Below are 72089 nucleotides of genomic sequence, written 5' to 3' on the forward strand. Positions count from 1 at the left end.
ATAACTGAAAAATATGGTTTGCTACGGACTTAATTGAAATCCGGCTAATATGGATTTTGGTTGAATTGCATGAATTTGTGATTTTTTGAAATAAGGACTAAATTGTAAAAATATTAAAATGTTAAGGGCAAAAGTGTAAATTTGTAAAACTGTAAATTCGTCTTAATGTGTATTTTGGAATAAAAATAAACAACTTTATGCTAAATTTAGCAAATGTGAGTTTTGGCTCCGAGAATTTGGTTTTCTGGGACATAAGTATCGGTTGATGGCATCAGAATTGATCCGAGTAAAATTTCAACAGTTGTTGACTGGAAACCACAGAGAAACGTATTTAAATTTAGAAGTTTTCTAATATTAGCTTGTTATTAAAGAAGATTCGTAAAAGGGTTTTCAATAATAGCTACACTGATGATGCGACTTTTACAAAAAGATGTAAAGTTTGAATGGTCTGAGAAATGTCAAAAAAGTTTTGATCAATTGAAAGCACTGTTGACCGAGGCACTAGTTTTGGTTTAGCCTGAATTGGGAAAAGAATTTGTGAATTTCAGCAATGAATCTTTGAATGGTTTAGGTTATGTTTTGATGCAAGAAGGCAAAGTGATAACTTATGTGTTTGCGTAGAAAATTTGGCGACATCATTTGTTCAGCGAAAAATGTCATATATTTACCAATCACAAGAGTTTGAAGTATTTAGTATCGCAGAAAGATTTGAATTTGAGACAGCGTAGATGGCTCAAGCTACTAAAATATTATAAGTTGATCATTGATTATCATCCGGGAAAAGCAAACGTAGTTATTGATGCTTTTAGTAGAAAGTCCTTGTTTGCTCTACAAGTGATGGATACGTGACTGACATTATTTGACGGTGGCTCGATCTTTGCTGAGTTGAAAGCTAGACTGATGTTTTTACAGCAAACCTGCGAAGCTTAAAAGTGTGATGACAAGTTGCTAGCAAAATGAGCACAGAATGAATCGACTTCTGATTTAGAATTTCAGATAGGACCCGATGATTGTTTATTATTCAAAGGTAGAATTTGTGTACCGAAGAAGCTAGAGCTCATTCAGGGAATCTTACATGAAGCTCATAATGGTAGCTTGTCTATTCATCTGAGAAGTAATAAGATGTACAGTGATTTGAAATAGATATACTGGTGGCGGGGAATGAACTGCGAGATTTCAGATTTTGTTTCGATATTTTAGTATGTCAACTAGTTAAAGCCGAACAATCAGGTACCTTCTGGATTATTGTAGGCAGTTGTGATACCATAATGGAAATGTGATCGAGTTACAATGGACTTTGTATCGAGTTTACCCTTATCTCTGAGGAAGAAAGATGCAATTTGGGTTGTTGTTGATCGCCTGATGAAGCTTGCACATTTTATTTCGATACGTACATATTACTCCTTTAAGAGATTAGCTGAATTATACATTTCTGAGATTGTCAGATTACACGAGGTACCAGTTTCTATCATTCCAGATAGAGATCCGTGGTTTACATCACAGTTTTGGAGAAAGTTACAGGAAGCTCTAGGTACGCGATTACATTTTAGCATTGCATTTCATCCTTAGACAGATGGTTAATCTGAGCGAGTAATTCAGATACTCGAAGATATGCTTCACTGTTGCGTATTCAAATTCGAAGGTAACTAGGACAAATATTTACAGTAAGTTAAGTTCTTGTATAATAACAGTCATCAATCAAATATAAAAATGGCACCATATGAAGCATTTTATGGTCATAAATGCCAAACTCCTTTTGTATTGGACCGAGCTTAGTGAGAAAAAGATACAAGGGGTCGATTTGATTCGAGAGACTGAAGCAAAAGTAAAAGTAATCCATGACAGTTTAAAAGTAGCTTTAGATTGAAAGAGGTCGTATATAGATTCGAAACGTAAAGATATTGAATTTCAAATCAGTGACAAAGTATTCCTAAAAGTGTTGCCTTGGAAGAGAGTTCTTCATTTCGGTTGAAAAGGGAAGCTTAGTCCACGATTTATAGGGTCCTATGAGACTATCAAAAGAATAAGGCCAGTGGCATATCGGCTAGCTTTACTGTCAGAGTTAGAAAAGATTCATAATGTGTTTCATGTATCCATGTTACGACAGTACCGTTCAGACCCTTCGTATATAATTTCCTCGACAGATGTTGAGATTCAGCCCGACATGTCGTATAACGAAAAACCGATCAAAATTTTGGCACAAGAGATTAAAGAGTTAAGAAACAAAAGCATAGCTTTAGTAAAGGTTCTTTGGCAACGTCACGGGATAGAGGAGGCCACCTAGGAACCTAAAGAAGCTATGATAAAATAATATCCGAATCTATTCTCTGGTAAGATTTTTAAGGACGAAAATTTCATAGAGGGGGAGAGTTGTAACAGCCCGTTATCATTGAAATCAGAATTGTGGTTTCGAGACTACAAATATGATGTCAAAAAATTTATTTTATCATTATTTTAAGTTCTGCAGCATGGTAGTAGCATCTATAAAAATTTCGATAAGAAATTTTACCGTTTGCATGCTTCATTTGATAAAAAGGACTAAATTGTAATAAGTGCAAAACTTGATTTCTATAAGTTAAAGGGATTTAATAGCTATGAAATTTAACGATTGGAGGGTTTATGTTGTAATTAAACCATTTCCATGTTGAGTGGACAAATATGGACATTTATTAGGTAATTTTAAAGGTTATATATCAAGGTTAATTAAGTAAATTAGTAAATAAATAATTAAAATAAGATAAAGAAAAGAAAGATATCATCTTTCTTCCATCTTCACCACTGAAAATCAAAGAAGAAAAACACCATAGAAGCATGCTAGGTTCGGCCATAGCATTCTAGCTTGTATGTAAGTCTTTTTTGTCCTTTTTTAATAATTTTTATGTTTTTGGAGTCGTATCTTCATCTAGCTAGCCCACGGACTAATTTGCAAAACTGTTGAATGTCTAGGGTTTTACCATGAACGCATTTTAGTGGTTTGTGATGTTTAATGGAAGAAAATGAATCCTTGATGTTAGATAGACAACTTTTCTTAAGTGATTTTTGATGAATTTGTAAATTAGGGATTGACAAATGCGAAATATTCATGGTGTATTTGTGAAATAATGAAATGTGTGGGCTGCTATAAACTTGTATGATATTTTCATCCACACGGATAGAGACACGGGCATGAGACTTAGCCGTGTGTGACACACGGCCGTGTGTCCCCCGAAGCTTTCAAAAAGTTGCAAGTCAGGCTATTACACGGCCTAGCACACGGGAGTATGGCTTGACTATGTGACCCAAGCCAATGAGTTACACGGGCTGGGACAAGGCCGTGTGTCCCTACTTTGAATGCCCACACGGCCTGAGACATAGGTGTGTCTCTTAACTGTGTGAGTCACACATGCCATGTGACCCCTACAGTTTGAAAATTTTTAGCATTTTCCAAAAAATTCTATAAGTTTATGATTTAGTCTGGACATGTTTTTAACATGTATTTAGGGCCTCAAGGGCTCGTTTAAGGGACAATATGTATGTTTTGAATTAGTTTTAATGTATTTATTGATATAATTTGAAAAGTTTGAAGTTTATGTCCGTTTGATTTGAAAACTTTGGTAATGTTTCGTAACCTTGTTTCAGTGACGAATACGGGTTAGGGGTGTTACACACACGGCCAAGCCACACGCCCATCTGCCAAGCCGTGTGCTAGGCCATGTAACTGCATGACTTGGAACCCTTTGAAACCTACAGGGGACACACTGGTGTGTCGTATGGCCATGTATCATACACGGCTGAGACACACACCCGTGTCTTAGGCTGAGTGGACAAGAAATAGACCATTTTCAAGTCATTTCTTTCACCCAAATCAAGCTCACACTTACAAGCCATTTGTACATAAAGTCAAGCTTCAAAATATACCTAAAACATGCATGATAGGACTAATTCAATATGGTATCTATTCATACAACCAATATACCAAAAGACACCTCAATCACAAGTTATCAAATCAACCTATACATAAATATACTTACCCAAGAATCAACCATACATAACTACCTATTTCCATACCAAGTCATACCATAATAACCACAAGCAAAACCACACTCAAAATTACCAAATTGGTCATCCATAATATACTTTCATTTGACCATTTCATCATCAACCATTTAAGCATCAAAATGCCAAAGTTCATCAACCATAATACCACATATATACATGCCAAACATAACAACTAGATCATTAATACAAGTCCACCTATACATGCCATTATAACCATAAACAAAACATCAAAAGCTACCAATATATCCATGGGATAGTGTGATAGGTCTCCGATGAGCTTCCAAATCGAACGAGCTTCCAATTATCTATAAATATGGGAAAGGAGACTATGTAAGCATATAATCCTTAGTAAAATTTAACCTCACCTAGGGTATTCTTGACTTGGAACTTTTATAAATGTTCAATTTTGATGACGTTCGCATGCGAATAAGATGTTGTGTAACATGTGATGTTATGACAGTGGTGTAGAGTCCTGTTACTCAAGCTCAGTGACCAGGTCGAGTATAGGGTATTACAAAACCAAGACCGAAATTCTCTCTTCTTCATGTATGATTATATGTGATAAGATGTGGCATTCTTGTAATTGTATGCATGTTTAAGGAAATGTTTACGAATGAATGTATGATCTTTTTTTATTATGGATGACACATTAATTTTGCGAAAGTTTTTATTCCTAGAAATTTAAATGTAATTTATTATTACCTTGGGCATTTAGATCGTGGACTATTATCTCCACGTAGGGTTTTATTTTTTTATTTAGAATAAAATATGTGAGCCAAAAATGGATAACCTAAAATTTTTCAATGAAACCCAAAAAATCGAGATGCATCCAAACCAATCAAGACGACGCAAACCTAACCTAGCCAAACTAGCAGGTGACTAATGATATTCAGACAACAGGAGGTTGTTAGTGGTCTAATGGTGGTCCAATGGAGTTGGTCAAGTGGTCTGACGGTGACCAACAATGGCAACACGAAAATGGTAGTGGAAAAACAACAATGACAAAAATGTAAACCAGTATTGCAGCAGAAGTCTGTGATTGCAAAATTCAAGACCCAAAGTATGCTTTGGGTGAATTGTGTTATTTTGCAAATTTTATATTTCTAGGTTGGAATCTGATCTGTCGTATTTTAACATTTCAATTTAGGCTCCCCATTACACTGTACGAGCTTATTTCCAAGCAAATTCAAATGTTATTGTCATGTTGTTATTTAGTTTTTTTTACTTTAATAAATGAAATGTTGTTTTTTTACTACTTCTGAGAACTAAAATGGCCAAATGTGCCCTCGAGGACCTAATGGTTGGTTAAGTGTTGTAGGGCGTTAGAGGAGGCCCAAATATGAGACAAAACATAACCAAGAAAAAGGGTATCGCAACATTGAAGCATAGAATTCATGATTATTGGATCACCGATATGCCCCGTAGTGTAGCAGAAAAATTGATCCAGTGATAATCTGTAACAGCCTGTTTCTGGTCAAATCGAAATAGTGGTTTTGAGACCACAAATTTGAAGTCAAATAAATTATTTTATTATTATTTTAATGTATATAGTATGATTAAATGATTGTGTGAAATTTTCATTAAGAAATTTTATCATTTGAGTGTTCAATTTGAAAAAAATGACTAAATCGCGTAAAGTGTAAAATTTGAGTTCTATTAGCTAAAGGTGTCTAATAGCTATGGAATCTTAAATTAGAGGTCCTTATGTGGTAATTAAACCATTGTTAATGTGGGTAGAGATATATGGGCATATATTAAGTGATTTTTAATGTTTAATTAAAGGTTATAATAGTAAATAATTAAATAAAGACTAAATAAATAAAATAAAAACACAATATCATCTTTTTAGTCATCATCTCTAACTGAATATTGAAGAAGAAGAAACCATTTTTGTCTATTTAGGGTTCGGTCATTTTGAAGCTTGATTAGTAAGTTTTTTTATCCCATTTTTAATGATTTATATATTTTTAAGATCGTTGCAGCTTAATCTGGTTTAAGGTTTAAGGACTAATTTGCAAAAATGTTAAAGGTTTAAGGTTGTGTGTTTTGATGTTTAATGGTAGAAAATGCATTCTTATTGTTAAATAAACAACATTAGTTAAGTGATTTCTAGTAAAATGTCCAATTAGGGATTAAATTGTGAAATGAGTAAATTTTGTGGTTAAATTGTGAAATAAATGAAAAATATGGTTTGCTAGGGACTTAATTGAAATCCGACTAATATGGGTTTTGGTTGAATTGCATGAATTTGTGATTTTATGAAATAAGGACTAAATTGTAAAAATATTAAAATGTTAAGGACAAAAGTGTAAATTTGTAAAAGTGTAAATTCGTCTTAATGTGTATTTTGGAACTAAATTGAATAGAGTGATAATTGAATAAGCTAAATTTGATATTATTTAGATCAAGAAAGGTGAAATATGGATTTATATTGGGGAAAGAACAAGGTTTCAGATTAATTGGCTTTTTACGTCGTTTTTACGTTCGAGGTAAGTTTGTATGTAATAAGTTTTGTTATAATTGTATTTTAAATGCTTTGATGTTGCATAAATTGTGAGTACGACTCTACAGACATGTTTGACGATGATTCTGCAAGTGAGAAATCCCAATTGAACCTTAGGAATAGATTAGGATATGAATGACATGTCATTAGGGGTTGTATTATTTGGGTGCTGGTCTGTACGTCCTACCGGCGGCTGAGTTATCCGGCATGTGTTGCGGATACTCGTCAGCTTGTGTGAGCAGCACCGTGTAGCTTTGTTATAACCGTCAGCTTGTGTAAGCAGACCCGTTGATAGCTCTAGTGTCAGCATTACATGTGATACGAGATTGAGATAGCTTCGGCTATATATATGTGGCACCTAGGGTGTGAGATTTTCAGGTATTTGATAGTATTCTGAATGGTTCAATGGGTATATATGTTAGATATGTGATTGAGTATAAGTTTAATACTAGATTGTACAGGCATGTACAGGAATCGTATGAGCTTTGAATCGAAGAAAGCTGTGAATTTTACATCAAATCTTATGTTTGAATATATGAAAGGTTCGTTAACTAATATGAGATATATGTTTATATTCAATTGGTTGAATTGTATATTTGTGGTTAATTGAATTTATTTTTATATGAACTTACTAAGCTTTATAGCTTACTTTGTTTATTTTTTGTGTTTTATAGTGAAATCAAAGCTAGCTCAGATTCGGGAATCATCAGAAACTTTATCACACTATCCAACTATCACCATGTTACTTTTGAACTTAAGAATTTTGGTATATGGCATGTATAGGATTGTGGTCATTTTGTATAGTTTGGTAATGAATTTAGTCATTTTGAAATGGCTTGTAAATGTTAATGTTTTGGTTTTGTATATAGCCATGAGAGTTGGCTTAATTTGATTGATTTGGTTGTGTATTCATATGTGCATATGGCTTTGGTTATGTGTTTATTGATGGATATGTGATGCTTGATGCTAATTGGTAATTAGGAATACTAAATGGTTAAGATATAAAATTTGTTATGTTTGAATTATAGGTAAAATAACGCATGTTTGAAATGTAATCATATTGATGATTTAAGAATCTGATAATTTGGTATAAATTGAATGAAATATTGTGATATTGTGTGCCTTGTATTTTTTGGTATTGAAATGGTATAAATGATGCTTGGTTGAGGTTGATTGAATGCCTATTTATGTCTTGTTTTGGTTCCATTTGGTTTAGTGTAGATGTATACAAATTTGGGTGGCAAAATGGCTTGGTAAATAGCCTATTTTAGTCCACACGGGTAGACACATGGGCGTGTGTCTCAACCGTGTGTGACACACGGTCAAGTTGCACGGTCGTGTGTCCATTAGTGTTGAAATAAAAATCAAGTTAGTATGCCCTACACGGGCGTGTGACTTGGGCGTGTGGCATAAGTCAATATACCCTTTGGCACAAAATAGCACATGGCTTGGCACACGGGTGTGTGTGGCCATTTCTTAGGGCACAGAGGCTAGCCACATGAGTGTGTGTGTTGGCCATGTGACCCAAGTCAGAGAGTTACACGGGGTCAAACACGAGCTGAGACACGACCATGTGATCTCATTTCAAATGTCCACACAGCCTATGACATGGGTGTGTCTTTGGCCGTGTGTGACACACGGCCGGGCCATATGGGCGTGTGTCCCCTGTAGTTTGAAAAATATTTTATGTTTTGTACAAATTTCCTGAGTTTTCAGTTTAGTCTTGAACCTTCTCGAATGCATGTTAGGGCCTTGCAGGCTCGTATTAAGGACAATGTGATCGTTGTTGAATGATGATTATATGAAATTGAAAATTGTATGTGAAATGTAGGTTTAAATGTGTTATAAGTCAAATAATGCTCCTTAACCTTATTCCAGTGTTTAATACAGGTAAAGGGTGTTACATAATCAACCAAGGATCTATGTACGAATTATGAATCGAGTTCAAACAAGATTGGAAATATACCTTTAGGAATCTGATTTCCTTCAGGGTTTCGATTCCAAGCCATAACAAGATCGTCTTGGCCCCTACGTAGTCCACCCAGTCAAGCACGAACAACAAAACTCTTTGAACTTTTTCAGAGAGAATTCAAAAAGGCTGCTAGAGCCTTTTAATTTTTCTTACTACCTCTATGTATCATCAAGGACCTTTTTTCTTTTTATTAATCACCTATAATAAAAATGGAATAATTCTTTTACTTTTAGAGAAAATCATCAAAGGTATTAAAATTTTATATTCTTTCCAAAAAATATTAACTTCCATAAATATTAACTCTAAAAATTAGTTGTGAATCGTATTCGCTAGGCGATACCATCCGTAAGGCAATATTATTCACCAAATGATACTATCTGCCATTCAATACTATCTGCCAGGTGATACAATCTGCCAAAGATGTATGTAGGAAGGTATACGCCCAACGTATTTGCGTAAAGTATGTTTTCTTTAACCATAGGGTATGATCCTATATGTTCTTGTAACGTTAGCAGTAATACTAGAACATTTCTAATGTTACAAGTAATGAGTGACATCTATTAATGCATCATTGCTACCCAAGTTACAAGAACTCGTGATTCGACATAACCTTTCTATGATAAACTTTTCATGTATTATATCCTTTTATCCTTTATATCAAGATTGGATACAAGTTCTGGTATAGTCAAACTTGTATAGTCCAATCCCATATTTCTTGATATTGTGAGTAGACTACAATAAACAAATAAGTGTGATATCTCATATCAACTTATTTGAGCATGGCTATGCATTTCTAGTCTCACTCCATTAAGTGACCCAAGATACTACTCCCGTTATGTAGGGAGATAAATCATATCTTGATCATATCCCATTACAAAGATTGTGGTATATCTAGCATCAGTCTTTATAGTACAATCTGTTATGGTAGATGTTTGACAGTATCAAAATATATGACTCACGATGTTCGAACAATGATGAACTCAAGTCTGAGGACCATATACATAGTTATCAATATGAGTAATGTTTGTGACTATTACATAATAATCCAACAAACATACTCACAGCAGGTCAGTCTAATAAGTTGTTCCCTAACACATACTTATGTATTAATTTTGACATCTCTATGTCAATGACAACATTTTTTCATTAATCAACTACACATTAGTCTCAATACACTATTAATGTCCAAACCCACAATAATACTTAACTAAGTATCTTTTAAGAATAATTATATTATTCTTAGGACTTTATTATTAATCAGTTTATTTATACACACATAAAAAGAAACTGAAATAACAATGGCATTACCTTATATTAACAAAAAAGGTAAAACAAGTATGTAATTACAATCACCTCATGATTAGTTTGGGCAAACTCTAACAGTGATACCCTAGACAGTGTTGAATTGAAGATGATTAAGGTCCTTCATAGTGATATCACGATATCCAACTCCCAAGGGATCCCCCCAAGTCCAGACTGATGAGGATATCATGATACTAGACCATGGATATAGCTATATCCCTGACGAGGCAGACAAAAAATGACTATAGGGGTAGTCTTTGTCCAACATGTCCCCCCAAAAAATTAGACGTCCAGCGGTAATTTGATCTAAAATTTTGGGTTGTAATCAGAAATTAAAAGCCATTTTTGGCTGAGAAGAGAGGGGAGAGCTTTTTAGTTTAGAGTTTCTTTCATCTTTTATTTTAGGTTTAGGGTAGTTTTCTTCTCCACAGATGTAGGATTTAGTTTTTTTTTTCAACTTCCTTATTTTCCTTGTATTTTCTTAGTCAATTAAGTTATTTTTTATTATAGCTTAGGTTTATTTATATGTTCATCACCTTAAAATCTTTTGTAATCACATTTTAGTCCTTGTTTAATATCAGTCAACTTTTCTTTCTTTTCACTTGTTAAAAACCATAGCTTTAGTATTTTTATTCATCCATCTTACTTCCATTGTTGTACTCTCCAAGCTTTTGCAGGAAATCTTGGGGTTTTATTCACTTCTCTTTAAGTTAATGCTTTCATGAGTAGGACTAGCTAAACCTTAGGTGGTTGGTTGATGGAAGTGTCATTTAGTTAGTTTTTGGTACAAGGACTAAATCGTAAAAACTAAAGTAAATTGAATACACTTGAAAACTTAGGATTGATGCCCTTAAGGGAAATTCAAGATAAGTGAGACTGAGAGGAGATCTTATCGAGCACCAATTTGTTAGTTTGGGATTAGTTGGTGAGGTTGAAAGATAAACCGAACTAATTTGTCTAAGTTAGTAAAGTTGAGGCCAATAGGTAAAATGGAACCAATTTAGGAGTTTAAGTAGTTTAGATCCCTAATTCAAAGGTTAACTAACAACATAAAAATCAACCAACCATTGTATGTTATCGTATTTGTTAGTTTTATACTTTGCTTAGTTTAGAATTTAGTCCCTTTCCATTTTTAGGTGGTTAATTAGTGTATTTGACCTTTTGCATGACTTTTTGTAATATAGAAGTTATTGAGTAGCTAGCTAGTGTAATGACCCAAAATTCACGGGCATTGAAAAAGTGCAATATCAGGCCTCCGTCTTAGTAAATTGAGTTCAAAAATAATTATTAAAAATATTTATGAGTCTAGTGATGTGTTTAATTAGATTTAAATTAGGTGAATTTAGCTTAATTTAGAGTAATTAGTGAAAAGGACTAAATTAAATAAGGTGTAAAGTTTAATTATAAAGTAAAAGAAAATAAAAGGGACTAAATAGGTAAATAAGCCAATTGCTTAAGATGACGCGGCAATGCATGGAAAAATCTTAGATTTTTTTTATTTATATTATAAAAATATTATTTAATCAAAACATTATAAATTATATTAATTAAATTTAAGATATTATATTATAGGAAATAAATAAAATAAAGACAATTGTATGATAAATGAATTAAAAATTTGCCAAATGGATGGTGAAGATATTGTACAAATGTACAAAAATATATGTGTACAATTATAGTATTTATACTTGTTATTAAATAGATATTTATTATTATTATTATTATTATTATTAATTTATTAAATTATAATTTATATTAATTATATTATGAGATTTTTATAGGATGATGAAATATTATATGATGAAATAAAATGAAGACAAGTGGATGATGATGATTTATTACAAGTGTATAAATAAAATATATACATTTGTAATATTTATATTTAAATTGAAAAATAGATATTTATTAATTATTACTAAGTTAAAGATATTTATTAATTAAATAATTAAATTATAAGATTTTTGTTTAATAAACAAATTACATAATGACAATTGTAATAAAATTATTAGTACAAATGTAAAATAAATATATAATTACTTATAATTTAAGCTAAAATATATTTGTTATTAAATAATTATTATATATTATGTTATTGTTTCCGTGCACAGGTTAATAGGAGTGTAGTGTCCTGGTCCAGCATCCAAACGATCCTGACTCTAATATCAAGATTTTGGTGATGTTTTCTTCCTTTAAGTGAAAGTGGCATGTACATAGGGATTATAATGGTTATTTTGGTATGTTATATAAAATTTGTTATAAAGAAAGGTATTTGGTGTTTTGATAATTAAATTAGTGAAATGGTAAAAATTGTTTATGGCATTAGTATCGAATTGAAATGGTTTGAATAGTTTTATAAGCTAATTAGAAATGATAATAGGGTTTTTATTAATTAAGTTGTTAAGTCAATATGTCAAGTATGATTTAAGTATATTTGAGTATATAAATGCATTGGTTGAAATACTAGAATTGGTTTGGTTGCAATTTGAAATTTGTAGGGAAGGTTAAATATTTATAAAGGGGTTATGTTGAATTTTTTTTTTAAAAATAGTCAAGTAGAAAAAGTTTTATATGAATTTATGATTGTATTATAATATGTTAGATAATTATTTGAATATTAATCGTAAATTGTCTGATTGTCCAGTAATGCCTCGTAACCTTGTTTCGGTGACAGATTAAGGTTAGAGTGGTGTTACAGTTGTTGGTATCAGAGCTATCAGGTTTAGTTGATTCTCGGGCTAAATCGGGCTCGAAACTGAGTGTAGAAATACATGCCACTGTTGAGTTGAAATTGAGTCGGGATTTTGGATGCTGACCTATTCGTTGTTTCTATTTTATAAATTAAAGATATTAGTTGAAAGAATAAACAATACTGATCAAGAAATGTATATTGGAGACGAAGAGTCGTATGAATTAGATGAAACGGAGTCAGTTACACTTAGCATAAATCCAGTAAGAAATTCACCCCCTAGAGTTAATAGAAGAAATGATAGAGATGTATATGATATATTACAAGTGATTGTTGATGCTTTGCAAAGAGTAGCGAGGACTTCTCCTGCTACGACTTCAACGCAAACTCAGAGATGGGCCCTGATAAAAGAATTGAGAAAATATGGTGCTACTGAATTTATGGGTCTGAAGGGAGTCGACCCATCCGTAACTGAAAATTGGATGGAGTCAACTAAAAGAATTTTACAGCAATTGGACTGTACCCCCCGGGAGTGTTTAATTTGTGTTGTATCGTTGCTACAAGGGGAAGCTTATTTATGGTGGGAATCAGTGGTTCGACATTTATCGGAGAAGAAGATAATATGGGACCTATTTCAGAAAGAATTTCAAAAGAAATATATCGAAGAAATTTATATCAAAGACAAGAAGCAAGAGTTTTTAATGCTGCAACAGGGTGACTTGTCAGTTATAGATTATGAGAGAGTTTTCAAGACTCAGTAGATATGCCTCTAAGTTTATTCCAACCGAAGCATATAGTTGTAAAAGATTTTTATGGGGATTGCATGAGGAGATTAAGGTACAGTTGGTATCTCACCGTATTACTGAGTTTGTAGATTTGATTGAGCGTGCCAAAATGGTAGAGCAAGTGTTGGGCCTCGATAAAAAGACTGAAAGTGTCAGACTAACTGGGAAACATGAGAGAACTACCAGCTTAAATCCGCAGCCAAAAAGATTAAAAGAATCTCAAGGTGGATGGAGATCCAGTTTTAGATTAGACAGAGGTGGTAGAAGCCGGAGAAAACAGACGACGGTATCTACTGGTAGTGTAAGAGGTCCACCCCGAGATGCAGAAATTTCAGAATACGGATATTGTGGGAAGAAACATTTAGGTGAATGTTGGAAAGCGACTAAAGGCTACTTCCATTGTGGGTCGACAAAGCACTTTGTTAAAGATTGTCCAAAGAATAAAAATGTTACTCCTGCCACATCACAAAGATCAGTGTCTACTGCTCGAGGCAGAGGTTTGGGCAGAGGTGGTTTGGTATCTAGAGAGAAGGTGTTCGAAGGAGCAGTGACATTGCTACCTAGCAATCCGAGGCCAAAATACCAACCATAGCCTATGTGGTCAGAACTCGTGAAGAAGGCAATGCCCACGACGTAGTAACAGGAATATTTTTATTGTATTCTGAGCCTGTTTATGCTTTGATTGATCTCGGATCTTCACACTCCTATATAAATTCAAAACTAGTTGAATTGGGGAAATTAAAATATAAGATGTCTAGAGTGTCTATAGAGGTGTTGAGTCTATTGGGGCAAACAATTTTAGTAAATCAAGTATGTTCGAGATGCCCGTTGACTATACAGAATAAAACTTTCCCTGTTGACTTGTTGATTATGCCATTTGGAGATTTTGATATAATACTGGGGATGGATTGGTTATCTAAATATGGAGTAATTTTTTACTATTATAAAAATAAATTCAGTATTCTGACAGAAGGTGGAGATGGAATTGAAGTAAATGGTGTTCATACTAGTGGGCCGGCACATATTATTTCAGTAATAAAGGCTAGTAAATTACTTCAACAGGGTTGTTCAGCATATTTGGCACATGTTATTAATTTAGATTCAGTTGGAAGCCAGTGCAGTAAAAAATTCGGACAGTTTGCAAGTTTCCTAATGTATTTCCCGAAGAACTACTGGCTTACCGCCAGATAGAGAGGTTGAATTTGCAATAAAGGTTTACTCAGGTACAGCTCCAACATCTATACCTCCATATCAATGTCACCTATAGAGTTGAAAGAGCTGAAGATACAGTTGCAAGACTTATTAGATCTTGGTTTTATCCGACCGAGCATATCACTGTGGGGAGCTCCGATATTATTTGTTAAAAAGAAGGATGGCTCGATGTGACTTTGTATTGATTATCGACAGCTGAATAAGGTGACAATTAAAAACAAATATCCACTGCCTCGTATCGATGATTTGTTTGATCAGTTGAGAGGAGCTTCTGTATTCTCGAAGATTGACTTAAGGTCAGGTTACTATCAGTTGAAGGTAAAAGAAAGTGATGTACCGAATACATCTTTCTGTACGAGGTATGGCCACTATGAGTTCTTAGTACTGCCATTCGGGTTGATAAATGCTCTAGCTATTTTTATGGATCTCATGAATCGTATCTTTCAACCGTATTTAGACTAGTTTGTAGTAGTTTTTATTGATGATATACTGGTTTATTCAAAGTTAGAGTTAGAGCATGATCATCATCTCAGGATTGTACTACAGATATTATAAAAGAAGCAGTTGTATGGAAAACTCATCAAATATGAGTTTTGGTTGTCGGAGGTTGTATTTTTGGGACATGTGGTATCAGTAGATGGAATCAGAGTTGATCGAAAAAGATTGAAGCAATTATTCAGTGGAAAGAATCAAAGAATGTATCTGATGTACATAGTTTTCTTGGTTTAGCTAGGTATTACAGAAGATTTGTGAATAGATTTTCGAAGATAGCATTATCGGTGACCAAGCTACTACAAAAGAATGTATCATTTGTGTAGAATGATCAGTGCCAAGAAAGTTTTGAAAAGTTGAAGCAAATGTTAACAGAGGCACCAGTTCTAACATTACTAGAGTTGAGGAAAGATTTTGTAGTGTATAATGATGCTTCTTTGAAAGGTCTGGGTTGTGTACTGATGCAGGACGGAAAGGTAATAGCCTATGCATCTCGTCAATTGAAACCACACGAGAGAAATTATCGGACTTATGATCTTGAGCTAGCAGTTATGATTTTTGCTTTAAAATTTTGGAGACATTATCTTTATGGTAAAAAATGCTACATCTATACTGATCGTAAAAGTTTAAAGTATCTTCTTTCTCAGAAAGAATTAAACTTGAGACAAAGACGGTGGATAGAGCTCTTAAAACATTATGATTGTGTTATATATTATCATCCGGGAAAAGCTAATGTTGTAGTTGATGCACAAGTAGGAAAGCTGCAATTGAATTGAGAGCGATGTTTGCACGACTTAAAATCAGTGATGATGGGAGTCTTTTGGCTGAGTTGAGAGTAAAGCCGATAATGTTTGATCAGATCGGATCAACATAGTTGGAAGACGATAATTTGTTGAAGAAAAGAGAAATGGTATAGAATGGTACAACAGAGAACTTTAGTATCGATGATTGTGGATATATCAAAATCAGATTTGTGTTCCAACTAATTTTGAGTTGAAGAAATTGATTCTTCAAGAACCTCACGACAGTCCATTTGCTTTACACCCCGGAGGCACGAAGATGTGTCGTGATTTACGAGAACTATATTGGTGGTCAGGGATGAAAAGAGATATAGTTGAATTTGTGAGTAAATGTTTAACTTGTCAGCGAGTAAAGGCAAAACATCAAGTTCCTACTGGATTACCTTAGCCTATTAATATTTTCGAATGGAAATGGGATCGCATCACGATAGATTTTGTTACGGGATTTCCACTGTCGGCGAGCAAAAAGAATGTTATTTGGGTGATAGTTGATCGACTTACCAAGTCCGCTCACTTTATAGCAGTCATTGCAGAAGCTCGCAAAAGTGTATATCCAAGAAATTGTTAGATTGCACGGTATTTTGATGTTAATAATTTCGGATCAAAATCCTCGGTTCACATCGAGATTTTGGAGACAGCTACATGAATCATTGGGTACTCGACTTAACTTTAGTACAGCCTTTCATCCACAAATAGATGGACAATCTGAACGGGTAATTCAGATATTAGAAGATATGCTTCGAGCTTGTATCATTGATTTTGAATTAGGTTGGGAATATTATTTGACATTAGCTGAATTTGTCTACAATAATAGTTTTCAATCTAGTATACAAATGGCCCTGTATGAAGCACTATATGGTCGAAGGTGTAGATCACTGGTATGTTGGACAGAATTGAATGAAAGAAAACTGATTGGGCTAGAATTAATTCAAGAAACAGAGGAAACAGTTAAAAAGATCAAAGATAGATTGAAGGCAGCTTTCGACAGACAAAAGTCTTATGCTAATTTAAAATGACGAGACATTGAATATTCAGTTGGAGACAAGGTATTTCTTAAAGTTTCTCCGTGGAAGAAAGTCTTGAGATTTGGTCAGAAAGGTAAATTGAGTCCATGTTTTATTGGGCCGTATGAAATAGTGGAAAGAATTGGACCGATTGCCTACCGATTAGCTTTGCCTTCAGAGTTACAAAAGATTCACGATGTTTTCCATGTTTTTATGCTTCGGAGATATAGGTCGGATCCTTCACATATCATCTCCACTAAAGACATTGAAATTCGACCGGATCTATCTTATAAAGAAGAGCCAGTGCAAATATTAGCTAGAGAAGTAAAGGAGTTGAGAAACAAACGGGTTCCTCTAGTAAAAGTGCTATGGAGAAATCATAAGGTGGAAAAAGCAACTTGGGAACCAGAAGAAACAATGAGAGCTCAATATCTTCATCTCCTCTCAGGTAAATTTCGAGGACGAATTTTATTAAGGGGGGAAGAAATGTAATGGCCTAAAATTTAGGGTATCGAAAAAGTGCAATATCGAGCCTCCGTCTTAATAAATCGAGTTCAAAAATAATTATTAGAAATATTTATGAGTCTAGTGATGTGTTTAATTAGGTTTAAATTAGGTGAATTTAGCTTAATTTAGAGTAATTAGTAAAATGACTAAATTAAATAAGGTGTAAAGTTTAATTATAAAGTAAAAGAAAATAAGAGGGACTAAATAGGTAAATAAGCCAATTGCTTAAGATGAGGCGGCAATGCATGAAAAAATCTTAGATTTTTTTATTTATATTATAAAAATATTATTTAATTAAAACATTATAAATTATATTAATTAAAGTTAACATGTTATATTATAGGAAATAAATAAAATAAAGACAATTGTATGATAAATAAATTAAAAATTTGCCAAATGGATGGTGAAGATATTGTACAAATATACAAAAATATATGCGTACAATTATAGTATTTATACTTGTTATTAAATAGATATTTATTATAGTGTATCATTTTTATTATTAATTAATTATATATAATTTATATAATTATATTATGAGATTTTTATAGGATGATGAAATATTATATGATGAAATAAAATGAAGACAAGTGGATGGAGATGATTTATTACAAGTGTATAAATAAAAAATATACATTTGTAATATTTATATTTAAATTGAAAAATAGATAGTTATTAATTATTATTAGTAAGTTAAAAATATTTATTAATTAAATAATTAAATTATAAGATTTTTGTTTGATAAACAAATTAAATAATGACAATTGTAATAAAATTATTAGTACAAATGTAAAATAAATATATAATTACTTATAATTTAAGCTAAAAGATATTTGTTATTAAATAATTATTATATATTATATTATTATAAGATAAAGTACATAAACCAAAAAAAACAAAGAAAAAACAAACAGAGGCATTAGAAATAGAGCAGGAAAAAGAAAAAAAGAAAAGAAAAAGGAAAAACTAAAGGTTTAAGGTTTAAAGCTTTTATTGGTAAGTCAATTAAGCCCTTTTTTTTATTTAATTTTAATGATTTAGAAGCTTTAAAACAAAGATTTGTTGAAAATAAGTTGAAGTTTTGGAAGTTTATAAGTTTTTAAGCATGGTTCATGTTGGACAAATTGTTGAATTAGAGATTTAATTGAATGAATTTCAAGTTAGATTTGATAAAGGGATTAAATTGTAAATGAAACTATAAGTTTTGTGTTGTGGGACTAAATTGAGAAAAATTTAAAATTAGGGATTTATGCTGAAAATTTAACAGTTAAATTTGAGTTTGGTCAAAATTTGAATAGAAATAAAGTATAAGTTGAGTTCAGAAAGTAAGTGAACTTAGTTAGGATCAAATTGAGAATAAGGAAGAAATTAAATAGAAATTCAATTATTATTGTAAAATTTGTGCTGTAATTAATAGTATAATTACTTAATTTTCGTAGCTAATAAAGAATTCGAGGTATCGGCACAAAAAGGGAAGGACAAGGTCATCGAGGAGTAACTGCAAAATTCGAGTTTGTATTACTAAAATTCAAATTATTTATTTATTCATTAAATGTTAAATTAATTTATGTATATGGTAAGTAAATTATAAGGTAAGTGTTATTGTTGAATTGAATGAGAATTGAGTTGAATGATGAATATGTATTGAAATTGAATTGTATGTGGATTGAAATAAAAAGTATATTGAATTGAGTTATAATTAAATTAAGAATGAAATTGAAATTGAAAAGTAATATGGAATACCCTATTAACTAGTCGGGCTGAGTCGAATATAATTGGCATGCCATAAGATTTGGAAGAGTACGGGATTTATCGGTTTTACTGATCAGGCACTTTATGTGTCGCATTTTAGGCACCTCGTGTTTCATTTCAAGCACTTATGTGTCGTATACTGATCAGGTACTATGTGCCGTTTTGAGGCACAATGTGCTGTACTGGTGTGTTTGGGTTGGAATCTGTCTATCCGTCAAATTCCGGGTTTGTTAATAGGGTGAGCAATTGAAATGAGAAACTTAAAATAACTTGATTGATTATATTATTGAAAATATTGAAAGAAATGAGAAAGTTGAATTATGGATTGAAATTGAGATTGAAAATGAAAGGCATGAACTTAATGTTCATGTAGTGATTGAAATTGTTACATGTGATATGTGATGGAAATTAAAGAATAGCCAAAAATTGTATTGTTATTGTTAATTAAAGAAAATTTAAGAATGAATTGATATTTGAGAAATTGGATAGTTACATTCTTGGTAATTATAATTCTTTATTGCTATTATAATTCGAATTATGGTAATACCACTGAGTAAGGAATGCTCAGCGTACAGTTGTTTTTGTGCGCAAGTTCATAGGAGTCCAGTGTCTCGGTCCAGCATCCAAACGATCCCGACTCCAGCATCAAGATTTTGGTAATGTTTTCTTCCTTTAAGTGAAAGTGGCATGTACATAGGGATTATAATGGTTATTTTGGTATGTTATATAAATTTTTGTTGTAAAGAAAGGTATTTGGTGTTTTGATAATTAAATTAGTGAAATGGTAAAAATTATTTATGCCATTGGTATTGAATTGAAATGGTCTGAATAGTTTTATAAGCTAATTAGAAATGATAATAAGGTTTTCATTAATTAAGTTGTTAAGTCAATATGTCAAGTATGATTTAAGTATATTTGAGTATATAAATGCATTGGTTGAAATACTAGAATTGGTTTGGTTGTAATTTGAAATTTGCAGGAAAGGTTAAATATTTATAAAGGGGTTATATTGAATTTTTTTTAAAAAAAAGAGTCAATTAGAAAAAGTTTTATATGAATTTATGATTGTATTATAATATGTTCAATAATTATTTAAATATTAATCGTTTATTGCCTGATTGTCTGATAATGTCTCGTAACCCTGTTCCGGCGATGATTTAGGGTTAGAGGGGTGTTACAGCTAGACTCCTTTCTTGCATGCTTGTCGAATAGAAATCATTAAATCACTGGCTCTTTTAGGTTCGACCCTTAGAGTACTCCGATATTCCATTGGACACTATAAATATTACAACTAACCTATCACACTTGTAGATACCACGATTAGTATTTGATTGATTATTGTTTTAGTGTTTATTTTTCTCAGTTCCAACGTTTGCGTGTCACGCGTCGAGAGGCAACCGGAATCATGGAAACTTTGGCTGGTCAAAGTCATTTAATTTTATGCTTTTATTTTTATGAGATGAGCATGATGATATTTATATGACTGCAAATGTATGTTCGTGCATATATGAGATAAGAATGTCACATGTACATGTCATGCATATATTGATCATTCATGATTGAAAATGAACATTAAAAACTTGCATGTTTTTTAAAATATTGAGTGAGAGAATGTCCCTAAGCAAGACCTACAGGCTTCATCAATGGTCTCTTGTGATGGCATGACAATTTAACTACCTCACAATAGGATTGTCATGTAGATCTCACTAAAGAGAATTCCTGAAAGTAAGTAGAACTCTCTTCAAATCTTATGATAATTGGATCGGCCTCTGTGGTGGGTATTATCATATGATATAGCAAGAAGTTATGTCTTCAAAGAGGACAACTATTCACAGAATACTACTCGATGAGATTGTCCCATGATGATTCATTTGTGGTGCATGATACGATAGGTGTTAAGTTGATGGTTATACACTCAATATCTTCAATATCTTCTAGTTAAGTAACTCCTTATGGAGCTCTACTTAATTTAGAAAGATGGAAAAGTGTTACATGATTATTTGTACATGTGAATGCCTAAGGAATTAGGTTCATGTGCTAATTGGATGGAAATTCATGTTCTTACTAATTGATCATAATCACCCACGGTGGCTTGATTTAATTGGTGTAGGAATTATTGTTACAATAGCTTACAAATGATTTCAAGGTTTAATTTAAGACACATGTGTCATCTTAATGCATATCGTAATGTTGCAAAAAATTTTCAAACATTTGCTTAATACAGAGATATTAATTTATGAATGTTTTATTTTCAATTCGAAAATGTTATCATCTTTTATTAAACATACTCACTGAAAACAAACTAAACAGATATAACTATAAGGAATGAAAAAGGCACATGATGATTGTCCTCAGCTATGAGAAACTTAAAATTGTTCTTGATAATAAGTGCCCTTCGGACCTGTCATCTAAGGTAGTAGTCAATTTCGGTCAATTCCACACTTAATGATCTTTCTTTCTATGCAATTTAGGACTTAATATTATGTTTTTATTACTTAGGCCTTAGGATTAAATATTAGTAAAATAAGTATTTTTTAACATATTTTATAAGTGTTGCGACCCAATAGGCCAACACAGGCTTAGGTTGTGCTAATATGCTTAATTGAGTGTGTAGGATGAAGATATAAAGGCCCAATTGATGTGGAAGCAAAGTATGAGTGATGCACAAGCTTCCCGAGATGTCAAAGCAAAAAAGAATGACACAGGGTAAATTTTGGGTGTCGTGTCACGCCACAGACATTGTGTGGTGCGACACAGGTCGACGTCCTACCCAAGTAATTCTAGGTTATTTTCGTTCGCGCAATCAACTTTATACGAATACTTAGGACATGCCAAAGACCTAATTTGGGCTGCTAACACTTATATAAATAATACATCAAGAGATTGATGTAACCAAGTCATCCAAGACTCCTTCAAAAGCCATAGTAGTTTAATAGTAGATTTAAATTATTTTTTTCGGCTTTTCATAACTATTTTCTTTTGCCTCTTGAAATCAATTTTGATTCAAAAGTTTATTTATATTATTCAAGTATTTCAGTTGATTTTCCTTTGCATTCGATTTATTTCTGTACTTCAATCAAGTGATTTGCTACTCCATTCCTCATTCGATATTCAATCCACGATTATTCAATTCTTTTCTCTTTCAAGTTGATCGTGTTCTTCAAATAATTTATTCAATTGAGATTGAGATTATGAATAACAAGAGCGACTAAATCCCTTAGTCATATGCAATCCTTGTTTCAAAATTAATAATCTTTTAAATACCATTTTCAAAAATTGATTTAATTTTCTAAAAATCATAGTTGAAAACATTATCAGTAAGATATGTCGCAAAATTCTGAACGCTCTAAGGCTAAAATTACTAAAATACCCTTAAAACTCCTAAGCCCTATTTTGGGTGTTACAATTCTCCTTCTCTAAAAAGATTTTTGTCCTTGAAATTTCTGGCTAACACGTTACTTGCTTAATCACAAAATTTGCTACTTCTACTTCTAAACTGATCATCACACTTTCACTGCGCACTCTGGTTCCTATTCTCCCTATCTTCCAACTACTTTCCTTAATGACTCTATTCAATACCACAAACTATTCGATGGTAATTTTGCTAACAGTTTCCTCTACTGACTATGACACTCTCGTCTAAAGAACTCGTAACCTCTTTTTCCTAATTTACTAGTCCCTATCGAGATTCTCTACTTATTAGCTAAATCACTTAAAATTTATGAAGGTGTAGAACCTAAATCTACCAACGAGAATAAAAGAATTTATCACAAGACAAAATACCCATAATCTTGATATTTAGATCTTGATCATGTAGCTGGCTAATATCATAAACCCAAGCTAGACCCCTAGACTCAACCTGTATAGTAACAGTATGAGCAACAATTCGCAGCCCAACCGATCTCCCATTACCTCTACCACGACCACGGCCTCTAGTAGGCGCAGAGGCTTGTGCAGAACTCTGAGTTTATGAAACCTCTACTCTATTCGAGCAATCCCTCAAAAAATGTTCCTTTGAACCACACTTAAAACAACCTCTTGTCAACTTACACCACTCACCAGAATGCCTACGCTCACAATGTGCACAAAATGGCTATCCAGATCAACCCGACGAACCATCAGTACTAACTACAACACTATCTTGCTGCCCAGATTGACCTGGTCGTAACTCATGTCGTGGACTCCATCAGAACCCTGAATATCATGTCTTTTCTTAAACGATCGTCCAAATGCACCATCAGAAGTCATCTTACCAATTCAGTTACCATAGAACGAGGCGGCTCAACCAAAGTCTCATTAATTGTTTTGGCTTTCTCAACTAACTCATCAAACATCACAACGTTTTAAGCTACCAAGTAAACCTAAATCTCACAATTAAGCCCAAATCAGAACCTCTTACAATGGTCCCTCCCAAAAAGTATCAATCATCCCAAGATCATACTGACTAAGTCACATGAACTCAGCCTCATAATCAGCCACTAACAAATCTCCTTGAACCAAATCTAAAAACTCAAGCTTACGAGCCTCCATATATTGCTCAAGTGCTCAAGTGCATACGACACTGAAAGCAAAGTATGTAGTTCTTGTGTCCAATTATTTCTCTATGTCGTCAAACCGATGTCTCCATGTCACTGATCAAGCCATTTTTTAAACTCATGAGAAGCGTGATTGGGGATAACTCATATGGCCAGTTCCTCGAGTTCCAACGTAAACAAAATCGAGAATAGGAGCAAAGGACAAAGCATAGGAGCGACACCCAGGGGCTGATGAAGATAAAAAGTAAAGCACACAGGTCGAAAAGAAGGGGTTTACAGACATGTTAATATCAAAGTGGTAGACCCGATGGATACAAGACATAAAAAACATTCTGATCTGCATTGCGGAACAAAATGGGTGGCCCATACCAGCACCACTCCTAGATATGTTCGAGAGGTTCTCACCGCCAAGTGAGGAGGGTGTTAATGACGACAAGGATGAGGATAAGGAGGAGGAGGAGGAGGAGGAGACCCCAATCACACTATCCAACTATGAGCAAGTATTTGAACCAGACCACTAATCGATGAAGGGCGTGGTGATCCGTGACCCAAGCCATCACCCCCCGACCCAAACTTCAAGAAGGTGAGCTACAAAAGCGTTAGTGAGGGTAATAGGGGCATGGCCTAGATGATAGAGAAGTTGGAGTCTGAGCCCCACTAAATTTGAACATTTTTATTTTGTACTCTATTTTTATTTTGGATGATTTTTAATTTTTGCTTTGTTTTTAATTAGTTAGGATTTATTATTTTCTATATGTATTTTTTATGTTGTTAATTTTTCTTTTTAGGAATCTCACAATTTTTTACGGAACTACCATTGCAAGTTAAAACCGAAAGGTGGAGTAGTATCACTAATTGAGTTGCACCTACCACGCCAATCGGGTAACCTTTTTCCTTTATATTTTTAGTTACACATTAGGGGCAATGTGCTGGATAAAGTATGGGGGTCACTAAGGAAAATTTCAAATTTTTTCTTTTCTTTACGTTTAGTATTTTTAAATTTTTAATTTCATGTGTGTGCTTAAGCTTATAAAAAAAAACAAGTGATTGATGAGGAGCATGTACTTAGGTTGTTTGTTTAAATTGTAATTTTAACCTGAAATTGAATAATTTAGGTTGTTTATATTTAGACTAATTAGTTTAGTTTATTAGTCTGTAGATAGTAAAAAAAATATACCAAGTGATAAAGGTAGATACAAATAGGTAATTTATTTGTAGAAGTATAGGATGCTCGAATTAAAAAGAAATTACTCGGTAAAATCCATGATTATTGAAATGATATAGTATGACTAGTATAACCCTTATAAAAAGTGTCCGAGTAAAATCTCAGTTGTATTGGCACAATAAAAAAAATCATAAGGGATTATCGGGGAAATATTACTGCATTAGAGTTCAAAGCATGGACAAAAATAAACTAAGTAGGAAAAAAAATTCGAACTGACTATACCCTGAAAAATAAATAGTATATTTGTATATACATTTTGATAGAGCTCTATATTTAATTTTTTTTTACTTGTTTTCTTTGTAATTTATTGAACTAATTTGTTTAGGTGTAAATAACTTTGAATTATTTAAATTTCTAGCTAAAGTTACATATTTAGGCAAATATTTCTAGTGCCGATGCTCCGATCCAATCCTGTATATCAAGCTAGCTCAAATACATTTTATTTTCTTTACATGTTTATTTCTTGTTTTATGTTTTAGTTTATTTTCGGTCTTTATTTTTGTTTTGTTTAGCTTACTTAAGGACAAACAAAGACTTAAGTGTGTGGGTATTTGATTTTTCATCAAATATAGTAGTAAATTTGAGTCAATTCTACATTTAAGGAGTTTGTTTTCTATGCAATTTAGGATTTAATATTATGTTTTCAGTACTTAGGCCTTAGGATTAAATATTAGTAAAATAATTATTTTTTTAACACATTTTATAAGTGTTGTGACCTAATAGGTCAACATGGGCTTTAGGTTGTGCTAATATGCTTAATTGAGTGTGTAGGATGAAGATATAAAGGCCCAATTGACATGGAAGCAAATGATAAGTGATGCATAAGCTTCTCAGGATGTCAAAGCAAAAAATGAATGACACAAGACAGATTGGGTGTCGTGTCGTGCCACAAATATGGTGTGGCACGACACAAGTTAACGTCCTACGTAAGTAATTTGGGGTTATTTTTGTTCGTGTAATCAACTTTATACGAAGACCTAGGACGTGCAAAAGACCTAATTTGGGCCGCTAACATTTATATAAATAAGACATTAGGGGATTGATGTAACCAAGTTGTCCTAAACGCCTTCAAAAACCCTAGTAGTTTAGGAATAGATTTAGATTGTTTTATTTTAGGCTTTTCATAACTATTTTTGTTTTGCCTCTTAAAATCAGTTTTGATTCAAGAGTTTATTTATATTATTCAAGTATTCAGTTTATTTTTCTCATATATTTAGTAGTAGAAATGTGATTTCTCCACCGCTTAACGGCCAAAAGACCCCTCACCGACCACTAGAATGTCGTCGTCACCACAACCGGAACCGTTGTGTTCGGTGATGTCATCATAGGTGCAACACCCTCACGGCACCTCGAGCTAGTTTGGTCTTGCCACCGGTTGGACCGTCGGCTCGGTTTCACATACCAGACCCAATTTGACCAGTTATTAGGTATTAGTCTCAGTTTTGGGTTCTTGGACTCAATTTTTGATCTAAGGTCCAATTTTCAAGTTCAATTATTATATTAATAATTTCCTATATTAGTAAATAAATAATAAAATATGTATGTTTAATAATATTGAACACTATAATATTTTATATTAATATTTTTAAAAATTAATAATAATATAATAATATTAGGCTTGGTTTAAGTTAATTTTTATATAATAATAAAATTCTTCATAAAAGAGCTTTTTTCGGATAATAATTATACTTTTCAAAAGGGTAAGTCAATATACATGAATTTTTTTTACTTGACGAAGTTGTTTTCCATAGAACAAACACAAAAATACGCAAAAAAAAAGAAATCATAAGTAATTTTCTGTGAAACAAATGCACCATAAGTTCTACTATTTCCAAAATCTAATGTAGCAAAAATATTATCATATGTGTAGTGCTATGTTAGCTCATTATTTTCACATATTACTTACTAAAAATCTAAGTAATAGATTAATGACTTTCATTTGCATCAATACGAAAATATAAAAATTTAAAAAGTATAAGGATTTAGAATGATCCAATTAGAGAATATAGACTAAATTTACAATCATGTTTATAACATAGAACTAGTAATTGAATTTAACTAAATGAATTTACTTGCTACCGTTTAGCTGAAAATTAAAATTTCAAAAGCCAAAAAGTAGAGAGATTAAAATGGACCAATTTAAAAAGAACAAGACTAAAGTAATCAATTGAAGTACTAGACTAAATCTATAGCTTTAGCAAAGTACAAGGACTAACAGCAGAATTTAAGGAGTTAGGATTTTTCAATAAAAGATATTCTTTAACCACTCTCATTAGAAAAACAATGTTTATTTTAAGTTGAAATTAACGAAATATTTTTCTCTGAAGATTTTTTTAAATTTTTTCATAATTATGGATTTTTTAAAATTTTAATTAAAAACATAAAATTATTTTGCATTTCTCTTACAAATTTGAAAAAAAAATTGCATTTTTTTAGATTGATATTTTTTATAAATTTTTAATTTTAAAGAGCCTTTTTCATAAATTTTTTAATTAATAATTTTTATTTATGAAATTTTTAACTTTCAATTTTTTAATATTCAATATAATTTTTAAATCATTAGCTAGCTTTACATGTAAGATAAAATAGTGTGTGAGCAATGAAATATTGAAGGTCAATTTGCTTCAAATAAAAGAGTAAGGGCCTAATTGAATAAATGTGTAAAAGTTAAAGAATTAAATTTGTCATTATACCTTATACAGACCTGCAGTCGGAAATAAGCCCACAAAGTGGCTAAGTGGAAGACGGACCCAAGCTCAAATAAACAACCTCCCTCTATAACGCCACCACCACTTTCTACAATTTGCACACAAACTCTCTCTAGAACTACAGAAAAACAAGGGAAAATGACTGAGGCGGTGATAAGGAAGAAGCCAGGAATGGCGAGTGTGAAGGACATGCCACTTCTCCAAGATGGGCCTCCTCCGGGTGGGTTCGCCCCCGTCAGATACGCCCGTCGGATTCCCAACAAGGGCCCAAGTGCTATGGCTATCTTTCTAGCTGCTTTTGGTGCCTTCTCGTATGGGATGTACCAAGTCGGCCAAGGGAACAAGATCCGCAGGTCCTTTCTTTTTATTCTCTCTGGAAAAATGCTTAATTTTCCCTTCTTTTCGTCATATTCTAATCTAGGTTTTCATTTTTTTTCCAGTTTACATTGATAGTATTTTTGTATACTTAATCTGTTCGTTTATTGGGTTGCTTGAAATGATTTCTATGAACTCATTATGATATATGTATATTTGCTCTTACCTCTTTTATTAGATAGAAAGCTTTTGATGGGATTGAAGACTTTTTTATCTTATTATGGATCTTGGAGTTAGATCTTATTCTGTTGTTTAATTTATATGTGGGGTCTTTATCTGTCCTTGTTTATTGGATAGATTTAATTTAATTTAATTTTTTATATCAAATGAGCCTTGGAAATGTGGAGGATTCTGCTGATTCTTGGTATCATATTTCGTTCATATTTTCTGGTTCTTTCAAATGGCTTTTAGTATATATCTTCTGAAGAAGTTTGATGGAAGCGGAAAAGGAAAGATGGCTGAGATACAATGGTTTGCTGACAGTATTATTATTTGGTTCTATCATATTGAAAATGCATGATGAGTTATGAGCCTGCTGCCTGCCTATATCCGAGTTTAGTAATTTCAGGAGTCCACCTATGCACTGATTTTAGTAACTAATTTAGTATTTCACATGGCAAACAACTAGTTCAGGATTCCTGGTTCTTTCAAATGGCTTTGTCTCATGTAACCTATGAAGAAGCTGGTAGAAGGGGAAAAGGAAAGGCAAAGTTCCGATAAATAATTTCCTGACAAAAGTTATTGTTTGTTCCTGACATATTGACTATTCGTGATAATTTCATGAGTCTGCCTATTTACTTATTTTTGTATTTTGTTAGTATTTCACAAGACAAAACAATCGGTTAAGGGTTGTCGGTTCTTTCAAATGGTATTTATTCTGTACCCTATGAAGAAGCTGGTAGGAGAGGGAAAAGGAAAGATATGTTCAGATACAACATTTTGCTGGTGGTGCTATTATTTGGTCATGAAATATGGGAAATGCATGAAAATTTCAAGAGCCTATCTATTTTCTTATTTTAGTAATTTGCTAACATTCATAGTATATCCATACGTTTTGTAGCATTTAAACCAGAAATGTCAACAAGGATTTAGAGATTTGTTGAAACTAGCACGTGCATTTAATAGAGGGGAGATTATATCTGAACATGATACTCTTTTATGCGTTGATGAGGAATTGTTGATCTTCTAATTGTTGGTCTCAGAGTAATAAGTAAGAGTGCTTGAATGGTCATTCAAATTGTTGCTTATTGATTTTAAAGCAGTGTTGTCAATGGCGCTAGGTGTGCTCTAGGCACTAGTATTGATTCTAATGCTTAATTTTGTTGGAAAGGAATCATTGTCAGATTTTACTTCACATTTTATACTGCGTTGAGCATAGGTATTTTGGGGTTATTTCCAGACTGCAGGATTATAGATACTAATGCCAATAATATTGGCTGGTAAATAAACTGCACAATTTGGTTGGCTTTTTGCATTTTCTTGATTTGTGACCATCTCGGACTCTTTGGGAAATGAGGCTTCTAGATTTAAGCATGAATTATCTGAGTTTTCCTTTTCATGTTCAAGGGTTGGAAAAATTAAACTTGATGCAATTAGGTGCAATAGCTTATCCAGAAGGGGCACTTTTAGGCAAGATGGTGTACCTTTTCCATTTAGCTAGCCATTCATGGATAATCTATAACTTAGGCAAGGGTTGGGGAATTTTGAGATTCTATATGCATCAATAGTTGAATTGATCTTTTTGATAAACAGACATAGCTGAAATTGCATGCACTAGATAAATAACATAAAACGAATAAGCTCAAATCTGTTCTGTTTTGGAGATATACTTTAGATTCCCTTATTTTGATTTATTTAAGATCAATAGTGTAACTATCAAAGCATGAGCTAAATTAAGGTATTAATAAAAGTTGATACTTGAGACTGCATGATGCAAGACCTTTACTATTATGTTATTTTATTATTTTATCTTGTTAAGTATCAGACTTATGACAGATGGCTAGGATTGTTAATTTAGGGTTTAAATCAAGGGCTAATAATAAAATTTTATTTGCAAGAAAGCCTTCTATAAATAAATAATAAGCTTTACAGACAATATTGTTTTTTTTTTCTTTGAAATAATATAGAGAAACTAGATGTTTTTTATGACCTAGTCTGACTGATTTCTTACTCGTTTGCTCATCTGTAATTCTATTTATTTACTAATATTTCTCCCTAAACCACTTCAATTTTGGCATTGAAGCCTAATTGGATCCTAATGTTTATATAAGGATTTGCTTTTAAGCTATGGTTGGACGTGCAAGAGATCAAGGATGAGGAAATTAGGGTCATAAAACAAAATTGGCTGCAACTGTGATGTGACGTGCAATTGAAGAATTGTCATGTGTAGTTTATGTTAGGCTGCAACAGGAACAAGTGGAAACCTAGATGGAAATTTTGGAAGGTGCCTATAACCATTTTGACATATCGGTAGATGGTCTCGCTAACAAATCTGATTTTGTGAGGAAGAAAACCTCTTTCATGATGCTGAATCCACAAACCTTGCAATACAAGGTAGGATGATGGACTGGTTGGGCCATGCCCTTGAATTAAACAATGGTGGAGCTAATGTTGAAGTTGCTGATTTTCATGGCATGATGCATGCTTCAGAGCAAGATTATGATATGTTAGAACCCATTGATGATGAATATCTTGAAAAAAGGGAAGAAATTGATTTGAATCCGGTTAAAGGAGAATATTTGGTTGTCTGGATACAGGGGTGACAACCAAATCCTCAGAACAAGGGGAGGATTGGAGGTGGTTCTGAAATATTCTTGATATCGCAAAAGACAAAGGTTGGTTGATGACTCTGGAATGGCATCTAGTAGGGAAGCCATAAAATTATAGCTTGATGTAAAAATAACTGCCTTGGTTTCTATAATTGAAACAGTATCTTCCAAGGGAGAAGCCATTGCTGACCTCAAGAAAAAGCAAGAAAGCTTGGAGGCAAGTAACAGTGTAATGATGTAGTTTGTAGAGAAAAACTGCTTGCATTCGATGTGAAAGCTAAGTTTCTGAAAGCTGTAGTTGAAAACCAGGTTCTAGTGGTTTCAGTAGAAAAGAATTGTGCTAGAATATTCTCAGATAAGGAAGAGAATCTTGTGAAACAATGGATATCAGATTCTCTTAGAGTCAAATTGCTCAACTGTTCACGTATTGGGGTTGGCTTTTCCAATGGTGGAGTTATTTTTGGAGGATGTGTTGCAGAAAACTCGTTATAGTATTAAATCAGTGTTTGACAATTTTAAAGGCAATCCACAAAGAAGGAAGAAACGGATTTGAAGAAAGATGGTTTGACTCCATTTTTTGAGGATATTGGCACTGAACCTGAATGGAAGAAGTGCATTGCATCAACATAATATTTAATTGAAGCATGGTTTGGTTCACAGATTGATTTTTGGTATGGTGGAGGCCTTAATTGAACATATTTACCACTTTGAAGGTATGGAGCTATTATTGTTTTCCTCGTAGGCTGGGATGATACTTTTAGCTCCTTGTCAAGGTAAAAGTGATCAGCTTTCTTGGGAATCTTAACTAGTTTTTTATTTTTGCTCTACATGGTTCTATGCACCATTAACCAACAAAAAATATTTGACCATTCTCTGCCTAACAAGTGAAATTGTTTTGGCAACAAATATTGCATAATTTAGCACCAACATAGATGATGTTGTGTATGTTATCGACTATGGTTGAAGTGGTAGAAGTTTTCTCGCTGGAGTCAAGTTTTCCAAGCTGGGGTGAACAATGCTGGAGCTTTATTTCTATGCTATTTTACTATTTTAGTCTTCTATTAATTATTAGACATATGATAGATGGCTGGGATTAGGGTTCGGAATAAAACTTATTTGCAAGAAAGCTTAGTAAGATAGATGGCTAGGATCAGGGTTTAAATCTAGGGCTAGAAATAAACCTTATTTTCAAGAAATCTGAGTATAGATAAGTTGTGAGCTTTATAGAAAACACTATTATTCTTATTATTTTCTTTGAACTACTAGAGAGAGAAACTAGAGGTTTTTTATAACCTACATTTTCTAGAGTTCTAACTTCTTTATTGGCCATAATTCTATCGGCTACAGTCAATGCTGAGCTGTTGTCAAGGAGGCAAATTCTATTTACTTGGTCCAACTTTTGTCTGATAGAAGGGGGACTTCTCTGATGCTCCACTACAGAAATTGATTGCTTTTCTCTTTATTTGAAGTGATGTTTTCTGAAATGCATGTTGAAATCTAAATTAATAGATTGATCATTGATGACTGGGTTTCTTAATTTTTTATTTTAGATACACTTAATAGATATGCCAAATGCAAATTTATCTTCATTTTAGAAAAAAAGGCCTGAAATATTTACATTTTGCAGGGCACTGAAGGAGGAAAAATTTGCTGCACGTAGAGCAATATTGCCTGTGCTTCAAGCTGAAGAAGATGAAAGGTATTTGATGATCCAGATTACTCCAATTCTCTTGCATAGCTAAAGTGCGTTGAGTATTTCTATGTTTGTTTGCCTGCTTGCATTCTTTAGATTTGTCAAAGAGTGGAAGAAGTATCTTGAGTATGAGGCGGAAGTGATGAAGGATGTCCCTGGTTGGAAAGTAGGCGAAAATGTATACAATTCTGGGAGATGGATGCCCCCTGCAACAGGTGAGCTCCGCCCTGAAGTTTGGTGATACCTTTTTTTATCAACTCTTCGTCCGCAGTTGAGCCGTTTTCAGTTCATCGAAGCTTGGTCTTGTTCACATTAAGCAAAATAAAAGATTTGGAAATTAAGAAACCTATTTCTGTATGGAGAGTATTACCAATACCGGATATGATTCTTTCTTTCTTTCTTTCTTTACGTTCTACATCTTCTGCATGGAAGGCTAACACTCGCCATTGCCATTGCTGGCGAAATATAGCTGGAAAGCATCACACTGTTCGGATGGGGGTAATAAAGTTCTCTTCTTGATGTTTGTAACTACTTTTGGTGGAATTTATTTGAGTTTTTTTTCCTTTGGTGTCTACTTTTGGTGGAATATATTTGAGCTGTTTTTTTTTTCCTTGGTGGTGGAAAATGTTTTGTAAAATTTAATTGATCAAATGATAATTTAATAGTAGAGGTTAAAATTTTAATAGTTTGGCACAAATCCTTACAATTTAATTTATTCGGATATATATAGCATGTTAAACTATTTTTGTAATATAAAGTTCAAATGGTTTGGGCAAAGTGATTCCATATTTTTCGAACGTTCAAATTTGCACTATTGATTTCGGGATAAGTGTCAAAGAATTCTAAATCAAAGTTGTAAGCATAGAATTTTGCACATAACCTTATCAAAGAAAATCAATTCCTTCGGTCATGCATGTTAATTATGGCAACTATAAAGTTAGCAAAACATGTTTAAGCTTGGCTTAATTACACCAATAGTCACTCAATTTTGGGGTAATTAACAAAACAGTCACGTTTCATTTCATTCATTCAATTTTTGAAAAATAATAAAACAGTCACTAACATTGTAAAAAAGTAATAAAACAATAACTGATTAATAGTTTCTATTAGTGTCTTAATGGGACAGCTAATGTGGCTGGTTAACTACTATTGTGGTTAGTTAACTTGTCACGTTGGATGTTCACAGTGGAAACTCACCCAATTTAAGAAGAAATTTGAAAAAAAGAAGAAGATATTGTAAAAAAAAAATGTCTTCTTTGCCTAATTTGGCAGGGTCTGATTCTTTACCATTGAAACACCATTTATTTGCTCTTCTTCTTCTTCTTCTTCTTGGCTTTCTTCCTCTATCCTTTTATTTCTTTTTCTCATCTCATTCACAGTGCTTGATCATTGTTCATCATAAAAAAAAAGGAATTCAATCTATTTGTTATTTCCATAAAATTTTCTGAAAATGAATGTATATAACTAAAAAGAATACACAAAGACACAGACCCATCAAGTATAAAGAATCCAAAATTTCAAATATTGAAGATTTTGTAGCTCAACCTCAATTAAACCCAATTTCATACCTCACATTATTACATAATTTCCGTTTAAATTATTTATGAAAATAAATTATAAATCTATAATGTTAAATAAAAGCAAAACTTAGATCCTAGATAAAAAAAAGTAAGAAAGAAGCAAGGTGGGTGAGTTTAGGGTTTCAATTGGAATAAAAGAAAAACTATTAGAGATATAAAAATAGAAAAAGGGGGAATTTGGAGGAATCACTTGCTAAGATGCAATATGGATTGATTCGAAATCTGGAGGCATCTTCATTTTTTCTCTTATCCTTCTTCTTTTTCTTCTTTTTCTCTTCTTAAACCTTAAATTGGTACTGATAGGGCTGTTAAATTGGTGGTAACTGGCCAGCTGGAGGGTTTTTTTAACACCAAGCACGCCATCATCTGCCACGTCACTTTTCTGTGACGTCTGTGACGGAATACGACAAAAAGAACTATTTTGTCACTTTTTCAAAGTTGAGTGACTGAAATAAAACTAAGGTGGTTGTTTTGTCAGCTACCCCAAATTTGAGTGATTGTTGGTAAATTTACCCAAAAATCAATTCCAAGCGTATTTTTAAGCTTGTAAAATTTAAGTTTAAAAAAAAAATTCAAAAGTGATCTATTTCTAAGTTTGAGATAAATCTAATTTAAAACTCACAGAAACCTCAACCTATAACTGAAAAATTAGAAAAGGCATTAATATATTATATTAATAATTTTATTAGCAATAAATTGGCCTTTGGTCCATTACTTGATGGGGGTGATGGTGTTGCAAGACAAAGTTGGCTAAAATGTTGGGTTGTAAAATTTTTCAAAAGTTAAATACTCAATTTTAGTTATAAAATATGTGATATGTTTGTTAAAATTAAGAGGAAGAATATGATGAGAATTTTTTATAAATATAATTTTTAAAATTTTAAAGGAAAAGTATTTAAACAATAATGTTAAAGGAAATAAAATAAAATAATATGATATATTGATAGTGTACTTTTTTTACTTCACAAATAGTTTTAAAAAATTAGTGTATATATCTTTTAAAAAATATATATATTTAATAATTTACTATACTCATAAAGACACTTGTTAACCCTTTAACCTTGCTTGAGGAGTTTAAAAACTCCACTCGTAATATATTAAATATTTTCAAATAAAAAAATAAAAAAATCCATTCGGTGATAAGTAGCTCATTATCTACTTATCATTTTTTACTCTAAATGAAAATTCTATCATTTTCTTTTTATTATAAACTATCAAACATGTTTAAAAAAATTCACTCAAACTATTAATTTTTATTTGATTTAATTTTTTTAATAAATTATCAAGCAAAATGATATATGATAGGATTAGTTTCTTTGAAAATATTTCATAAAAAATTTTAAGAAAACAATATTTTTAAGATAATAATAATTTTTAAAAGGAAAGGTTTTTTTTTATATCAATAGTTTTTGAATGAAAGAGAATTTTTTTTTAAGAGTGGATGATTTATATAAAAAAATATAATATATAAAATTTTAAATCACATAATTACCTTTTATTGATGGCATTATTTGAGTTATTATTATTTATCATTTAAGAGTTAGACAGATTTTGATAAATCATTGAATTAGTGACACTTAAATTGTGTCAAGATCATTCAAACATTTTAGTATTTCAATTTGGCTGAAAAGATTGATGTAATAAATTTATAAAAAATTTATATGAAAATTAAGTAGACCTTTGGTTGAAATGATAAAATTGAGATATAAATAATTTTGGGTTTAAATTTCATGATTCCTATTCTGTATATTTAATTTTTTTTCTAGATTTATTAAGTATAAAAAATCATAAATATCCTCAAAATATTATTTTTTTATTTATAAATGATAGGGGTTTTTGGTAAATTCCTATTTGAGTTAGGACTCGATTGATGAGTGACACTAACTCAATTACTCATTTAATATATAACTAGATATAGAAGAGAATGCATAACCCTTATTGAGTTGTAGTAATTTTTTTCATCTAAAAACAACTTCCTACATAGAGTAGGAGTGGGGTGGATGTCAAACCCTAGTATTCCTACTAGAGTTGCCGCCCCTTTCATGTTATATGAGCGATTTTGGGCCTCTCTCACATCGGATCAAATTACGACTATTTTCTAGGCATTTTGACCCGGTACTCTGTAATGTGATCCAACCTGATTCGGATTTTCTATTTCCCAAAATAAACTTTAATATTCTATATTAAATAATTTTCTCATACCTATTTTACCCTCAATAAAATTTGACGATTTTACCCATGGTAAAATTTTGACGATTTTACCCCTAATAAAATTTCGAGAAAATATGTTCAATATTTCACAACTCAACATGTTCACTATGGCCAAATGATTTATTTTCATTTTTGTGCTTTAAAACAACTCAAAAACATAAACTCATTCTTTCGATCATTTTTAAGTATTCCAAATAGAAGTGCAAATGAATCATTTCCATTTTTAGAAATCTACATTCATTTCCAAATGATTCCATTTAACCATTTTGGAGAAAAGCATAATTATTCTTGAATGTTTCACATTTCTCTTTTCTTATTCATTTCGTTTATTTTTATTAAAACACACAATTCATTTCTAGTTTCAAAGAGCTAGCGGAGGGACCGATTAAATATATGTAATTAAGGCTAAAATGATTTATAATTAAGTTTCGGCTTTTCTCCTATTCACTATAAACTCATTTAATCATGAAGTCATTCCCCTATAGTATCGTGACCGAGCTCTCCCTAACAACATACCATTACGAAAGTAACAACTCAGTGCTCGTCCAATTACATTGTCATAAGTGTGTTACCCTCATAGGATATCATTGATCTCTTTGGGATAATATCTATTCTTCCAATATGATCCTATTTTATCTCATGGTAACTATTACATCTTTCTTCATGAAAAGTCAATTACTATCGAATAGTAATTAAGTCATTCATAGCAAAGACAAAAGAACCTTGGCCATGTTTACTTTTCATCAACCATGTAATGCTAATGAGATGATATCATTTACCCATGTCTCGGGCTATGAATTCCACTATTGTGAACTCCTACACCCAACACATCAACTTTTGGTTCTTTATCTATTTGAACCCAGGTTTTTACTTACATCAAAGTGTATGAGTCATGCATACATAGTCCGTCATCCACTCAGGATTTAGGTATGTTTCACTATGAACGTTACAAGTGAATAAATCCATAAATAAATTCAGGATCTATTCTTCTTAGGTCTAGTCTAATGTACTGTTAGTCCAGTCAGTCATATTTATGATTCTATTTTCTGGGAGTCATCTACTCCGATTCCCAATACAAAGCATTTCCCTAATTGGACTTGATAGAAAACATATTAGTCTTTCAATTGATTTTCTTATTTCCAACTAGACTAAGGACATGTTTAGGTTGGTATACTAATATAAGGTTTCTTTTTGTATTACAATTCGACCACGTAATACTGCTTAGTATTAGTTAAACATTAGACAACCAATGAACAACATTTCATTCCATTTTGCTTTGCATGCAAAAACCATGTGAGGATAATATACAATGTATTAATTTAATTAATGAATAGTTTTATTAATCAATCTGTTTGAAAAATTACAAGTGTTCTTAGACAAAAATACTACACTTACGGCACCATATCCAACATTTTAGACATGAAAGGGAAGGAAAACCAAATCGTAGATCATCTCTCAGGGCTGGAGATAATAGTAGCAAAATAAATAAACTTGGAAATAAACGAGAAATTCATCGACGAGCAGTTGTTTTGAGTAGAGTCTTGGATTTGGTACCCTAAAGTGTAGTATTTTCGTTTATGTACACTTGTATTTTTTTTGAATAGATTGGTTAATAAAACAAATTCACGGATTACATTAATATACTTTGTATAATTGTCTTCATATGGTTTTTGAGCACAAAGAAAAATAGAAGCAAATGTTGCTCATTGGTTGTCTAATGTTTAACTAATACTAAGAGGTATTACGTCGTCAGATCGTAATACAGAAAGACAACTTATATTAGTAGATGAACCTAAACATGCCCTTAGTCTAATCAGTATTAAGCAAACCTATTAAAAGACAAATATGTTGTTTATCAAGTCCAATTTAGGAGATATTTTGTCTTGGGCATAGGAGCAAATGGCTCACAAAAGATAGAGACATCGATGTAACTAACTGGACAAACAGTACATCAGACTAGACCTAAGGAAAATAGATCTTAAATCCATTTATAGATTTATTCACTTTTGATGTTCATATTGTGGCATACCTAAATCCTTAGTGGATGATGGACTATATATGCGTGTGTAACACCTTATATCTAGTCTGATTGCCTGACCTAAGCTATAAGGTATTACAACTACAAAACTTAACATAGTTTTCAATTAAAACTAAAATAACCAAATAACTTAATAGCAATCATTCCCATGCTATTAAATCAGAACAGGACCTAATTCGAGCTTACAAAACATTTAAAACAAATTGGAACAATTTTGGATTAAAATAAAACTTTTACAAAAATTTGAGTAAAAAGTGAATAGGGGGTCACACGGCCGTGTGACAGAGCTCAACCTGTATGGCTTAGGAACATGGCTATGTTGCCAAACCGTGTAACTCATTGCGCTCGTGTAAGTCAGAGCCACATGATCGTGTCGCTAGGCCATGTAATTCTCTAAGCCGTGTGTACGAGTGTAATAGCCTGTTTTCAGTGAAATTGGAACAGTGGTTTCGGGACCACAAATCCGAGTCCATAAGAAAAATTATTTTAGAATTATATTATGGTCTACTGTATGTTAGGAATATCGTATAAAATAATTTTGTAAGGAAATTTTACTGATTACATGATTAATTGATAAAAGGACCAAATTGCATAAAATGCAAAAGTTGAATTCTAGTAGCTAGAGGGATCAAATAGCTATGAAACTCAAAAATTGAGTCCTTATATGGTAATTATACATTAAATGTAGTTAGTAGATAAGCATGCTTAGCTATCCATGGAAAATTAATTAAAGAAAAAGATGAAATTAGAAAGTTGAAAAATTAAAAGATGATAAGTTAATTAAATAAAAGAAAATATTATTTTATTATCATCTTCCCCAAATTTTCTATGGAAACCCTAGCTAAGAGAAAGAAATTCAAGGAAGCTTAATTGGGTAAGTAATCTTGTCTCATTTTTAATAATTTCTATATTTCTGAGATCGTAATAACCTATCTAGATATTTTGGCGGTTATTGCAAAGTTATCTAAGTATCAAAATTTTTCCATGGATGTGTATGTTGAAATCTTGAAATTTATGGTAGAAAATAAAAGGTTTTTGATAGATAAACAACTTTTCTAAAGGAAATTTTCATGAAATTGTGATTTAGGGACTAAATTGAAAAGATAAAAAATTCAAGAATTTTTTTATTTTTGTGAAATACATGGGCTTTAAATGTTATATGTAAAAATCGGCTAGGCTTGGAGCAAGGATTAAATTGCATGAATTTCATTTTCCGAGCGTAGGGACGAAATCGTCATTAATTAAAAGTTTAGGGGCAAAATGGTAATTTTTCCTAGGATGTGAATTGGATTGAATTTAATATGAATTGTATTAAATTGAGTTAAATTTACTCATATAGATTCGGATAGACCTAGTACGGAGTTGGATCGAGGAAAACAAAAAGTATCGGATTAGTAGATTCTCGTGTACGAACGAGTGTCGAGGTAAGTTCGTGTAACTAAATTGTGTATATTTACATGTTTGATTGAAATTTTGTATATGTGAATGTTGAATTATGAATTTTCTATGTTTACAAAATAAATTCATAAATCCGATAATGCCCAGTAAATATTAAATCCCATTTGAATACATGAAATTCGATTGGATACTGGGCTCCTGTATTGGTTGTGGCCTTGCATATGTTACAGACACACCACAGCTCGAAAGAGCATCCCGTTATTAGCTCTCCTGAGCTTCCCGTATGATGGTTCTTGTGAGCTCCTCATTATAGCTCTTCGGAGCGTCCCAATAGGATGTGATCCTACATGTGTTGTGGACACACCTTAGCTCTTATGAGCTTCTTGATTATGGCTCTTCATTAGCTTCTCGTTAATTGGCTCTTTGTAAGCTTCCCAATATGGCTTGCTTGAACTTCTCGATATATGGCTATTCGGAGCTCCCCGATTAATGGCTCTTCGAAGCTACCCATTATAGGCTCGTACGAGCTTACTGAATATTACTCTTATGAGATTTTTGTTTTAGCCCGGATAAGTTTCCCGTTTATGTGCTTTTATAAGCACTCCTGAATATGAGTTGATGAATTTACCGTATTGTACACTGCGTGTGTATTGCCCATGTATCTATCAATATTTTAAATGATTCAACGAGTAAAGTTCTGATATGAGATGATATGAATTTCAAGATAAATTACTATGAGAAATACTTGAAATATAAAGATATAATAAGTAGATGATTGTTGTATACTTGATATGATAAATACATGTATGTGAAAATTGAATAAGGATGAGCTCATTCTTGTCTCTTGAAACTTATGTGAATTACATAACTAACATGTTTGATGAGGATGTATGTGTATTTAGATATTGATTTAATTGATTTGGATGCACTTGTATGATTATTTTAAAAGCAAATAAATGGTAAGTTTATTTCCCGTTATACGAACTTACTAAGCTTAAAAGCTTACTTTGTTTTATTTCCTCTGTTTTATAGTGCTCAAAAGCTCAGAAAGGTTGGAATCGGTCGAAGCATCATCACACTATCCTTCAGTTCGCTTTGGTATAAATAGCAAACTTATTTTAGTATAATGACATATATAGGTTAAGTTGGCCAATAATGGTATATATATGGTTGGTTGTAACTAGCCATTGGAATGGCTAGTGATGGCTTGCTTGATGTAAATGTATGAGGGTATAATATGATTAATATAAATATGTATTGTAACATCTCAATTTAAGGTTTAGTTGGAATAATGATTTCGAGACCACAAATTTGAAGTAGGAATAATTATTTTATGATTATTTGATGATCCATCATATGAATGCATGTTTGTGTGAAATTTTCATGAAGAAATTTTATGCCTAAAGTGTCTAATTTGAAGTTAGGGACTAAATTGAATAAGGTGCAAAATTTGAGTTCTAGAAGCTTTAAGCATGAAATTGCTTTAAATTATTATTTAGAGGTCCTTAAATAGTAATTTGACCAAGTTCTAAAATTTAGACAAAACTGGGCATGAATAGGAAAAATTTTTAAAAAAAAGTTTTAAGGGCATTTTGGTCATTTGGTTAATAAAAGAATAAAAAGGGAAAAATCAAGCAAAATTTGCTTATCTTCTCCATGCCATAGCCAAAATTTCCATGCACATCATAGCTAGGGTTTCTTTAACTTTCAAGCTCAATAGTAAGTGCATCTTAACCCCGTTTTTAATGTTCTTTACATTTTTGAAGTTGTCATCAACCGATCTAGCTATTTCTACCATTATTTTGAGCTAGGGTTCATGTTCAAAAACTTACTCATGTGTGACATGCATGTATTTTGATGTTTAATGGAGGAATATGAAAGTTTGATGTGCGTTTAACATCTTTTACTAAGTGATTTTTAATGGAAATGCATGAAATGACCTATTTGTAAAAGTGGTAAATTGGGTAGTAAATATGGGAAATAAAAAAAATGTGGGCTGCTAGGAGTAGGAATATGAATCGGTTAAGCTTGGGTAATAAAGAAAATGCATGCATTTCATTTTATGAGCTTAAGGACCAATTTGTAAATAAATGAAAAGTTAAGGGTAAAAAGGTAATTTTACCAAAGCATGTGTTATGGGTCAATTCAAACAATGTGTGTATTAAATAAGTTAAATTTGACATTATAGATCAAGAAAAATGTGATTCGAGTCTTTATCAGGGGAAAAATAAGGTTTATGAAGAATAGGCTCGTTTTCATCATTTTGTACTAAGGTAAGTTCATATACAAATAATGTGATGCTTTGATTGCTCCATGAGTAAGAGATGGGTATTATGAACATTGAGATAGACATTACGAGCAAGCTTGTCAGAGAAGTGATATAAAAAAATCCCGTTTGAACCTTAGGAATAGTTTAGGATACAAGTGACATTCACAAGGAATCATGTAATTTATGCGCTCATGAGATATGTGATATATGTTTATGTGGTTCCGGGTGTTGGTCTTGTACGTCCTACAAGTGGCTGGGTAGTCCGACATGTGTTGCGGATACCTAACAGCTTGTGTGAATAGCCCGTGTAGTTATGTCCTCACTGACAACTTGTGTGAGCAGACCCATGAGTAGCTCAAGAATGAGCTTTTATGTGTTATGTGATATGAGGTAGCTTTAGCTACGTATGTGACACTTATGTGTGAACTTTTCGTGTATCCAATAGTATTTCAAGTGTTCAACGGGTAAATTATTGAGTAAGTTGACAGAAGACCCAAGGGGTAAGTCAGTGAGAAGAATGAGTAAGAGATTATGTTATGAGTTGATACAAGTATGTATAACGAACTTATGAGTAATGCCTTGGTATGTGATGAACTTATGACAAGTTGTTTATGTGATGAGTAAGTTTAAATGATTTGATGAATTATAAATTATGTTCATTATGTTGAATCTATGTTATTTACTTGTTTAGATAGCATGTTATTTGCATATGGACTTACTAAGCTTTAATGCTTACCCCTTCATTTCCATCTTTTATAGTGTTGCCAAGCTAGCTCGGGGATCGAAGGACGTCGGAGACTCTATCATACTATCAATCAGGCATTTGGGTATAGTTAGTCTCAACAATTCTGAGTATCGCATATATAGGGGACTTGGTCATTTTCTTATGTGTCATATTGATTAGCCAAATGAGTTGGCTCATGATGGTATTATGATTCATTTTGTATAAGGCCATGAGATGTGGCTTATATTTGCTTTTCGGGTTGTAACTCTAATTATTTATGCATGCATGCAATGTGTCTATGCTTTATGATGTGGTTGGTGGATTGCTTGCTGGAAATGGATATGATAAATGGTACATATGCTTAATGAATGAATTGGGACTAATAGGTATGACCATGCTCATGGTATAATTGAGTAGGTTGAAGGTAGGTTTATAAGGATGAATAAATATGAAATTGGTGTGGAATGCCATATGAAAGCATGATGGTTTGAGCATGTGATATGTTGACATTACAGAGTCATGGATTAATCGTGATTGTGAGTATTTGAGTGACTAAAGGTGCTATGTTGCATGCCATCAAAAATGTATAAGTGAGTGAGCATTGAAGGGTGGCAAATGGCTGGGAAAATTAGCCTAGGATTTGTCTACATGGGTAGACGCACGGGCATGTGTCTAGACCGTGTGTGACACACGATCTGCCCCATGGGCGTTTGCACCCTAATTAGGCAAAACAGAATGCCGAGTAGGAAACACACGGGCAGAGGCACGGCCATTTGTCTTAGCCGTGTGAAGGACACGGCCTCAGGACATGGGTGTGTGCCCTGGCCGTGTGAAGTCTGCACTTAATTTTTGGAATTTAATTCGCCACACGGCCTAAGCACACGGAGCGTGTGACTTGGCCGTGTTACCCTAATTGTGTTAATGACGTCATAAACAGATAGTTACATGGGCTAAGGACACAGGCGTGTCCCAAGCTACACAGGTGTGTGTGACCACATGGCCTTCCCACACGGGCGTGTGACAATGTTTCATGAAAATTTTCTAAGTTTTTCCAAAGATTTCTAAAGTTCTCGATTTAGTCCAGAATTACTCCCGATGCATGTTTTGGGCCTCGTAGGCCCATATAAGGGACAATTTGCATATGTATGAATGAATTTAATTTGAACGAAATTTTATGGCCCGATTTTGTATGCTTGTGTTTAAGTCCGGTAATGCCTCGTATCCTGTCCCGGCATCGGTCACGGGTAAGGGGTGTTACATATGCTTGGTATGATTAGATTGAATTTTGGTAAATTTATATGTTTATACAAATAGGTAAGTTTGAATACATGAATACATGTGATTGTATATCATGTATAAGATTGGTTGTGACTTGGTTTTAATGTATTGAATTGGTTGGTGAATGTATTTAAGTGTTGTTGTAGGTTGAAGGCAAATTTGGGTTAGAAAAGTGGCCTTGAAAATGGCCTATTTTCGTCCACACAGGCAGAGACACAAGTGTGTGTCTCAGCCGTGTGTCATGTGTATGGGCGTGTGGTTTGGCTGTGTGTCCCTTGCATATTTAAAATTGAGAAATAGAATGCCCAGATATTTTCACACGGGCAAGCCACACCCCCGCACCTAATTAATGTAAAATAAATTATTTACACGGCCTAGCACACGGGTGTGTGGCTTGCCCGTGTGACCCAAGTCAGTAGCTACCCTAATTTGAACACGGGCAGGGACACGGCCGTGTGCCTCACTTCAAATGCCCACACAGTCTTGGACACGAGCGTGTCACTTGGCTGTGTGAGTCATATGGGCGTGTGTCCCCTGCACCTAAGAATTATTTTGAAATTTCACGAAAAATTATTTGAGTTCCCGGTTTAGTGCCGATTTGAACTAAATGCATATTTTGGGCCTCGAGGGCCCATTTAAGAGACAATATGATTGATTTTGGATATGAATAGTAAATGATATGAATTTTTTTGTAATTGATCTGTAACTCCAGTAATGCTCCGTGACCCTGTTCCGACGACGGATAAGGATTAGGGGTGTTACAATAAGTCTGCACGAAAAATCAAAGAGGTCGCATGGCCATGTCATGCAACTGCGTGCTAGACCGTGTATGCCCAAAATACCTTCAAACACAAGCCAATTCACTTACAATTTCTTAGACACCAAGCCATGCATTTACCCTCATGTTAACCTATTAAAAAATGTACTAAAACATACCAAAATATACTAATTCACATTCAACCTATGTGCCTAACAATCATTGACACCACATTTCAAACATAAACCACAACCATTCAAGCCAAAACATTGTTAACTAATTGAACCTATTAAATCATCAACTGATTTCTATATACCATATACCAAGAATTATCTATTCATGCTAAACTATCAAATGCAAACATACTTCATTTAAGTTCATAAATTACCAAAACTAAAAAGACTATTTTAACAACAGTTCACCAAATAAGACATCAATTGACAAGGTACCATTTCTATCATACCAAATGACAAAATCATGTTTACAAGCCAAATAACACAAATCATCATCTTCCAAAATTGAATTAAAATGATGTTCCAAATTAAATTCCTCACATTCATCACAAGTTTACCATGAAATATGAAATTTAACATTATAAACCAACTTTAACTACACTATAAATCCAACTAAGGCTTTAAGTTCATCAACTTCAAAACCCTTATACATGCCACAAAACCAAAGTAAAAAATCAAAAGCTACCAAATAGAAACTTGATAGTGTGAGCCTTGAAATTGATTCATCCAATCAGTTCTACAAAACGTTAGCTACAAAAAACAAAAGCAAACAGAGTAAGCTCAGGTAGTTTAGTAAGTTCATAGCTAATATTCAAATCAACTTAGCTCAACTAAACATTTAAAAACTGAAAACACTTAGATTACTTAAACCTGAGAACCATTTACAACACATAGAATTAGTGCTGAATTAGATCATCTTGTACATCATGCTCTTTAATGAGTTAATCAAAATCATACATATAAATATTTCTACATTCTTGCATGACCATCCTTTAATACAAAACTTATAATAGATAAATATCGGAACTGTCAAATCATTTTAACATTATTCAAAAACTTTTATAGCCCATGAACTATAATAACATGACTCGGATACTCGGGTAACCCAATCACACTAGAGAGCATCGAAATGCTAACAGAGGAACCCAAAGTGCAAACAGAGGCACTGAACTGCAAACCCGTACAAGCGCGCATTCAAACCCTATTAGCATGCCAATCATATCCTTATCGTTTTCTACATTCAAATAGGGATTTGACAGAGTTAATCACATTAAGAAATCAGAGCAACTTTCACATAAGCTATCTGTATACTGTAATAATTCATATTCATTCAAAAATTATATCACTCATATTTCTTAATATTAAACAATTCACAATTTAATTCGAACTCACATTAGCTTTCGTTTATAATAAATTAGTCTCATTGCATAACATTTACAATTTTATAACTTTCAAGATTCTTCTACAAGTAATAGACACAAATACATATAAATACACTCCGAACTTACCTAATATTTTTATGGCTATTGGTTGACTCGTACTAATCCACCGTGTAACACCCCTTACCCATATCCAAGGCCAGAACAGGGTACGAGGCATTACCAGACTTAACCATACACATAGACAAAAACCGGGCCATAAAATTTCATTTAATTCAAAACTTTTCGAACACATGTATAGACTCATATTTAAAGACATATAATGTGGCATAAATGAGCACTTACACATCCATAATCATGCAATAACAAACAAAGATAACTATATCATCACATCAAAACATAGGACATGGCATGATTAATTAAACTCACAAACCATAATGGATAAGGACCACATTTCATGATCGTATACGATAACTCAATGCAGACCGATACATATGGTCAAAGTCATAATAATAATACATATCACAAACCAACTTCCTTTACATGCCACTCACTTGATATTTCTAATATTTGAATTAATTCTCCCAAAAATGATAGCTTGATTGTGTGAGTTTGCCTCCGACGATCTCCAACCCCGAGCTGACCTGCCAAAACTGAAGAAGTAGAGAGGAGGGGTAAGCTTTACGCTTAGTAAGTCCATATGAAGTTAATAAGCAATTACCCACATGTTTTTTTTAGGTAAAACATCATAATTGTACAATTTACTCTTGTTCAGGTTAAGCTGTTTTACAGAGTTACAGTTACTAATTCATTTATCTCTAGAGTTACAAGTCTCCATATTAAGTTTTGTTAATTTTCCTTGAAACTAGACTTATATACCTTTCTCCCATAAAATTTCTAGAATTTTTGGTTTAGCCAATTAGTACAGTTTATTCATTAAAGTTTCCCCTATTTTGCTGTCCAACAATTCTAACCTCTCTTCACTAAAAATTATTTTTCTCATAGTAAAGAATTTGGATAATGCTCTCATATATCTTTCTAGATAATATATTCATTAATAATTTTAATAATATAAGTTACAACCCATAATTATTTTTATAAAATTTTTAATGATTTTCTCAAATTGGAACAAGGGATCACGAAGTCATTCAGACTCTGTCTCACAACAATTTAAATATCTCATAATAGAAATTTCAATTGCATATACCATTTCTTCTATGTGAAACTAGACTCATTGGGATTTAACCTCATATTTTATTTAGCCCCTAATTCAATTTCCACAATTTATGGTGAATTTCCAAAGTTGCACCACTACAGTAACCTAAAACTGCCAAGGCTAAATTTACTCTTTCATTACTGTTATTCACCAAATCCATACAATATCATTCATAATGATAAGAACAAATAGTTATGATTCATAAGCATAAATCCATAATCTCAATGTCATCGAGTATCAAGGACTTATTCCGAATCATGTCATTTTCATAATATTCACCAAATACTATATACATCATAGATCATCACATGTCAAGGCATCACACATAAGTTAGTGTACATACCTCTACAACTTGTAACATAACTCAAAGACATACTCACCAATGGCATATCTCATTGGGATCATCGACGAATACTTCGCCAAATTACCCGTTAAACACTCGGAATATAATCGGATACACGAAATGCATGCACATAAGTGCCATGCCCACAGCTAGACAAACTCAATAGCTTGCGTAATATATGTGTAGCCAAGCTACCATGTAACCCACCCATAAGTGAACTCGGACTCAACTCAACGAGCTCAGGTGTACGCATCCATAAGTGAACTCGGACTGAACTCAATGAGTTCGGATGCCCAGTTACATCTCACGAACTCGGACTCAACTCAACGAGTTCGGAACTCAAATATCCTAGTGACATGTCACTTGTATCCTAATCTATTCCTAAGGTTCAAACAGGATTTTCCTCGATCACACATCTTCGTCGTCTTCCACGGAATGTTGGAACCGATACTTGGTAGCATTTCATATTTATGAAGTAATTCACATAATTTGCATATTACTAAATAATAATCCACAAAGCATAATATTTCATGATAATAATCATCATATCATATAAATATAATTAAATTACTTAAAATGCAATTATGTTACCACATTTACACATGAACTTACATCTCATTTAATATCAAGGAAATAACATTAAATTACACATTGCATTATAAAAAATAAAAAAATCATATGAACTTACATTGTATGCGAAAATGGCCATTTTTACCATTTTGTCCACAACCTGATATTTTTTTTATTTTAGCCCGAATTTCGATTTTCCTTGCTCTATCATTTCAAATATAGCCTAATTAGGACTCACATTATTCAAATTAACCCAAAATCATATTTTGAAAAATTACAATTTTGCCCCTAAACTTTGTCAAAATTATATTTTTCCCTAGGCTCGTAAATTAAACTTCATCCTATTTCCTTTTGTTTTATGACATGATGATCATTTTTCCCTTCTATAGCAACCTCAAATTCGCAGACTAACATGTACTTATGAACATTAGGTATTTTTACCGATTATGTCATTTTACTCATTTTCACATAAAATCGCTTAGTAAAAGTTGTTTAACACAATTTCAAGCTTCATATTCTACCATAAAACATCAAAATAAACACATTTCACCTATGAGTATTTTTTCAAATATAAACCCTAGGTTAAATTATTGCTAGAATAAGCTTAACCAAGTTACCGGGATTTCAAAAATGTAAAGAACTTTAAAAACAGGGCTAGGGAGCACTTACAATCGAGCTTTGGAGTTTGAACAAACCTTAACCATGGCTGCTGCTGGTAGAAACGGTTGAATGAAGAAGATGATAGCTAATTTGGCTTATTTCCCTTTTTAATTATTTTAATTATTAGTTTACCAAAATACCCATAACTTAAAAATATTTTATTACACCCATTTCATGTCTATTTTTATCCAGAAATTAACCAATGGTCTAATTACCATTTAAGGACCCTCAATTTAAAACAATTGGACACCTCTAGTATGTAGAACTCAACTTTTGCACTTTTTATGATTTAGTCCTTTTGACTAAATTAAGTGCCCGAACGTCAAAATTTTCAAACGAAATTTTAACAAAATTATTCTGTGAAATTGTAGACCATAAAAATATAATAAAAAATAAAATTTTCATCGTCAGATTTGTGGTCCCGAAATCACTGTTCCGACTAAGCCTAAAATCAAGGTGTTACACACTGTTTTCCCTTTTCCCCGATTATCCTCCGTTCGGTTCAATTCTTGATTTATATAATAGTTAAATTTAATTTATCAAATTCAAATGCATTATCAAACTCATTTCTATGCACATGACCTATAAATTACATTTTACCAATTTTCCTTAAATTTTTACACTTTATTCAATATAGTCCTTAAATTGAAACTACTATAATTTTCACATTTAAGACCCAATATCTAAAACTGACTTGAACAACACCCTCAAATAGCCTTTAAACATTCAAATTTTCACAAATTAATATGTTGAATTAATATCACAAATTATCACATTCCACAACCCAAAAAAAGATACAAAAGCTACCAAAAATGACTGGATAATGTGAGTTTTATGGTCGATCCTTCCAAATAGTCAGCAACAATTATCTACTTTACAACATAAGGAAAACATAAGCTTACAAAGCCTAGTAAGGTCATAGTATAAATTTTATTTTAAATTACTTAAACTCGGTTTATACAATAGGTCAATACATCATTTTCAGGGGAATCAATAATGCAATACCGAGGTACTAAAATGAATTCAGAACACAAATATGCATTTAGGGGTACCGAAGTATAAACAGGGGCATGTAAGTGCATTCAAAAAGAACTTCATCATTTCCATAATCACAATCCAATTCACTTCATTCATATAAAGACTTGACACAATTCAAATAATACTCTTATAATATTTTCTTCAATTCTTACCTATCTATTAAACATTTTGCAACATTCATAAGAGTATATAAATATATGTTTTCCAATTTCTCAACTAAAAATAATATAGCAACATTAATTACATGATAATTGCAATAAAAACAAGCCACTACGAACTTACTTGGGCTAAATTGCAGTAGTTGCAGAAGTTTAGAGATTATTCCGCTATTTTTCCTTTTCCCCATATATCAACAGAATCTTGATCTAAAATATAATTTATTTCCCTTATTAGTTTAAATTTCATATATTAATACATTTAAAATTTATACCCTTCTATTTACAAAAAATTATACAATTGCCCCTAACTTTTACACTTTATGCGATTTAATCCCTTAACTCGAAAATCATCAAATTAGTCACTTTTGAAAATCACCACATCCAACCGAATATTTAAGGCTTCAAAGTAGTCCCTAAAATATCACTATTTCACAATTATACCATGATATTTTTAGCATTTTAACAATTTATTTAATTAAAAACTAACAAAAAATAATTGACAAAACAATCCAAAATCACACCCAAGACTTCAAACTCATCAATAACATCAAGAACAATCAATATTCATCAATGGAAACATTCAAAGTTTTTAGCAGTTTTAAAGCAAAGGTATAGGTTAGCTGGACCTATTTGTAATGATCTCAAAAACATAAAATTCTTTAAAAACGAGACTCAAAAACTCACTCATGCAAGGACATGCACCAGCCGAACCTCCAAGCTCTCCCCACCCGTGGTGTTTCGTCCAAAAAAACCCAAAATGAAGATGATGAATTTATTTTAACGTTTCTTTTATTTAATTTCACTTTATTTACAAAATTTCTATTATAACATGTTTTAATCAAACTTTTTTTTTCATTATCATCCACTATCAATTGGAATGGTTTAATTCCTATATTAAACCCCATCGTTTAACAGAATATCAAATCAGCACTCAAACATCAATAGCTATTAACTTTTGCACTTTTTACAATTTAGTCCTTTTTCTTTAATTAGTTGTCTAAACGTTAAAATTTCTTAACCAAATTTTAATAAAAATGACTTCGTAAATATTATATAAACAATATTTACAAACCGACATACTGGAATTTTTGGTCCCGAAATTACTATTCCGTCACCACTGAAAAACAAAATATTACAATTACGTATTTCATTTACCAGTTTTGTAATCAACCAACATTTTCCTCATAATAGTCAATATTAATGTAACTTTTCAATTTTGTCCAATTAAACCATATGTGTCAAATTCATCGGTTTCTACTTAAATATAACATATAGATGAATTCAAATATAATTCATACATAAAATAAAGTAGGATGGTAAATTCCATATGAACTTTCTTGTTCAAAATATGTAAAGTGGATACTTTAAGGGCTAATTCTCAATTTTAGCTTTTTCCCAATCAACTCCACTTCGATCCGATTCTTGATCTAAACAATCATTTTATATCATCAATCAATAGGAAATATCTCCATACTATGCTCTAATATGCATGAACCTATATAACTCAATTTTTCAATATCTCTAAAATTTTACATTTTTTTCAATTTAGTCCCTGAACTCGAGATAGTCATAAATTTCAATTTCTAGTTTTGGATTAAAATTTGATTTCATATATTCTCATTAGGGACCTTAAAATTTCTATTTCTAACAAAATTTCATGATAAGTTTTACATTTATTCAATTTGGTCTCTAATGCAACAAAGTTAACAAATAAGCTAAACTAACTTTACAATCTAGTCATTTTCATATTCTAAGCTTAAAATCTATCAATTTCAAGCTTAATTCTTCAAGAAATCAACAATTGAAACTTTCTAAAACTATAACAGTTTTACAAATCGATACATGGGCTAGCTAAATCAAGCTCCCATGATCTCAAATCTATAAATATATATATATATATAAGAAAATGACTTATATTTCTTACCTTATTAATGGTCAAATATCAAACTTGTTTTTCTAGGTTTCTTCTTCCATGGACGGCAAGAAAAAGATAAAAAGATGAAGATGATATTTTTCCCACTAATTTAACTTATATATGTTGATTAAGATTTAATTAAACTAATTTAATTAATATAAACATAGTTTAGTTAACTTAATTTAATACTAACCAACTTTAGTGTATTCCACCATCAACATCCACTTTCTCCTATTTAGAAATGGTCCAATTGTCATTTAGGACCTTTGGCAACTTGTTATTTTAATCCTCAAGCATTTGGTCAATTGAAAATCTATAGTGGTTGAACTTTTACAATTTAGTCTCTAAACCTTAATTAACTATTTAATTGAAAAAATTGTTGAAAAAAAATTCAATATATTTCATATTAACAAACAGTTTACAGAAATGGATTTCCGAAACCACACTTTCCAGTACCACTGGAAATTAGGCTGCAACACCTCCCTTGTTGTACCTTGTATCAATATAATTTATTTTGTTTTTGCTTTGTTATGTTATTCAAGCTAACTCTTAGGGTCTGTTTGGACAGTATAGAGTAATTGAATGAAAATGTAATTACTAGGGTAGTAATTACACTATTATAATTATAAATTGTAATTTCCTAGATGTGTTTGGCTGAGTGTAATTACATCGTAATTCCCTATTTCATATTTGGTAGTTTAAATTGTAATCACACAGTTAGATAATTTTCATTTAAAAAAAATATTAATTACTATAAAAAATTATTAGTATGATAAAAATAATTTCTAAACAAGTAACAAAAATTAAAATCAAATAACCATATATATTGTGATGGTCTAAAAAGTAGTTGATAATATGATTACTAAAAAAATAATAAGAAAAATAAACACATGCAATTTTATCTAATTATCTTAGTTCATATTTGTTGGGTTATCCCCTCTTCAATATTTAATATATGCTCCTTATCATCATCTGTTTGTGTAACACCCCGAACCCGAGACCGTCACCGGAGTCGAACACGAGGTGTTAACAGACTTTTAAAAATTTTCCAGACACTGCCAATCTGCGTAATAGTCGCTTTAAAAAATCATATCTTGAGTTCAGAAATTCGGAATCCAGTTCCGTAAATTTTCCCTGAAACTAGACTCATATTCCCATCTACATATTTTTTTTCTAGAATTTTTTGTTGGGCCAATTAGTACAGTTTATTAGTCAAAGTCTCCCATGTTACAGGGATCGACTACCCTGACCTTTGCGCATTACGACTTGGATATCTCCTTGTACAGGGATCCAATACTGATGCCGTTTGTTTCTATAGAAACTAGACTCAGAGAGGAATCTATCCATATATGGTATGACTCCTAATTATCTCTGGTTAATTTATAATGAATTTCTAAAGTCGGAACAGGAAATCCAAAACCGTTCTGGCCCTGTCTCACGAGAACCTAAATATCTCTTAACATACTGTCCGTATGATTGTTTCGTTACTTTCCTATGAAAGTAGATTCATCAAGGTTTGTTTACATAATTTATTCACTATTTAATTCCATTCCTGATATTTTTAGTGATTTTCCAAATCTACCTCACTGCTGCTGTCAGCATCTGCCTTTAAGGTAGACTTTACCTATTTCATGGTTTCCATGATCCAACTAGCCCTTTTTGCATAAATAGCACAATTTATGAAAGTGATTAACCATCCCCATGGCCAATCCTTGTCAAGCATATCCACACCAAATGATTATAACATTATACTCAAACACATATAAGCCATTTTCGCATGGCTATCCAAAATTTATACAAGTCCAAAGGGTCCACGACCCACAACAAACGGGTAGTCCTATACATGCCATTTCGAAGTTCAACCAAAATTGTACCAAAAGGGGGGGCTTTGATAGTGTGGACGAATTTGACTTCAAGATCCCGAGTCCGATAGCTGGAGAACCAAATCTATAAAACAGAGGAGCAATGAAACGGAGTAAGCAATTTATGCTTAGTAAGTTTTGAGCAAGGAATTCCAGCACAACAAAAGTATAGCATTCATATAGCTAAACGGATAATTTCATATGCACAAATTTACGATATCGTACTTGCTTCACATTATCAACCCTTATGTACATACACAAAAGATCAACTCAGCCAAAGGCCGGTAGCTCGTTTATCAACTGAGCGAATACTTATTTGTAAGGGCTCAACTAAATTCAAGCACATACGAAACATACCTCAATGTTGGGATGTTTCAAGAGTATTAACTGGAATTTTACAGCAAGTTCATTCATTCCCAAATCACGTACCTTCGGAATTTAACCGGATATAGCTCCTCGTTCAAATGCCTTCGGGACATAGCCCGGTTATAGTAATTCGCACAAATGCCTTCGGGACTTAACCCGGATTTAGTAACTCGCACAAATGCCTTCGGGCTTAGCCCGGAATTAGTATCTCGCACAAATGCCTTCGGGCTTAGCCCGGAATTAGTATCTCGCACAAATGCCTTCGGATCTTAGTCCGGATATTGTCACTTAGCACAAGCCTTCGGGACTTAGCCCGGACATCATTCAAATAACCATGCACATTTAACAATAAATCATGGCCCATTCGTATTTCATTTTCGTTAGCAAAACTCAAACACAAGACATTTATCATTCTTGCAAATTCGGCTCAATAGCCACACAAAGAGCATGATTTTAATTTGCTTAAAACATGATCTAATCACATCATAATTTAAGCTCTCTTACTCAAGAACTTACCTCGGGTGTTGTCGAACGATTCCGATAGCTATTCGACCACTTTTTCCTTCCCTTTATCGGATTTAGTTCCCCTTTGCTCTTGAGCTTAATTAAACAAATAAATTGATTTAATCATTTGAGCATCGAAAAGAGGAACACAAGGCACTTAGCCCATATTTATACATTAGACATTAAAGTCACATATGTACGGAATCATGAATCAAACTCAACATTTTAGCTAATTTTTCCCCCTTGGCCGAATATGCATGTCTATTTTGGGGCCAATTTCAACACTTAATACATTCTACAAGTATGGTCACTTGTATTGACTAAACACCCTTTTGTTTCAAGTTCAAAACTTGGCTAATACACACATATACACACTAGTAAAGCATCCTCTCCCTTTCCATCAATTTAACACATGCATTGCTCATTAACATGCAAAAGTTATATTCGGCCTTAGCACACAACTTGCTAGCCGATTCTTCTCCATTTAGCAACCAATGCACATATGTGCTCACTCAAAAATGCTAAAAAGGAGGTTCAAGAATCATCAAGCCACCATCACATGCATCATTAACAAGCTTCATATTTAGCATGCAATGGCATTAACACAAACTCCACCTAGGCCGAATCTTAACTCATCCTCATGCCTCATCACCACAACATCAAACATCAACCAAGAATGATGCATCCATGGCCGAGTGTCATTTCCATCACATAGCAAGATTTAGACCATGGGCTAGGTAGAACTCAAGCTAACAACTAAAACATGCATGCATCTCATGGAACATCATCAAACATATCTTAGCCTAGCTACATGCATGGCCGAACCTCTTCAACCTTTCTTCTTCCTTCCTCCTTAAAATTTTTGGCCAAGGATGAACCAAAGGATGAGCATTTTTTTTTCTTTGTTTTTTTCTTTCTAGTTTCGGCTAAATGAAGATGAGAAAGGATGAACAAAAATTTTCTCCTTTCTTTTCTTTAGCTCACGGCAATGGGGGGGGAAACAACTACACACATTTTTTTTTGTATTCATCATACTCCTTTTCATTATTTTATGCCCATGCCCCTTATTTTATTTTTTTCCTACATACCTCACTAGGCCAACATGTTCCCAACATGTTTCCACCCATAGCATGGCCAACCACTAGCTCAAATTTTGGGTAATTTGACATGCAAACCCATCATTTTCACAACATGCATTAATAGACCATTTTAAATTAGCCTATCATATTTTCACCATGTCTCATATCAATCCCTATTTAATAATTTCTCATGCAATTGGCAAAATTGGAGAATGAAACTTCCACATACTCATGTACACACATAATAAGCATAGAATATGGAAATCAATTATTTTTATGACTCGGTTTTGTGGTCCCGAAACCACTTCCCGACTAGGGTCAATTTTGGGCTGTCACAACTCTCCCCCACTTAAGAAATTTTCGTCCCCGAAAATCTTACCGGTAAATAGGTTTGGGTATCGTTCTTTCATCGAGCTCTCGGTTTCCCAAGTAGCTTCCTCGATCCCGTGTTTGAGCCATAACACCTTCACTAACGGAACCCTTTTGTTTCGCAACTCCTTCACTTCACGAGCTAGGATATGCATCGGCTCTTCTTCATAACTCATATCGACTTGAATTTCAACCTCTGATGGGCTAATTATGTGCGATGGATCAGATCGATAGCGTTGAAGCATCGAAACATGAAAGACGTCGTGAATCTTTTCAAGCTCAGGGGCTAAATCAATCTATACGCAACTGGACCAACTCGTTCGGAGATTTCGTACGGCCCAATGAATCTCGGGCTCAACTTGCCCTTACGGCCAAACCTGAGTACCTTTTTCCAAGGTGAAACTTTAAGGAACACTTTATCTCCCACCTGATGTTCAATGTCCTTTCGTTTCAAATCCGCATACGATTTTTGACGATCTGTGGCTGCTTCCAGACTTCCACGGATTACCTTTAATTTCTGTTCGGCATCCTTAATCAAATCAACTCCGAAAATTTTACTTTCACCGAGCTCGGTCCAAAACAATGGTGTACGGCATTTACAACCGTACAAAGCCTCGTAAGGTGCCATCTTAATACTTGATTGAAAACTATTGTTGTAAGCGAATTCAATCAAAGGTAAATACCGTTCTCATGAACTACTGAACTCGAGGATGCAACATCTCAACATATCCTCAAGTATCTGAATTATCCACTCAGATTGACCATCGGTTTGGGGATGAAAAGCAGTGCTAAAATGCAGCTTGGTACCCAAAGCTTCTTGCAATTTCCTCCAAAATCGCGAGGTGAATCTCGGATCTCTATCCGACACGATAGAAATAGGTACCCCGTGTAATCTCACAATCTGAGAAACGTACAATTCAACTAGTCTATCCAATGAAAAATCCATACACACGGGGATAAAGTGAGCCGTCTTAGTCAGTCTATCAACAACAACCCAAATTGCATCCTTCTTACTTGCTGACAATGGCAGTCCGGACACGAAGTCCATTGTGACTCGATCCCATTTCCACTCGGGTATCATGATCGGCTGAAGTAATCCTGAAGGCACTTGATGTTCCGCTTTCACTTGTTGACATATTAAACATCTCGAAACAAAGTCGGAGATGTCTCGTTTCATACCATGCCACCAAAACCAACGTTTCAAATCGTTGTACATTATCGTACTCCCCGGGTGAATTGACATTCGGCTACAATGGGCTTCGTTCAGAATCATCGAAATGAGTTTCGAATTCCTTGGAACACACAAACGACTTCTGAACCTCAAACAATCATCATCATCAATTTGAAACTCCGATTCCTTGTTCGGAGCACACTCAGCCCATTTTGCAACCAATTCATCATCAACTTTCTGGGCTTCACGAATTTGATGAATCAATAATGGTTTGGCTTTTAATTCAGCTATTAACACATTGTCGGGTAGAACAGACAAGTGCACATTCATCGCTCGTAAAGCAAACAATGACTTCCGGCTTAAGGCGTCCGCAACCACATTAGCCTTTCCCGGGTGGTAATCAATGACAAGCTTGTAATCTTTCAACAACTCAAGCCAACGTCTTTGTTGCAGATTTAAGTCTCTTTGAGTCATCAAATATTTGAGACTTTTGTGATCCGAAAATACATGGCACTTTTCACCAAATAAGTAATGTCGCCATATTTTTAAAGCAAATACGATGGCAGCTAGTTCAAGATCATGGGTCGGATAATTTTTTCTCATGTGGCTTTAATTGTCTCGACGCATAGGCCACCACTCGACCTTCTTGCATCAATACGCAACCCAACCCAAGTAGGGATGCGTCACTATAAATGACAAACTCTTTGCCTGATTCGGGTTGCACTAAAATTGGAGCTTCAGTCAAATAAGTTTTTAGTTGATCAAAACTTTTCTGACATTTCTCCGTCCATTCGAACTTAACATCCTTTTGAAGTAGCTTCGTCATTGGTGTGGCTATCATTGAGAAACCTTTGACAAATCGTCGGTAATAACCGGCAAGTCCCAGGAAGCTCCGAACTTCGGTAATATTTCTTGGAGGCTTCCAGTTAAGTATGGCTGAAATTTTGCTCGGGTCAGCTCGAATACCCGATGCGGATACCACATGACCCAAGAAGCTAACCTCTCTTAACCAGAACTCACACTTACTGAACTTAGCATATAACTGCTTATCCCGTAAAATTTGCAACACTAGCCTCAGATGCTCAGCATGTTCGGTCTCATCTCTTGAATAGACCAAGATGTCATCAATGAACACAACTACGAACCGATCCAAATATGGTCTGAAGATCCGATTCATCAAATCCATAAATACCGCAGGGGCATTTGTGAGCCCAAACGGCATCACTAAGAACTCGTAGTGACCATATCCCGTTCTGAAAGCAGTTTTGGGTATGTCCGAATCTCGAATTCGCAACTGATAATAGCCTGATCTCAAATCTATTTTTGAGAACATTGAGGCTCCCTTCAGTTGGTCGAACAAATCATCGATACGCGGTAACGGATATTTGTTCTTTATCGTCACTTTATTCAGTTGACGATAGTCAATGCAAAACCTCATGGTTCCGTCCTTCTTTTTCACGAACAATACTGGTGCACCCCAAGGTGAGAAACTTGGTCGAACAAAACCTCTATCCGTCAATTCTTGCAACTGAGCTTTCAACTCTTTTAACTCGGTTGGTGCCATACGATACGGAGCTATCGAAATCGGCGTAGTCCCAGGTACAAGCTCAATACCAAACTCTACCTCCCGAACAGGTGGTAAACCCGGTAATCCTTCAGGAAAAACATCCGGGTATTCACAAACCACCGGCACAGATTCGGGTTTCTTGTCTAATTCTTTGTCATCCAGTACATACGCAAGGTATGCTTCGCACCCTTTTCTTACATATTTCTGGGCCAACATTGCTGATATTACAGCTGGCATCCCCTCCAAGTCCGTAGACTCAACTCGGATTACTTCGTTATTTGCGCACCTCAAATCAATAGTCTTGCTTTTGCAATTCACAACCGCATCATGCGCGGTCAACCAATCCAAACCAAGAATAACATCAAATTCATCAAACGGCAAAAGCATCAAGTCCGCCGAAAAACAGGAACCTCGAATTTCTAGGGGACATTTCTTACACACTTTGTCGACCAGCACGTAACGACCCAAGGGATTTGACACCCGAATTACGAACTCAGTAGACTCAATAGGTAAAGTCTTACTGGATGCTAAGGTTTCACATGTGTAAGAATGAGTAGAACCGGGGTCAATCAAAGCAATTACATTAGTATCAAAGAGAGTAAAAGTACCGGTAATAACATCAGGCGAAGAAGCATCCTCACGGGCACGTATAGCATAAGCTCTAGCAGGCGCACGAGCCTCGGATCTGGTCGTAGCATCTCTAGATCCTCTCTGACCACCACCAGCATTGCCCGTATTTTCAGATGGTCTACCTCGAGCAGTGGTAGCACCCGGTTTCCCACTCTGATTTACATTCTGTTCAGACAACCTCGGGCAATCTTTAATGAAGTGGTCAACTGATCCGCACTTGTAACAGGAGCGGTCAGGGAATCTACAACTCCCCGAATGCCATTTACCGCAATATCGACATTTCGTTCTGTCTCGACGTTCATCCCCAACACTGGCGACCGAAGTGCCTCATGTACCCACTGGGGGTCGATCACGATCTCGTCTAAAAAGGCCCGAAGTGCCTCTCGACCAGCCCACATCATCTCGAAATTTCTTCGATGCCTGTTGAAGAGAGTTTCCCGAAGATCTTTTACGAAACTCTCCAGTTCCCTCATCAACTTTTTGTTTTTCTTTTCTAAGCTCTTCGGCTTTACAAGCTCGCTCGTCCAGTACTACGAACTCTCGTATTTCAAGAACGCCAACGAACATTTTTATATCTTCATTCAGCCCATCCTCGAAGCGTTTGCACATGATAGCCTCGGACGAAACACATTCCCGAGCGTATCTACTAAGTCTAACAAATTTTCGCTCGTAATCAGTAACTGACATGGAACCTTGCTTAAGCTCAAGAAATTCCTTCCGTTTTTGATCAACAAATCTCTGACTGATATACTTTTTCCGAAACTCAGTTTGGAAAAACCCCCAAGTTACTTGCTCTCGGGGCACAACAGAAGTCAGAGTACTCCACCAATAGTAGGCAGAATCGCGTAGCAAGGAGATAGTACACTTTAGGCATTCATCGGGTGTACAAGATAGCTCATCGAGTACCCGGATAGTGTTGTCCAACCAAAATTCAGCTTGCTCGGCATCGTCGCTATCCGTAGCCTTAAATTCAATAGCCCCATGTTTTCGGATTCTGTCAACTGGGGGCTTATTTGACCTTATTTGGTCAGTTACCGGAGGTATTGTAGGTGCGGGGGTGGTATTAGTCGGGAATGGAGGTTGTGGAACAGCCGTATTAGTTCGAATGTATTGGTTGAACCAATCATTCATCACGCTATAGAAAGCTTGTCTAGCTTCCTCATTCGGGTTACTAGCATTAGGTTGAGAGTCCGCCGGTGCTGTCCCTTGTGCGGGAGCAAGCGCTACACTCTCAAGATCATCAGCTACCTCTCGGTCGGGATCAGGATCCATTACTATAAATAAACACATTTACAATTGTCAGAAATCACCACACTATCAAGTAATCACATAAAATGGCATGTATAGCTAGACCCAACGCATTACGGTAGTCCTAGAATCGACTAAACCTGACTCTGATACCAATCAAATGTAACACCCCGAACCCGAGACCGTCACCGGAGTCGAACACGAGGTGTTAACAGACTTTTAAAAATTTTCCAGACACTGCCAATCTGCGTAATAGTCGCTTTAAAAAATCATATCTTGAGTTCAGAAATTCGGAATCCAGTTCCGTAAATTTTCCCTGAAACTAGACTCATATGCCCATCTACATATTTTTTTTTCTAGAATTTTTTGTCGGGCCAATTAGTACAGTTTATTAGTCAAAGTCTCCCATGTTACAGGGATCGACTACCCTGACCTTTGCGCATTACGACTTGGATATATCCTTGTACAGGGCTCCAATACTGATGCCGTTTGTTTCTATAGAAACTAGACTCAGAGAGGAATCTATCCATATATGGTATGACTCCTAATTATCTCTGGTTAATTTATAATGAATTTCTAAAGTCGGAACAGGAAATCCAGAAACCGTTCTAGCCCTGTCTCACGAGAACCTAAATATCTCTTAACATACTGTCCGTATGATTGTTTCGTTACTTTCCTATGAAAGTAGATTCATCAAGGTTTGTTTACATAATTTATTCACTATTTAATTCCATTCCTGCTATTTTTAGTGATTTTCCAAATCTACCTCACTGCTGCTGTCAGCATCTGCCTTTAAGGTAGCCTTTACCTATTTCATGGTTTCTATGATTCAACTAGCCCTTTTTGCATAAATAGCACAATTTATGAAAGTGATTAACCATCCCCATGGCCAATCCTTGTCAAGCATATCCACACCAAATGATTATAACATTATACTCAAACACATATAAGCCATTTTCGCATGGCTATCCAAAATTTATACAAGTCCAAAGGGTCCACGACCCACAACAAACGGGTAGTCCTATACATGCCATTTCGAAGTTCAACCAAAATTGTACCAAAAGGGGGGGCTTTGATAGTGTGGACGACTTTGACTTCAAGATCCCGAGTCCGATAGCTGGAGAACCAAATCTATAAAACAGAGGAGCAATGAAACGGAGTAAGCAATTTATGCTTAGTAAGTTTTGAGCAAGGAATTCCAGCACAACAAAAGTATAGCATTCATATAGCTAAACGGATAATTTCATATGCACAAATTTACGATATCGTACTTGCTTCACATTATCAACCCTTATGTACATACACAAAAGATCAACTCAGCCAAAGGCCGGTAGCTCGTTTATCAACTGAGCGAATACTTATTTGTAAGGGCTCAACTAAATTCAAGCACATACGAAACATACCTCAATGTTGGGATGTTTCGAGAGTATTAACTGGAATTTTACAGCAAGTTCATTCATTCCCAAATCACGTACCTTCGGAATTTAACCGGATATAGCTCCTCGTTCAAATGCCTTCGGGACATAGCCCGGTTATAGTAATTCGCACAAATGCCTTCGGGACTTAACCCGGATTTAGTAACTCGCACAAATGCCTTCGGGCTTAGCCCGGAATTAGTATCTCGCACAAATGCCTTCGGGCTTAGCCCGGAATTAGTATCTCGCACAAATGCCTTCGGGCTTAGCCCGGAATTAGTATCTCGCACAAATGCCTTCGGATCTTAGTCCGGATATTGTCACTTAGCACAAGCCTTCGGGACTTAGCCCGGACATCATTCAAATAACCATGCACATTTAACAATAAATCATGGCCCATTCGTATTTCATTTTCGTTAGCAAAACTCAAACACAAGACATTTATCATTCTTGCAAATTCGGCTCAATAGCCACACAAAGAGCATGATTTTAATTTGCTTAAAACATGATCTAATCACATCATAATTTAAGCTCTCTTACTCAAGAACTTACCTCGGGTGTTGTCGAACGATTCCGATAGCTATTCGACCACTTTTTCCTTCCCTTTATCGGATTTAGTTCCCCTTTGCTCTTGAGCTTAATTAAACAAATAAATTGATTTAATCATTTGAGCATCGAAAAGAGGAACACAAGGCACTTAGCCCATATTTATACATTAGACATTAAAGTCACATATGTACGGAATCATGAATCAAACTCAACATTTTAGCTAATTTTTCCCCCTTGGCCGAACATGCATGTCTATTTTGGGGCCAATTTCAACACTTAATACATTCTACAAGTATGGTCACTTATATTGACTAAACACCCTTTTGTTTCAAGTTCAAAACTTGGCTAATACACACATATACACACTAGTAAAGCATCCTCTCCCTTTCCATCAATTTAACACATGCATTGCTCATTAACATGCAAAAGTTATATTCGGCCTTAGCACACAACTTGCTAGCCGATTCTTCTCCATTTAGCAACCAATGCACATATGTGCTCACTCAAAAATGCTAAAAAGGAGGTTCAAGAATCATCAAGCCACCATCACATGCATCATTAACAAGCTTCATATTTAGCATGCAATGGCATTAACACAAACTCCACCTAGGCCGAATCTTAACTCATCCTCATGCCTCATCACCACAACATCAAACATCAACCAAGAATGATGCATCCATGGCCGAGTGTCATTTCCATCACATAGCAAGATTTAGACCATGGGCTAGGTAGAACTCAAGCTAACAACTAAAACATGCATGCATCTCATGGAACATCATCAAACATACCTTAGCCTAGCTACATGCATGGCCGAACCTCTTCAACCTTTCTTCTTCCTTCCTCCTTAAAATTTTTGGCCAAGGATGAACCAAAGGATGAGCATTTTTTTTTCTTTGTTTTTTTCTTTCTAGTTTCGGCTAAATGAAGATGAGAAAGGATGAACAAAAATTTTCTCCTTTCTTTTCTTTAGCTCACGGCAATGGGGGGGGGGAAACAACTACACACATTTTTTTTTTGTATTCATCATACTCCTTTTCATTATTTTATGCCCATGCCCCTTATTTTATTTTTTTCCTACATACCTCACTAGGCCAACATGTTCCCAACATGTTTCCACCCATAGCATGGCCAACCACTAGCTCAAATTTTGGGTAATTTGACATGCAAACCCATCATTTTCACAACATGCATTAATAGACCATTTTAAATTAGCCTATCATATTTTCACCATGTCTCATATCAATCCCTATTTAATAATTTCTCATGCAATTGGCAAAATTGGAGAATGAAACTTCCACATACTCATGTACACACATAATAAGCATAGAATATGGAAATCAATTATTTTTATGACTCGGTTTTGTGGTCCCGAAACCACTTCCCGACTAGGGTCAATTTTGGGCTGTCACAGTTTGTCTTTGACTGAATTCATCATCATCTAAATTTGAATTGCATCATCAAGATTATCAAGGTATCCTACTTCCATGTTCTTTTCGAAATATGGATCATCTCAATTCCACCTATGATTGAAGTTATGAAATATGCAACATGCTAGTACGATCTAACTATATTTTTTTATGTTATACTAATGTGAGTATTTTTTTTTAGAACAACAAATTTCTTCTCAACCACATTCTAAAGCATTAAATGTTTCCAATTAAAGAGTTTGCGAGCTGTCTATTGTGTTTGTTTCTAGCACTATTCTCTTATATGGTAACATACCCCACGATATGATGTAAGAAAAAATTTTCTATTTGTATAATTAGTATTGACCTTATAATATTTGAGTTTACAATCCAAATAATCCGTAACTTTAATTATAAAAACTTTATATAAACTTAATGTGGAGAAAAAATTATGTAGGTTGTATCCCCTTTTTATAATACGTAAATTAAGTAAAAAAAATATAAAATTTATAATATATAACTTTTATAAATAAGGTTTTATAAATTATTCAATAACTTCTATAGCACTTCTTATAAATAATATAATTTTTTTGTTATAATTTTAGAAAGTTATTTTTTATAAATATATTATGATTAAAAATTATAACATTCTTTTTATGATTAAGTATATTATTTTATAGTATATAACATGCACACACAAATAATTTATGCCCATATTTCTTAGTCATAAATTTTTATAAATAAATATATTATAACACTTTTTTTATTATGTAAATTATTTTTTTATATTAAGCTTTTTGGGAAATAAATTTAGGACTTAAATAATATAATTTTTTTAGTATTTATAATATAATAAATTTTGTCATAACCATCCCAACTATGAGCTCATATTTATAATATATATTTTTTAACTTGTAGATTTTCTCTTAAATTAGATTTGAGTGTAATTACTTGAGTAATTACTTCAATTCTTACCCTTCATCAAAAATTGAAAAGTTTAAATAAAATGCTCCAATTACACTCAATTCGATAAGAATTATAAACAATTACACCTAAATTCAATTCAATTCAATTATTATGACTTTTCAAATACTATATTTTGGATACCTTATTTTGTATTAAAATGCGCCTCGTCCATCTAGCTCTCGCAAGTTGATAATTAATGCATCAATTACATGGAATTTATTTCTTTTTTAATTTTCTAATTCTAATTTACCACTATGTCGAATTTAGTTTTATCATTATTTGTAAAAAGAAATAATTTCTTCAGTGATCTGTCATTTGCACTTTACATTAAGGTGAGGAAGTTGGAATGGTAGAATCATAGCCACAATGGGAAAGAGTATGTACGTGTATGTAGGAATGTATGTCTATTTACGCCAAACAGTGGTTGGCTCCCTTAGGAATCTAGCTCCCTAGGGTGAAACGTTCCTTTTCCAAAATGGACCACATTGGTTAAAGGATCTTTGCCCATAAATTAATTAATGATGTCAAACTTCCCTTCCTGCCTTTCGTTTTTTATGCAAGGTAAACAAACATCAAGAAGCGAACCTTACTACCCCCAACGGAACAGTGGGATGGCTTTCCTGCTCTGTTTCGCCAGCAATGGCAAGTGTTAGCCCTCCATGCGGAAGATGTAGAAGGTAAAGAAAGAAAGAAATGATCATACCAATACTCTCCATACAGAAATAGGTTTCTTAATTTCCAAATCTTTTATTTCGCTTAATGTGAACAAGACCAAGCTTCCACGAAGTGAAAACAGCTCAACAGTGAACAAAGAGTAGATAAAAGAAAAAGGTATCACCAAACTTCAGGGCGGAGCTCACCGGTTGCAGGGGGCATCCATCTCCCAGAATTGTATACATTTTCGCCTACTTTCCAACCAGGGACATCCTTCATCACCTCCGCCTCATACTCGAGATACTTCTTCCACTCTTTGACAAATCTAAATAATGCAAGCAAGCATGCAAACATAGAAATATTCAATGCACTTTAGCTATGCAAGGGAATTGGAGTAGTCTGGATCATTAAATACCTTTCATCTTCTTCAGCTTGAAGAACAGGCAATACTGCTCTACGTGCAGCAAACTTTTCTTCCTTCAGTGCCCTGCAAAATGTAAATATTTCAGGCCTTCTTTCTAAAATGAAGAAGATAAATTTGCATTTGGCATATCTATTCAATTTAGTTTCTATATTAAAAACTAAATCATGGCAAGAGAATGGATATAAAACAGCAGCACTGTGCAGGGTATCTGAAATAAAAAAAAAAAAACAAAAAAGGAACACAATCGTCAACTGTCAATCTATTAATTTAGATTTGAAACATTCATTTCACAAAACATCACTTTAAATAAAGAGAAAAGCAATTAATTTCTTTACTGGAGCATCAAAGAAGTCCACCCTTCTATCAGCCAAAAGTTGGATCAAGTAAATAGAATTTGCCTCCTTAACAGCTCAGCACTGACTGTAGCCGATAGGGTTTGCTTGGTAAGTTCAAATGATACAATGCAACCAAACTAGGTAGAGTTTGCAGAAAATCAATAGAATTATGGTCGACAGCAAGCAAGAAAGAAGTTGGAACTATAGAAAAGTAGGTGATAAAAAACCTCTAGTTTCTCTCTATTTGTTCATAGAAAATAATTAGAATAATAGTATTGTCTATAAAGCTCACAACTTATCTATACTAAGCTTTCTTGCAAATAAGTTTTATTTCTAGCCCTAGATTTAAATCCTGATCCTAGCCGTCTATCTTACTAAGCTTTCTTGCAACTAAGTTTTATTCCTAACCCTAGATTTAAACCCTAAAGATAACTAACAATCCCAGCCATCTATCATATGTCTAATAATTAATAGAAAAGACAAATAATAAAATAACATAGTAATAAAGCTCAAGCATTGTTCACCCAAGCTTGGAAAACTCGAGTCCAGCGCGAAAACTTTTATCACTTCAACCATAGTCTATAACATACACAACATCATCTATGTTGGTGCTACATTATGCAATCTTAGTCGCCAAAACAATTTCACTTGTTAGGCAGAGGATGGTCAAATATTTCTTGTTGGTTAATGGTGCATAGAACCATGTAGAGGAAAAATAAAAAACTTGGTAAGATTCCCAAGAAAGCTGATCACTTTTATCTTGACAAGGAGCTAAAAGTATCATCATCCCAGCCTGCGAGGAAAACAATATACCTTCATAATGGAAAATATGTTTAATTAGGCCTCCACCATACCAAAAATCAATCTGTGAACCAAACCATGCTTCAACTAAATATCTTGTAGATGCAATGCGCTTCTTCCATTCAGGTTCAGTGCCAATATCCTCAAAAAAGGAGTCAAATCATCTTTCTTCAAATCCGTTTCTTCCCTCTTTGTGGATTGCCTTTAAAATTGTCAAACACTGATTTAATACTACAAGGAGTTTTCTGCAACACATCCTCCAAAAATAACTCCAACAATGGAAAAGCCAACCCAAATACGTGAATAGTTGAGCAATTCCCGAAGGTTTAGAAAACAAATCAGCATTGCTGGTCGTGCCGTCAAAATAACATGCAAGTCCAGATGCCAAGGAAGACGGTCACACAAAATTATTACCAAAAAGACCTCATTCTTACCTTTTTTATGAATTTCATCCACTAGCAACTGATTCACAACATTCAAATCTTGGTCTTGAACCAAGTAACATGCCAATAGCAAAAATCAAGGGCCGTGTTTGAGTGAAGCACTTTGACTCTAAGAGAATCTGGTATCCATTGTTTCACCAAGATTTTCTTCCTTTTCTGAGGATATTCTAGCACAATTTGTTTCTCCTGAAACCACTAGAACCTGGTTTTCAACTACAGCTTTCAGAAACATAGCTTTCACATCGAATGCAAGCAGTTTTTCTCTACAAGACTACATCACCATTACACTGTTACTTGCCTCCAAGCTTTCTTGCTTTTTCTTGAGATCAGTAATGACTTCTCCCTTGGAAGATTCTGTTTCATTTATAGAAACCAAAGCAGTTATTTTTACATCAAGCTATAATTTTATGGCTTCCTTACTAGATGCCATTCCAAAGCCATCAACCAACCTTTGTGTTTTGCAATATCAAGAAGATTTCTGACCCACCTCCAATCCTCCCCTTCTTCTGAGGGTTTGCCTGTCACCCCTCTATCCAGACAACCAAAGATTCTCCTTTAACTGGATTCAAATCAATTTCTTCCCTTTTTTCAAGATATTCATCATAAATGAGTTCTAACATATCATAATCTTGCTCTGAAGCATGCATCATGCCATGAAAATCAGCAACTTCAACATTAGTCCCACTCTTGTTTAATTCAAGAGCATGGACCAACCACTCCTTCAACCCACCTTGTACTGCAAGGTTTGCGGATTAAGCATCATGAAAGAGGTTTTCTTCCTGTCCAAAATCAGATTTATTAGCAAGACCATCTTCCGATATGTCAAAATGGTTCTAGGCACCTTCCAAAATTTCCATCTAGGTTTCCACTTGTTCCTGTCGCACCCTTGCATAAACTACACATGACAATTATTCAATAGCATGTCACATCATTGCAGCCAGTTTTGTTTTGTGACCCTAATTTCCTCATCCTTGACCTCTAGCTCGTCCAACCATAGCTTAAAAGCAAACCCTTATATAAACACTAAGATCCAATTAGGCTTCAATGCCAAAATTTAAGTGGTTTAGGGAGAAATATTAGTAAATAAATAGAATTAGGGCTGAGCAAACGAGTAAGAAATAAGTCAGACCACTAGCAAACATAGGTCATGAAAAGCCTCTAGTTTCTCTATATTATTTCAAAGAAAAAAAAACAATGTTGTCAGTAAAACTTATTATTTATTTATACTAGGCTTTCTTGCAAATAAAATTTTATTATTAGCCCAAGAATTAAACCCCAAATTAACAATCCTAGCAATCTGTCATATATTTGATAGTTAATAAGACAAAATAATAAAATAACACAATAGTAAAGATCTTGCATCATGCAGCCTCAAGTATCAACGTTTATTAATACCTAAATTTAGCTCATACTTTGATAGTTACACTATTTATCTTAAATAAATCAAAATAAGGGAATCTAAAGCATATCTCCAAAACAGAACAGATTTGAGCTTATTCGTTTTATGTTATTTATCTAGTGCATGCAATTTTGGCTATGTCTCTTTATCAAAAAGATCAATTCAACTATTGATGCATAGAGAATCTCAAGCTTCCTCAACCCTTGCCTAAGTTATAGATTATCCACGAATGGCTAGCTAAATGGAAAAGGTACAACATCTTGCCTAAAAGTGCCCCATCTGGAAAAGCTATTGCACCTAATTGCATCAAGTTTCATTTTTCCAACCCTTGAACATGAAAAGGAAAACTCAGATAATTCATGCTTAAATCTAGAAGCCTCATTTCCCAAAGAGTCTGAGATGGTCACAAATCAAGAAAATGCAAAAAGCCAACCAAATTGTGCAGTTTATTTACCACCCAATATTATTGGTATTAGTACCTGGTATTAGTACCTATAATCGTGCAGTCTGGAAATAACCCCAAAATACCTATGCTCAATGCAACATATAATGTGGTTTAAAGTGAAATCTGCAAATGAATCCATTCCAAAACAATTAAGCATTAGAATCAATACTAGTGCCTAGAGCACACCTTGGTCCATTGACAACACTGCTTTAAAATCAATAAGCAACAATTTGAATGATCATTCAAGCACTCTAATTGATTTATATGAGACCAACAATTAGAAGATCAACAATTCATCATCAACGCATAAAAGAATATCATGTTCAGATACAATCTCCTCTATATTAAATGCACATGCTAGTTTCAACAAATCTCCAAATCCTTGTTAACATTTCCGGTTTAAATGCAACAAAACTTATGGATATACTATGAATGTTAGCAAATTACAAAAATAAGAAAATAGATAGGCTCTTGAAATTTTCATGCCTTGCCCATATGTCATGACCAAATAATAGCATCACCAGCAAATTGTTGTATCTGAACATATCTTTTCTGAACATATCTTTCCTTTTTCCTCTCCTACCAGCGTCTTCATAGGGTACATGATAAATACCATTGGAAAGAACTGGCAACCCTTAACCGATTGTTTTGCCTTGTGAAATACTAACAAAATACTAAACTAAGTAAAGAGGCAGACTCATGAAATTATCACGAATATGTCAGGAACAACTAATAACTTTTGTCAGGGAATTGTTTATCAGAACATTGCCTTTCCTTTTCCCCTTCTACCAGCTTCTTCATAGGTTACATGAGACAAAGTCATTTGAAAGAACCAGGAATCCTGAACTAGTTGTTTGCAATGTGAAATACTAAATTAATTACTACAATCAGTACATATGTGGACTCCTGAAATTACTAAACTTGGATATAGGCAGGCAGCAGGCTCATAAAATCATCATGCATTGTCAATATGATAGAACCAAATAATAATACTGTCAGCAAACCACTGTATCTCAACCATCTTTCCTTTTCCGCTCCCATCAAACTTCTTCAGAAGAAATATACTAAAAGCCATTTGAAAGAACCAGCAAATATGAACGAAATATCATACCAAGAATCAGCAGAATCCTCCACATTTCCAAGGCTCATTTGATATAAAAAATTAAATTAAATTAAATCTATCCAATAAACAAGGACAGATAAAGACCCACATATAAATTAAACAACAGATCAAGATCTAACTCCAAGCTCCATAATAAGCTAAAAAAGTCTTCAATCCCATCAAAAGCTTTCTATCTACTAAAAGAGGTAAACGCAAATATACATAAATCATAATGAGTTGATAAAAATCATTTCAAGCAACCCAATAAACGAACAGATTAAATATACTCAATGTAAACTGAAAAAAAAATGAAAACCTAGATTAGAATATGAAGAAAAGAAGGTAAAATTAAGGATTTTTCCAGAGAGAATAAAAGGCAAGGACCTGCGGATCTTGTTCCCTTGGCCGATTTGGTACATTCCATAAGAGAAGGCACCAAAAGCAGCGAGAAATATAGCCATAGCACTTGGGCCCTTGTTGGGTATCCGACGGGCGTATCTGACGGGGGCGAACCCACCCGGAGGGGGCCCATCTTGGAGAAGTGGCATGTCCTTCACACTCGCCATTCCTGGCTTCTCCCTTATCACTGCCTCAGTCATCTGCCCTTGTTTTTCTGTATCGAGAGAGAGTGTGTGTGCAAATTGCAGAAAGTGGTGGTGGCGTTATAGAGGGTTGTTTGTTTGAGCTTGGGTCCGTCTTAGGCTACGCCACTTGGTGGGCTTATTTCCGAGTGCAGGTCTATTTTGTGGTGTCACCTAAAAGTAACATAACAGTCCCTATGTTATACCACATACTGCATTTTGGTCCCTTTACAAATTGGTCCTTGTAGATGTCTTATTTTTCCCTTTTATATGTAAGGTATAATAAAAATTTTAATTCTCAACTTTTACACATTTATTCAATGAAGCCTTTACTTTTTTATTTGAAACAATTTGACTCTCAATCTTTCAAAACTGATACGACATTATTTTATTTTATACACCAAGCTAGCTATTAATTTAAAAAATTATATTAAATATTTAAAATATTTGAAAAATTAAAAATTTCATGAATAAAACTTATAATTCAAAAAGGCTCTTTGAATTAAAAAATTTATTAAAAAAAGTTAAATTTTCAAAATTAATGCAAAAGTTTTTCAACTTTGTAATATAACTGTAAAAGAATTTTAATTTTTAAAATTAAATATATTTAAAAATTCTAAATTATGAAAAAGATTAAAAAAATCTTCAAACAAAAAACAAGCTTTCTTTTATATATATATATATACTATAAAGTCAATTTGACCTTAAAATAAAGAATAGGTTAAATTCTGCTATTAGTCTTTATATTTTGTAAAAGATGTAGTTTTAGTCTCTATACTTTAACTTGATCACTTTTAGTCCATGTTCTTTTCGAGTTGATCAATTTTAATACTTGTACTTTTCTAATTTTCAATTTTTAATCTTAACC

The 72089-nt window shown here is 33.6% G+C and overlaps 3 protein-coding genes across 4 annotated transcripts; 2 read left to right on the top strand and 1 right to left on the bottom strand.

The window, feature by feature from the left end:
- The first annotated feature begins 12695 nt into the window (after positions 1 to 12695).
- LOC107887889 (uncharacterized) lies at positions 12696 to 13262 on the top strand. Its single transcript, XM_016812107.1, has one exon. The coding sequence runs from the start codon at positions 12696 to 12698 to the stop codon at positions 13260 to 13262; it is 567 nt and encodes a 188-aa protein (XP_016667596.1).
- A 14262-nt stretch (positions 13263 to 27524) lies between these two features.
- Positions 27525 to 32931, top strand: LOC107887264 (NADH dehydrogenase [ubiquinone] 1 alpha subcomplex subunit 13-B). Its single transcript, XM_016811453.2, has 3 exons — positions 27525 to 27874; positions 32292 to 32363; positions 32454 to 32931. Exons 1-3 carry the CDS (start codon positions 27660 to 27662, stop codon positions 32596 to 32598), a joined length of 432 nt encoding a protein of 143 aa, XP_016666942.1. The 5' UTR covers positions 27525 to 27659; the 3' UTR covers positions 32599 to 32931.
- Positions 32932 to 65715: 32784 nt separating this feature from the next.
- On the bottom strand, positions 65716 to 71437 carry LOC107914879 (NADH dehydrogenase [ubiquinone] 1 alpha subcomplex subunit 13-B). Of its 2 annotated transcripts, XM_041079401.1 has the most exons (4): positions 71025 to 71391; positions 69586 to 69661; positions 66107 to 66178; positions 65716 to 66016 (listed from the first exon to the last, which is right to left on the bottom strand). In XM_041079401.1, the coding sequence occupies exons 1-4, from the start codon at positions 71170 to 71172 to the stop codon at positions 65872 to 65874; spliced, it is 441 nt and encodes a 146-aa protein (XP_040935335.1). In that variant the 5' UTR covers positions 71173 to 71391; the 3' UTR covers positions 65716 to 65871. The 2 variants fall into 2 exon arrangements, with proteins under 2 accessions (XP_040935335.1, XP_016699415.1); XM_016843926.2 differs by lacking the exon at positions 69586 to 69661 and having other exon boundaries at positions 71025 to 71437.
- Between the last annotated feature and the right edge of the window lie 652 nt (positions 71438 to 72089).

The sequence above is a fragment of the Gossypium hirsutum genome, chromosome A10 (genome assembly GCF_007990345.1).
Source record: "Gossypium hirsutum isolate 1008001.06 chromosome A10, Gossypium_hirsutum_v2.1, whole genome shotgun sequence".
NCBI lineage: Eukaryota > Viridiplantae > Streptophyta > Magnoliopsida > Malvales > Malvaceae > Gossypium > Gossypium hirsutum.

What these genes read in the sequence shown, in the direction of transcription:
- LOC107887889 (XM_016812107.1), top strand. Translation starts at nt 12,696, where the DNA reads ATGTATATTGGAGACGAAGAGTCGTATGAATTAGATGAAACGGAGTCA.
- LOC107914879 (XM_041079401.1), bottom strand. Translation starts at nt 71,172, where the DNA reads ATGGGCCCCCTCCGGGTGGGTTCGCCCCCGTCAGATACGCCCGTCGGA. An exon ending in CAAGGGAACAAGATCCGCAG is followed by an intron (nt 69,662 to 71,024) that starts GTCCTTGCCTTT and finishes ATTCATTTGCAG; the next exon opens with ATTTCACTTTAAACCACATT. An exon ending in TCCAGACTGCACGATTATAG is followed by an intron (nt 66,179 to 69,585) that starts GTACTAATACCA and finishes TACATTTTGCAG; the next exon opens with GGCACTGAAGGAAGAAAAGT.
- LOC107887264 (XM_016811453.2), top strand. Translation starts at nt 27,660, where the DNA reads ATGACTGAGGCGGTGATAAGGAAGAAGCCAGGAATGGCGAGTGTGAAG. An exon ending in CAAGGGAACAAGATCCGCAG is followed by an intron (nt 27,875 to 32,291) that starts GTCCTTTCTTTT and finishes TACATTTTGCAG; the next exon opens with GGCACTGAAGGAGGAAAAAT. An exon ending in CAAGCTGAAGAAGATGAAAG is followed by an intron (nt 32,364 to 32,453) that starts GTATTTGATGAT and finishes TGCATTCTTTAG; the next exon opens with ATTTGTCAAAGAGTGGAAGA.